Source organism: Suncus etruscus, chromosome 13, assembly GCF_024139225.1.
Source record: "Suncus etruscus isolate mSunEtr1 chromosome 13, mSunEtr1.pri.cur, whole genome shotgun sequence".
NCBI classification, from domain to species: domain Eukaryota; kingdom Metazoa; phylum Chordata; class Mammalia; order Eulipotyphla; family Soricidae; genus Suncus; species Suncus etruscus.
Genome location: NC_064860.1, coordinates 50,382,153 through 50,454,241, shown reverse-complemented (window position 1 = coordinate 50,454,241; position 72,089 = coordinate 50,382,153). Strand labels below are relative to the sequence as shown.

The following is a 72,089-nucleotide window of genomic DNA, read 5'->3' as shown; positions in this document are numbered from 1 at the left end:
GTGATCCTACTAATTTGGTTGTTTTCCCTCTTTTTTTTTTTGGTGAGTTTTGCCAGTGGTTTGTCTATCTTGTTTATTTTTTCAAAAAACCAACTCTTGGACTCATTGATTTTTTTGTATTGTTTTCTTAGTTTCTATGTTGTTTATTTCTGCTCTGGTTTTTACTGTTTCTTGCCTTCTGGTTGTGGTTGGATTTCTTTGTTGCTGTTGTTCCAATTCCTTGAGATGATCCTTTAAACTGTTGATTTTATCATTTTCCTCTTTCTTGACATAGGCCTGTATTGATATGAGTTTCCCTCTAATTACTGCTTTTGCTGTGTCCCACAAATTTTGACAAGTTGTCTCTTCATTATCGTTTGTCTCAAGGAATCTTTTTATTTCTTCCTTGGTTTGCTCTTTGATCCAGCTGTTTTTGAGCAGTGTGTTGTTTAATCTCCAAGTATTAGTTTTTCTACATTGCTTCTTCTTGCTATTAATTTTGATCTCTATTGCATAGTGATCTGATAGGGTGCTTCTAATAATCCTTACATTTGTGGTCTTATATAGTTTTGATTTGTATCCTAAGACATGGTCTATTCTGGAGAAGGTTCTATGAGGTCTTGAGAAGAATGTGTATTCTGTTTTCTGGGGGTAGAGTGCCCTATATAAGTCTATTAGCCCTAGATATTCTAATTTTTCATTTAGTGCTCTTATTTCTTTGCTATTTTTTGTCTACTGGATCTGTCCAGTGGTGATAGTGGAGTATTGAAATCTCCTACTATTATCACATTTCCCTTCATGTGTTTCTCCAAGTTAGTGAGCAGCTGCCTCACATATTTTGCTGACTCTACATTAGGTGCATAAATATTGATCAGGGTTAGTACCTCTTGATCTATTGTTCCCCTGATTAATGTGTAGTGACCCTCTTTGTCTCTGATCACTTTCTCAAGGTTGAATGGAATTTGGTCTGATATAAGAATGGTTGTCCCTGCTCTTCTTTGTTTTCCATTGGCTTGAAAATTTGATTTCCATCCTTTTATTCTATGCCTTTGCCTGTCCTGTACTTGTACGTGTGTGTCTTGCAGACAGCAGAAGGCCGTTTTATGTTTTTTAATCCAGTTCTCTACTATGCATCATTTAATGGGAGAGTTTAGTCCATTAACATTTAGAGAAATTATTGATAGAGAGGGCTGTTGTGCAGTTGTGTTGTGTGGGGTGGGTTGTTGTTACAATCGGGGTTTGGATTGTGTAGTCCATCTGTGAGTAGGTCGTTTAGGGTTGGTTTTGTTTGCACAAATACTGCAAGCTAGTTTTAGTTTCAGAATGTCTTTAGTCTACCATCCCATATGAATGACAGTTTTGCTGGGTATTGTACCCTAGGCTGGAAATTTCTTTCATTCAGCCGTTTAAATATTTCATTCCCCTGTCTTCTTGCTTGAATTGTTTCAAATGGGAGATCTGGTTTGATTCTTATGTCCCTTCCTTTGTACTTGAGGTCCACTCAAGCTCTCACCTCGTTCCCAGCAAGAAAATAAAACCAACATCCTGACAGACCCATGAACTGTGGCCCTCCTAATCACCTCTCCCTAATGTGGACTGTGGCTTGATACGGGAACTAGCTCCAAAGGACCCCCACTGCAAGAACTCTACCCAAGACCTCCCTGCCTGGACCCCACACCTCACAAGGAAATCTCAAAAGACAAGGGGGAAACCCTATTCTTTCATCATAAGTATAGACCTATATAACACTACCTCTTATCCTATTTCTCCCCAAAGATAAAGTGATCTCCTGTATCACATTCCCCCACCTTTTCTCTGTTTTATTTGTCTTTTCTTTTTTTTTTTTCTTGTTAGATTCTTTTGTTCGTTTTGCCTTGTTTTAGATTTGTTTCATTGGATTTGATTAATTTTTGCTTCTTTTGGGTCACTCCTGGCAGCGCTTGGAGGGTGCTCCTGGTTCTATGCTTGGAGAACATCCCTGAAGGGCACACGGGACCATTTGGGATGCCAGGTTCTGAGCCACTGCCCTTCTACAGAAAGGACAGATGCCTGATCTCCATGCTATCTCTCCTGGCCCCACTTTATCCCTTTAATTACATCTTTTATTCAATCTTCTTTTTTTTCCAAGAAACTTTTTTCCTTTAGATATGTGTGAGCATATATATTCTTAGTTTTTGTCGGGAGTCTGGTTTCTTTTCTCTCCACCCCCCAAATCCACCGGCAATATAATGTAGCACCACTTCCTCCTGCAAAGACATATTAAAAAAAGGGGAAATTGTACGTATAAAAACAAGCTCTTATCTACTATGGATAAGAACTCATACTTGTTTACAACACAGGCACATCTCCCACCCTGAATATATGTCTTGTGGAAACATCTTAGGCTCCAGGGAACTAGACACTGACCGTTCAGCCTTAACTCCTGGATCCCAGACATAGATACGACAGAATTCTCCACAACAGCTCAAGGAACAAAATCCCCTCCAGGGCATTTACAATGCTGCTCTGACACCAACATGAGCCAGTCCTAAATTGATAACCTGACAAGGAGGAAATGGGAACAACTTTATCTAAGAGCAAGTTGTCCTCCCTCATCAGCTATCAATAAGACAAAATCAGAAAACAAGTCACCCTTTGATATGTGCAAAAGCCAAGATTGCTATATACTGGTTGTTGCAACCAAGACTGGACAGTACACATCCAGGGACCAACAACAACAACAACAGCAACAAAAATCTCTAGCCTAGCTTTTGGAATATGATCTGTTCAACAAACAAGAGCTCCAATTCCAGAAGATTGACTGAGACAACCACAACTGAACGGGTCTTCAAGAAACACAATGAAAGACTTTATCCCAAGCTCCAGTCTAGGAACAACACAAAGACCAAGAACACCAACTACAGAGGATGGATTAAAACGACACTGAAGAAACATAACTGCTAGAACCACAAAGAAAGACTTCATAAACTCCATTCCATGAGCTGCACAGCCACAAAGATCTCTAGAAACAGAGGTCTGATTTTACCATCCAAGACAAAGCAGAAGTCTTCCGCACACCACGAAAGCAGCAAGGGGAGAGTAAATGATCATGCAAGGAGTCTAGAGTTAATCCCATGACAGTATACTTCAGGGGTGGAGAAACCCTGTGTCTCCTAGGTCAAGGGAATTCCCTCTACAATAACCCCAATAGTTACTGTGCCTATGCAGGGGTATAAAGAAAAGGAGAGAAAAAAAAAGCACAAAACAATCATTTTTCCACATGTTTATTTATTGATTGATCGATTTTTTTGACGTCTTTATTTTGGTGTGGAGATTATGGTTGATGTCTCCAATATTATTTTATTTTATTTTGTCTTGTCTTTCTCTTTCTTTTTGCATTCGAGCATGAGTTGATTTCAGAACCGAGACTATTGTGTGGTGCCTACCTTTATTGCTGTAGTGCTCACCGGTTATTTAATTCAATAATATTTTTCTGTATTGTTGTGGTATTTCAATTACCTTTTTCACATCCTCTCTCAAACTGAGGTTGGAAACCTCTAGAGAGACTCAGCCCATTTTCAGCGTATTTGACTTTTGAATTTTTTTTCTTTTCCCTCTTATTTTGTACCCCATTCTATTGCTTTTCTTGCCTTCAAACAAAATCACATACCTCGATTTTTCTAGCTTTGCCTCTTAAATAGAAGGGGAAACGACGGTTCCAGGACCAAACAGATATGAGATCACTAGTAGTAAGCTAGACAAAGAGGGGCTCCACCTACTCTAGCAGTCCGGAGGATGATGGTGGGTTATATGGGTTGTAGAAAGGGAACTGGAATGGGGGGAGGACATAGTTGGTGATGGGAATTCCCCTGATTCAATGTTAATATGTACCTAAAACACTACTGTGAAAGATATGTAAGCCATTATGGAAAAAATATGTTTTTAATCAGAAACTTTCTTTGACTTACATGTATCATTATTATACCAATTATATATTATGTTATGTCACTATAAAATAATTTTTATTTAAGAAAAAAAACTTAATGGAAAAATATCCACTTATCTCATTTAGAAAATGTACAAATTTTGCTTTGGGCATGCTATTAATTTTTTTAAGTGGATAGGCCAGGACTGGTTTTAATGTTTCTTGCAATAAATTGCATGTACCATATTTTCTGGCTATAAGATGACTGGGCGTATAAAACGACCCCCTAATTTTGCAGTTAAAACATAGGTTAAGGCCTATATTCACTGTATCAAACAGAGCAAGCCTGTGCTGCAACTGTATGTACCACAGTGAGCCAATCACAACAAGCAAAGGTTCAAAGGTTATACTGTAGTAGACTCTGGCCAATCTGAGCAGACTTTTTACAGTGTAGATTCGGGTCCAGAACATTGTCTAATTTGCATGCATAAAAAGCCTGCTTGGATTGGCTGAGTTAGAGAGGCGGTCAGAGAAGCCTTGCAGTGATTGGTGCAGGATCCAATTGGAAAATTCGTTTTGTGGCAATATTCAGACAATTTTTGTTTAGCGGCATATTGAAACATTTTTCGGGATATACTTGGCATATAAGACGACCCCCTATTTTCAGTTGACTTTTTTTTTTTGGTTTCAAAAATTGTCTTATACACCAGATAATAAGGTAGCTGGAAGTTAGACTAATAGTGATTTATTTAAGTTTTTGACATATTCATCTGCCTAATTCATCAATTGTCCCAAGAATGCTGAGGGCTTCTAACCTATCAGAGGTTACTTGGTTCATGTACAAGAAGATACACCCAAGTGCCGGTGTTCCAAGCATGGTTCCTAGCTCCTGCTGTTCAAACTTCCATAGCTTCAAGGAGAAAAGAAGCATAAAATGTCAACTCATATCTAATTAGAAGAGAAGAGATACTTCCCGGAGAAAATGCATCATGCAAAATAGAATATATTGATTTGATGAAGCAGTATTATCGAATCACAAATTGTTGATCTTTTAGAAGGAATAGGTATTTGTTATGGGAGCTGCCCAAAGTTTACAATGTCTTTTGATTCTATCAACTAGATGCTAATGATATCTACCTACTGCATTGAATTCACCCAAAATATTACCAAACACTGCCAAATATCCTTGGCAGAGCGACAAGTGGGGAATTCCTCAGAATGAAAAAAATTGTATATTAAGTAAAGGAAAACTAGGATTTTATAATTGAACATTGTATAATAAAAACATTCTATTGGTTACAATAAAAAACAAACATCTCCTAAAATATTGCTTTAAAAAGTAATGCAATATATATTTATATATGTATGTATGTATATGACACACATACACACAAAACATACATTGACTGTTTTTGGAAACTTTTCACTGCAGAGGGCATCATGCAAATACATGTAATACATGTAAATACATCCTTAGTTATAATACTTTTGAGGTGCATTGCTTGTTTGTTGTCTTTTTTTTTGGTATTTGGGCTGTACCCAGTGAAACTCAGGGTTTACTGGCTATGCGCTCAGAAATCACTCCTGGGTAGGGGGACCATATGGTATGCTGGGGGATCAAACCATAATCTGTCCTAGGCTATCACACCCAAGGCAGACACCTTACTGCTTGTGCCACCACTCTGGCCACTGAGTAAATTGTTTTCAAGTAAAGCTATAGTTTAAAAATTCTCTTTGGAGGAAGGTGGTATATTATTCTTTTTATTTTTTGGCTTATTCATTAGTTTACGATCTACACTTTTGGTAATTTAAAATAATTGTGATTTTTCTTTCATATTATAGACCATAAGCCACTTGAAAACAGTCTATATATTTGAATGGTAACCTCTATTACCTTTCAAAATAGGATATAAGCCCTCCAACTTGCTGACTTCTTTTCCCTAATGCAACTCCAGTCTGTTAGTAATTTTTTAAATAAGGATTCTGGGGATTGAAGTGAGAACTTGAATCAATTAGAAACACTATTGCCTGTAAGAATGAGGCAATTCCGTAGGAATTTAAATCTTTAACAAATTGTTCTCAAAAAAAAAAAATTTCCAGAGGTGGTTGACTGTTCACAATGGTTGAGCTGCAGAAGAATCTATAAGCATCTATTACCCTCATTAGTATGGAGTTGTGAAGAAAGGTGGACAAAAAAATTCATCAATAGAAAATAAGAAGAGGATCGTGGCATCTAGCTGTAGTAATCTTAAAATCTTAGTTGCTTCTTTGGCTTCTACTATCTTTCATACCAACTCTTTTACCCATATTAATTTTTAGAAATTTTATTTCTGTCAGTAGGTTCTTGACTGTTAGGATTTCATATTATTTACTTTATACATAACATTACAAACGAAATTATTTAAGCTTAACATATATGTATATGTATGTATATATCATATGTATATACATATAAATAAACATGTATATATACATACATATTTTAGCATTTTGGGTCAAGGGCTTACTCAGAGGTAAATGGTTATGTTCAGGGCTTACTTCTGACTTTGCTTAGTGATCAATCCTGGCAATACTAATGTAGTACAGGAAATTGAATTCTGGTGAACTGTGTGCAAGGTATTTACCCACTGTATTTCCTCTTTCTGTATGTTTTTATATTATCAATATGCACCAGATGTATCCCAATCTTAAGGTCAAAAAGCTAACTCTCCAAAGCTGTTTATTTGAAAATTTCAATGTATAAGTTATTCATAAATAAATAAACTTAAACTTATTTTTAAAAATCTCATTTTGTTTTAATGTAAGTTCTCATTTAACTTCTGGAGGTTCATGATTTTCTAGAAATTGTGCATAATATAGTGTTTGCATGTACATTCATTAAGTGAACCACAGCTTTAGTTCGATTTCTAGAACACTGGCTGAAAATGTACTAGGCTCCCAAGAACTATATATTTTTTCAGAAAGAGAATAAATGAAAGATAAAAGAAAAAGTACACTAAGTCATAAATAGTCTTAGGTAAATAGATGTACCGAAGAACATATTTTAGAGTGATTTCTGTGTTTTGCCCCCTAAGATACTATATATATATATATATATATATATACATATATACATATACATATATATACATACACATATATATACATATATATGATGACATTCCTAGATTTCATATCCAATTCTCTGTCAGTTTACATAATGGAGACTAATTAATTAGTACCAGTATTTAAAGAAATGGTTTAACATTTTTTAATTTATATATTTACTTGATTTTGAGGGCAAACTTGACTACTCAGATATTGTATCTAGAAGATCTCAGAGGTTCAAAAACATTGCTGGGATTGAAATGTGGTCTTGGTAAGTTGCATGCAAACCAAGTTCCTTACTAGCAGCATTATCTCTTTATATATGTAAAATATAGAAATATTTATATATTACATATAATATACAAATTTATAAATCACTATACCTAGTATTACTATAAACACAGAACCAAAACTATAATAATTAAACACTAAAATGTGTCTCTCTTGGAATTAAGTTGGGGGAGTGAGAAGAACCTGGGGGTTGTTGCTAGAGAAACATGGTGACTGGTAGTGGGGATAGAGTTGAGAATATTGTATTCTCAACAATTCTTCAAAGTATGGTGTCTAAATAAAAAACTGAGGGCGGGGAAAGATATATCTCAAACTACATTTTACTTAAAGCCCCTTCAAATACAAATTTTGCCCTGTAAAACAGGAATTTATTTAAATGTTTTATCCCCTAATATCTGTGATACTTTTAAAAATGAGTTTAGTTATTTTCTTTTAAAAATGTGTTCTCCCTGATTGGGCAAATAAAAATTATATTTAAGTATATCTCTCTATATAAAAACATTAGTTAATTTGCTTCTGAAGTTTACTTTCTATAAAATTATTATAGAGGGTTATTATTAGGGAGGTTATTATTATTGAGAGGGTCATTATTTTTCGGGGGAATTCTCTCATATGATGATCAGGAAGTCTGGAGTTCACCTTGGAATTCTCAGCCAGCCTGTCAATGGATCAATGCAGGAGTGACAGGGTGTATTGTTTCTCTGAATCTGTAATGTCAAGGATTACCCAGACACACTTGGAGTACTCTGGGAATTTCTTGGGGGACCATGTGCTAAGTAATCAGAAATGGTCACTGGAAAGGCATGTGCCTAATCATCTATTCTATTTCTCCTACTCATGATTTACAATCTACTGCTTTTAGAACATAAAAATATAACTAATTAAACCATAATCTTTTACTAACCCTATGTAGAATTAGTAACACAGTAACTGGCAGGACCCAGAGTTTATTTTTTAACAAAACAGTCTATTATTTAAAAAACCTAAACTTCTCTCACCATTTCAGTCCTTCACAGACGAATTTTTAGATGATCAAGCAATTGAACAATTTTTCTGGTTTCCAGAGACAGTAATTTGTCCTGATTTAATTTATTTGGGTAAATGAAGATGTGTTAATTTTTTATTTAGTCCACATATATTGTTATTACAGAACACTTACTTTGCAAACTAAAATTTGGAACCTCCTTAAGCCGGACACTCCTGGTCTACAAAATGACCATAGTAAATTTTAGACATGTTAATTGGTTTTTTGGTCTTTTTTTCCAGAGAACGGCAGAGTGACCAAGAAAAAAAAAATAGAAATAAAATCACCTTCCCTATCCAAACTAGCATGATTCCCCAGAGTCAGGGATGACACACCACGTTAATTATTAGACAATGTGACTTGCTGACTGTTGCTTACACATTTTATACTAAAATGAATAAATCTGGAGTAATGATTTCCACTTAATTGTTAACTATTATGTCTTCGTAATTCTAAATATCTGCTGTTTCTGAAATGAAAACCCTAACATGTGTGTGTGTGTGTGTGTGTGTGTGTGTGTGTGTGTGTAGAAATTATATGTTAGGATAGAAAAATTAAATGAAAAAGATTGGTATTACAAAGCATGGCACAGTACATAGCCTCTCAATCTTTAGAAAAATAGAAGAAAAATCTGAGTGTTGCTGAATCACACATTGTGAAATATTTTGTGAGTTGTGATAAAGTACATGACCATATTCTTGGTCTTCTGAGTCTTTGATCAGATTTCACTTGGTTTACTTAAAACACCAACTCCAGGAACCATGACTGAATACAAGTTATTGTGGAGATTACAGAGGAAGTCTGAGAACTCTGGAAAGAGTGAGTACTGAGTGGGACTACCCTCTATTTGATCCTAATTAGGACAGTAAACAAATGAGTGACCCTTTCTTGGATTCTTCTGCTCAGTCTAGTCATGTACAGAATTTAGCCAAATCACCCCACTATAACAATACAGAAGTCAGAGGGCCCAAGTGAATTCTGACTCCCAGAATGATGAATTTCAACAAACTTGTCTTGAACTGCTAAGTTTTAGAATAATTTGCTAAAAGTTGTATATAAACAGAACAGTTGTTTAACTTATTTTATCAAAAGCTTTCTTTCTTTTGCTTCTAATTCATGTTATGCCCCTATAAATGTTAAAATATGGAGTTACAGAGTTTTGGTTTCTATAATGGAAAAATAGATATCTGCTTAATGGTCAACTTTATAAATTCATGATAGATCATTTCTTATCTTCCACCTTCCCAGAAACTGGGTATGGCTAATACTGGGATAACTATATTTTACCTGTGCCAAGGAATTGTAAGAAGATTGAATGAGTGAACTGCACTCTTCTTTTCTGTTCACATTAGTAAAATGTGGGGAAATATGAATAAATGAAATGATAGTATTATCAAAAGACTTTTCATAACTTAGAAAGTAAATATGGATTAGACTTTCCAGATGTTTCTAGTTTCATTGTTAATCATATTTCATATGTAATTTGCTTTTACTCTAAAAGCTACCACCAATACCATTTTTGAGCCATTATCCTTGTCTGAACTAGCTCATTAGTTGTGAAAGATTTTGTAAGGTTAAATACAAGAGCTTTCTTTTTTTAAATCCTCTCTGGCAATTTATTAGTTTTTTGAATAAAATTATTTTTCTTCAAATAATACTCCTTTGTATACTTTAAGATTTGTGTCTACTCCTGTTACTTTCCTAATTCTCCCCAGTTCTCTTGACAGTTTAACTGGAATTTTAGAACTTCTCTTATTATTATTTAGAGAACTCACACATTTAGAGATCTGCACACTATCTCCCAATCATTCCAATTGCATGCACTCTTCAAAATATCCTGTTATCCCTTCTGCAGATTCACAGGTCAGCTGAATTTAAGATTCCCAATGGCCCAAGATGCCAATCAATGATAATGAGTATCTAAGACACCTTCATGTTGCCTGGCACCTACTAACATCTATCTAACCACTAACCATGATTGAAATGTAGTATTTACTTAGAATATTGAGAAACTTAAAAATAAAAGGACAATTGAGGGTTGAAGAGATAACATGGAGGTAGGGCATGTGCCCTGCATGCAGAAGGATGGTGGTGGTTCGAATCCCGGCATCCCATATGGTCTCCGAGTCTGCCAGGAGCGATTTCTGAGCTTAGAGCCAGGAATACCCCTGAGCGCTGCTGGGTGTGACCCAAAAACCAAAAATAAAATAAAAGGACAATAAATTCAACTCTAAAATATTATATACAATACATACTTTAGCCTAGTTTATAATTTACATTTATTATGTCCACAAAACCAATGTTACTTGTACAGTTAAAGTCATACATAGGGAAATGCTTTACAAAATTGGATATTGTTCCTTAATGAAAAATATTACAGTATAGGTCCCAAATGACTCAGTTCAAGTGGTTTTACCTGAATATCAAAGTTGCTGTGGAATGCAGGCTATGAAACAGTAATGCTTTCAATGGTTAATTCAGCTTTGAAAAGCACCAAAGCTGAAGAGATTTTGTAAATAAGACCCGTCTTATTTTTTTTCAAGATCTTTATATTTTCAATGACATTCTATTTACTGAAAATTGTTCTTGAAATTGTAAGTAACAAGCAACTGACACTTTCTACTTATAGATAGCACATCAATCTGGAATATTTTGCTCTTAACTTCAAAGCATGTTTCAGGATTTAAAGATATCAACTATGTTGACATAGATTTATTATTTGACTTTACTCACAACTCTAATACAGAGATCAAATGTATGTGCCACTGCTTACAACAAATAGAGTTTTAGCAATCTTTTCAGTTATCTACAGTCTATTTACAAAACATGCACAGGATTTGCTCTGTTCATCCTAAAAAGTAAGCAGTGTTTGTCACCTCCTACACTATCTTGTGTCTGAGTGTGTGATGCCAAAATACCATTCAGACAATGTACATCTCTTTTTCAAAAGTCTAGCCTCTCAAACTCACATCATATGAGCTTGTACTTTTAGACTCTCAATATTGATTATATATTTCTAATAGGGTATGACTTGCTAAAGAAAAAACCAAGCACTTGTAGCTGTGTGTTTCATAATAAAGTAAAATATGGCAAAGCTTAAAAGAGTCAGGCCAAGTATACACAAAACTGTGTATATGTAAAATAATCCTTTGAAAGAAATATTTGGAAGAAATGTCAATGACTTACTAGTGAAAAATAAAGACTCATCTAAGAGTGTATTATTTAAACCTAACACAATCTTGGTGTCACATTAAACATCCTCTTGTCCATAGAGTTTTATGTCATTAAACACTGCTGATCAGAAAGTCCATTAGATGCTGTTTCACAAAGTTTGCGTGTAATGTTTTGTTCAGCCTTGACAAAAGAGCAGATTTTTTTCTTGCAAATTATAAAATCATATAAAATATTAATTCAAAAATGCTACATTTGATCACTGAAGATGATAGCACCTTGATAAAAGTATAATTGTTCACTGATTGTGTCTAAAGAAAATGGTGAGAAAAATGCCCTGTTTTATTTACAAATCACAGTTTTCCATACAGTGTCAAACTTTGGGTCATTTTAATGTGGCAGTGCTTATTAGGATGATGGGTCATTATTTAATTTGTTTTCATTTGACCAATGGCAGTCTTTATGGATTAGTAGAGATATGGGATTAAAAACCATACAAAAGAAACTTAGTACTAGCATGCTAGATTTTAGAAGGTGCAATTAATTGTGTTAAGTAATATATACAGTTCAGCTTTATTCTCTTTTACAATCAATATCCTATAACAATATATTCTTTATTTTTTTGCTACAAAATTTGCATTGAATATTATGTTATTATCACACCAGAAAGATACTTGACAGACTGAATGGTTTTCTGATCTGAGCACCATATATATAGTCCCATTTTGGGGCTGACTAATGTGTATCTTAGTAACCTATTAAGTTTCTATACACTGACTAAATAGAACACAGTTACTCATTATAGACTTAAATGTTTTGTGATGAAATAACTGAAGAAGTTTATTTATTTAGTTCTTACAGTGGGACTCTTCAAAAGATTCTGCCTCCCTCTATACCCTCCAGTGGTCTGTGAGATAAATGATCTACCTGGTTGATAATCTAAAACTACAGGTTAGGCAAAGAAAAAAAATAGAAAAAACCTGTACTACTTTGCTATGTGATTAATGAAACATCCCATTGACCTTGCACTCGATTCATTTATAGTTTTGAATGATTATTACTGAAGCCATGGTTATTTAATGTCCTTTATAGTTTTCATCTCTTTACAGTATAAATTCAAGTTTAATTATAATTTCATTAGTAATAATTACCAATTCTACCATTGATCCAGCACTCTCAGCCATAAACTATTGGCAACATTTGATAACTATTAAATTCTATCTATGTAAATAAAAACACAGCTGCCATGCTTTATATCTATTTATGGCTGCTGCCTTCTCTAGACTCCTAAGACAATGACCTTGTTAAAATGGAAATGTCTTGGGAGAAGCATCTAAGCCAGAGTTTGAAATGGTCAATAGTGTATTCTAAGGGTTCTTTGTCTTATTGAAGTTTCTAATTTGTGAGATCATAGCTAGAGGCAAGGTGAGTCTATCAGAGAATCAGCCTGTCTCAGTCCTATTCTCTGGGAGTAGTAGTCATTAGTTTTAAGACTTTTTAATCACTTAAGTAAAAAAAAGATGCACATTTGAAGGAAGAGTTATGATTACTAACATTTGAATCATCAAAATTGTTTATCCACTTCTAAAAATATTAAGTACTAAGGGATATTAATTTTAAGTGTTTTTAAAGCAACAAAACACTATTTTTTGGAGTTATTTCTATAGTGATATAATTTATAACAACTTTGATATATTACATGAAAGTTGGGCATATGTCATACACAGCTTTATGTAATTACCAAGTTTCTTAGTCAGTGATGTGAATTGAATAGTATTTGATTTGAATTGATTTGATTTGAATAGTATTAGGTTTGAGGGGAAGCTTGCAAGTGATCTATGACTCAAATTTAAAACTGTAATATTTTTTCTTTAGTAATATTTAAAAAAAGGATTATCCTGGATTTATAAGACCATAACTGTAATAATCAAACACTAATATAAAATATTAAATTTCAAACTTCCTCATGAAGGAAAATGTTTCCTCATGAAGCATTAGACTAAGAATACATGATAACTATATATATGTACACATACTTTACACAGAAAGTTTCTGTAAAAAATACAAACACAACCAGTGCTGAATATTATGTAAACTCACAGTGTACTTTATACACAAACATGAAGCATAAATTAAAATGTAGGACAACTGCAAAACATTTTAAATAGAAAAGAATTTGCACATATTTTTGTTAAATAAAAATAAATTATATTATCACACAAATTCACATACCAGTTGCAAAAAACAATAAATTATTTCTTTTTCAGTGCTGCAACTTTTTTATTGTTGTTTATAATCCTTTAAATCTTATTTGATGGATAAAACTGTTTCCACAGGAAGGCAAATGAAGTTAAATTTATTGAATAAATTAAAACAAGGCTCTTTTATATGCCACTTAGCATCAAATCAGGGCTTAACTTGGATTTCTCTGTTCTAGAAAAATAAAGTTTATTTTCTACTGGACCCTTCCTTTGCACTTAAAACTCTGAGATCTGAAGTGATTCATAATTCTATAAGTGAGAATTAGATTCTTATTAACCTGAGAATTTTCAGTTAAATTTTTAAATAATATAATTGCAGCACTCCAAATTCTAGACTCCTTTTATTCAAGATTTTTTAGAATATTTTATTACCAAGATTCCTTTTATTCAGCTATGGAAATATGAAAAGCATAATCCAAAGTAGTTATACTAAATTCAATTGTAATTCCTCTAATTAATCATAAGGTAGAAATATATCTAATAATCACTATTTAAATTTTGGTTACCAGTCTTTGTATTTTCTTAGTTTAGAACACATTCCTTAATTTGCTGATATCCATAAAAATACCTCAAAACATAAAGAAAAACTATTGAAAACATAAAATAGCTTTTACTTGCTGTAACTTTCTAAGACTACATTAGTGTGAATCATAAAACTTCACTATTGGCTTTAAGGAATCTCAGTTAAACAATGATGCTAAAATCTATGAATATAATATATATATATATATATATATATATGTGTGTAGATTGAGGCAACCATGTTTTACCTCCAATTATATTTTAATTACTGTCAATATAATTATAAAAGGTAAAATTAGTTTTTCATAGCTGCTTAGAATCTTTAAAATTATTCTGACATTTAGAAAAAATAATATTGGCCTCACTAGTTATTATTTCTGCAATATAGTACAACAATTTCCCCTCCCCAAAATAGTACAACTTTTACTGACTGATTCAACTAGCTTTTGTTTCTTGGCCCTCATACTTGCTATTCTCTAATAAATAAATAGAAGTTTCTATATTATCTCTTTTATTTCTTAAATTGATAATTTACTGAAAAAATCACATCTAAAGAAAAGTCAATCTGAGAAAAGCCAATCTGTTTTGTAAATAATTTTTAACAAATAATTTAATACTTTATACATGCACTCTCCTGAACCACTAAAACAAATATGATATGCTTTTTTGTTTTGTTTGTTTGGTTTTTGGGCCACAACTGGTGATGCTCAGGGGTTATTTCTGGCTATGCTCTCAGACATTACTCCAGGCTTGGGGGACCACATGGGAACCATGGTCTGTCCTGGGTCAGCAGCATGCAAGGCATATGCCCTACCACTGCACTATTACGCTGGGGCCTATACCTAATTCTTTTATGCTGAAATTTCTTATAATAAACTCTTGTTAGTTTAAGGCAACACAAAGAATGTTTTTTTAACAACCTTATTTGCAAATCTTAACAATAAACCATTTAATACGATCAATATAAACACTTATCAAAATAACTGACTTTGAAATATTTCACAAAGTAAAACAAATTCTAAAGAAGTGTTTTAGATGCTTTTATATGTGGGGATGATAGATGCAGTTATATACTTTTGTTTGTTTTAGGTCTCTTAATGGATGCCCTAGAAGATTGAGGGGCCCACTGGCAATTCTTGATCCAATTAGACAGTTTTCAGTGCAAGGACTCAAGAAACCCCATTATATAGGACCGTGTGGAGGTAGGGATCATTCAGATCACTCAGGAGATGTTTTGGTTTTCTAAAGTTGCATCCATAATACTAAAGCAATCTGATCCAGAAAGCTAATCTGCTCAGGCTCAGGCAAAACAATTTCATAACCCTGTACTAGTTTTGGGCAGCACTACACTTTTACTTTTGCTTGTGCATGTAACATTTTCACATGTAGCACTTATTCAAACATTACTTATATAATTTTACCTAGTCAGATTCTGGAAAGAATAGCAACAAAGATCACAACAATAATCCCATGTTATCACTGAAGCACCCCAAGCATCCCAAATCAACCTAATTCAACCAAATGCTTTCCAACTGGAAAAAGTCTGAAGTATATTGTCAGCATTCTGTAATGCAAGAAATTATTGCCTATGGTGTGGAAACAGTTTTATTATTGTTAATTTCCCCTCCCCCATTTTCACTAGTCATCTTAATCACTACCACAAAAGATGTGGCTAAGTTCCAATTGATCTTGAATATTTCTACTCAGTCAACAAGAAATCCAAAGCATTGTAAGACATATAGCAGTCTTGAACAAAACAATCATGCGAAAACAGATGCATTTTAAAGGCTTGCTGGTAAGAGGTATACCAATGTTGAATGTGTTCAATGATGGGAAACTTAGCTGTGTTTGTACTGATATGACACATTGTGTGATATTAGATATGAGCTATAGAAAGAGAAAGCAGTGGTGAAAGAGAACTAGAAAACATAAAGTGTCTGCTTTTGGTTTAGCATTTTATACTAAGGAAAAAGAAGAAAATCCATTTTTATTTTACATCTTAAAATCCCTTTGAAATAAGGACACTGATTTGTAGACTCTTGTATATGGATGATGCACACAAGCCCCTAATCTACTTTTACATCCTATTTAGGCATAAATTTGACTGACTGCTGCAAAAGAAAAGTACACTCAAACAATTAAATAAATGGATCCATCCATGATTTTAATGACTAGATACACTGAACTCCTATTCCTTTTCAGAATTTCTCAGAAAATGCTTGCTGTCAAAAGGTTTTTGACTCAAATTTTTATCTCCTATAGTCAGAAAAATACACTATAGCTCATGGAAACAACAGCAAGATCTCCAGTAAAACATCCACAGCTCTTTCTGGAAACTGATAGAAATTGAAATAGCTGCAGACCTACTTTGGTCAATCACTTTTTAATAGAAATATATATCTATAATCTCTCTATATTTTAATAGAACTGAGTGATATAAAGTGACATATCAAGGGAAAACATATTTACAAACAGTAAAAAAAGCTACTGTGTATTATGGGTGAAAACAACTCCAATGCCTTTGAAGACATTCTCTAAGAGGTAGATGACAAAGGGGAGAGAATGCACTGCCATCTTCAAATGTCCCCTGATTCTACATTCATTGGTGTCTTTTCATTCCTATCAGATAGATGGTGAATGTCCAATAGCTCCCAACGTATCTACATCCAAGGTCTTCTCTGTCCCAGAAAGCAAGTACAGTACTCCACTTGGTCATGGAAAGCAGACTTTGCTCCTACTTGGGTTCCCATCGACAATGATGCTGATACATGACTTTCTGTATTTCAGTAGACCTCTTTGTCACCATAACTTGATCCATTTGCTATCCCTCCATGTAAGATCAGAGCCACAGGCTAGCACTTCTTTAGCAAACATTGCTTAAATGCAGAAGGCCTTTGGGAGAGAAGACATCCCTTTGCCAATTTCCGGTTTCCATCCTGGCACTGCACTGTTCTTGTGTGCCAGCCCGTGTCACAGGTCCTAGAACAGGCTAGCCATGGCCCCGTCACCCACTGAAGCTGTGGAGGTAGTGATCCCACTTTATTGCCTCCATGGCTGATGACAGAGTTGACTTTTTGAGTGTACTTCTTAGGAACAAAAAAACTGTATCTGACGTCTAAAGCTTTAGAGGGGTCTGTCGCAAGAATCTGTACAATCAGGATTTCCCTGGTGGCTGCGTAGCCCATTCCATGTAGAAAATCATCCCGGTGGCTCCAACCGCTGTAGTTCATAACGGTACCATTGATGTCAATGATTGTTTCCGAAGTGGAGATCATATACTTTCCATTGATAAGATACTCACCATTTTTCTTCTTAAGGGCCAAGTAGGCTGAGAATCTTGTCTGGTCTTTGGGTTTAAACTGTCGAACTTTTATATGAGTTGCCCCTTCAGGAATCCTGACAACATCAGTGTAACCCTTGCTGGAAGCAGAAATATCCATGGAGGCAGGAGGAAAGAAGGGAATAAGGGAGATGGGGAGGAAAAATTAATAAGTACATAAATGAATAAGCAGCAATTTTCTAAAAGTCTTAACAAAAAGCTTGGATGTATTAAATAGATTAGTTTGAAAGGGTTTATCAATATTTTTCTCATTAAAATAAAATTGCTACTAGGTTTCTGTGAACCTATTTTTATTATGATGCTCAGAATGAGGAGGTTGTTATTGGCAGCCTACTATAACAATTTATAATAAATTTAAAGATGACCGATCTTGGCATAAGATAGGATTTTAAGCCTAAAAAGAGACTAATACAAAGTCTGCTCTTCATTCATCTTATAGAAATCATTCACGTTTCTTAAATTTCATTGTACACAAGAATTAGATGGTGGTGACCTAAAATTTTTAATCTCCAGACTCTATAATGAAGTGTCCAACTTTTAGAAAGGAACACTGATAACTGCTCTCATGGAGTGCTACCTGGTTTTCAATGATCAAACTAGTTGCACAAACCCAGATTTCAACCTATGCTACACTTTAAAGTGAGGTCCTTTACATTTTGATGAGGATGTTTGACTCAGGATTGCCTGGGAGAACACAAATTCTAAAAGTGTGAAATCACAAATGACTAGCTTCATCAACAGGGAATAATATTTCTAGTGTAGGACCAAAATTTCTGGAATATATCTGCAAACTACTATGATGAACTGGAGATTTTATAGTGAGTGAGAAATAGATTTTGAATGATCCATTATCTGATCAGGAAAATAGATAAAGGCAGAAATATTTCACCTATCTGGAAGCTTTCCAAAATTGCTTGGACATAAAAAAAAGGTTTTTTTTTCCTTTGTCCAGTTAAAAACCAAGGGACTAGACCAGAAAAAAGAAATTTTTTTGGTCAAAATTACCTTTGAGAAATTTTATAATATGGTTCTCCCTAAGATTTACATATCATTTTATTTAAATAGAAATAGGCAAATAGTCAGTGAAGTATGATTAATGTGCATTAAATATAATTAATTACCCCCAAATATTTTATGGGCCATACTCAGATGTATTCAGGGGTTACTCCTGGTTCTGTGTTCAGGCATTATTCCTGGCTGGCTTGGGGGTGGGAGAGCATATGAGATGCAGAAATTGAACTCAGTTTAGACATATGCAAAACAAATGCCTTAACCACTCTTCTATCATACTGGTCCATCTACCCTCATATTCTTACTCTCTACATAATGAGAAAATCAGACTCTGAAAATCCACATATGTTTCATGGAATTCCTATCAATAGGAGAGGAAGAAGAGCTTTTTGTCTGATGGACTTTTGTCCTGAATTGATTGTATAAGCCAAAAACATTCACTATAAAATAGAATATTATCTATAGCATCCTGCAAACAAAAACTTTCCTTTTTGTAGCAAGATGCTTTTTATCTAGAACAATACATCCTACAAAAATTTAATAACTTGGGGCCGGCAAGGTGGCGCTAGAGGTAAAGTGTCTGCCTTGCAAGCGCTAGCCAAGGAAAGATCGCGACCGTGGTTTAATCCCCGGCGTCCCATATGGTCCCCCCAAGCCAGGGGCAATTTCTGAGTGCTTAGCCAGGAGTAACCCCTGAGTATCAAACGGGTGTGGTCTGAAAAACCAAAAAAAATTTTTTAAGAACTTTTGGGGGGTCAGAGTGATGGCACAGTTGGAAAGGCATTTGCTTGCATGAGGCAGACCTGGGTTTGATTCTCAGCATCCTTTATGGCTCCCAGAGCCTGCCAAAACAGATTTCTGAGCACAGAATAAGGAGTAACCCGAGCACTGCCATTTGTGGCCCCCAAATCAATACATATATATTAATATTTATAATAATGATTTTTCAAAAGTAGTTATGATATAAACTACTCATATTTTCCTGATTTATGTTTGAGGAAAACAGATCTGCTAGTTATCTATAAAGTAGAAGATCGCCAGCATTTTGTTTTCTATTTCAACACTGCAAAATCTTGACACTGTGGTCACTGCAGTTCACCTATTTTCAGAGACTCCAAGTCTTTCTTTTCGTTGGTTAATTAGAAGCTATATGCCCCCCTTCCATTCCATTTTCAAAAGGAATTATTAGAACCATGCCTGACCTCTGCCTATAGAGAGGGGATAATGTAACATACCCACTTGTTAAGCCCAAAGACTGTGCGATTGATATAAGCAATTGTCCTTTTGTATTACCTTTTCTTATTGAAGGTGCCCACAACCTTTGTACAGCTGGAGTTGTCACCACCACATATCCCACACTTGTCATACTGGAGCTTGGAGCCGATGATGCCATCACAGCCAGTTCGCACACATTTTCCCCTCACGCAGACAGAATTACTGTATGGTCGACACTCAGTTCCATCAGTAACCTGGACAGGGAGAGACACATTAGGGAAGGACAGCCTCATGACTACACATTAGGTTTCTCTGGTGAAAATTTTGAGTCTTGAGTTCAACTGGAAGAAATGCTACATTGAAAACTCTACAATAAATCACTGCCATTATTTCCAGGTGTCTCTAACCAAAAATAAGTCCTTTAGATAAATTCAGGAAAAATTTATGATAATTGAGGTCATACATTTACTCCTTTAAATTCTGTCCAAATGTATCATGAATCTAAGACAGTCACCTCCATTTCTGTCTTTTTACATTACTGTAGAATGGCCTTGACTTGTTTCATTGACAAAGATGGCTTTTTTCACTTAAAGCATGTTGCCAGAAAAAAACCATAAAACAAAACAAAGCCATAAAAAGATTTCTGGGGCCAGAGAGTTAGTACAGTGGGTAGGGTGCTTACTTTGCCTGTGGCTGACCCAGGTTCTATTCCTGGTACTCTGTATGTACCCTGAACACTGCAAGTTGATTCCTGAGTGCAGTCAGGAATAAGCCCTGAGCACTGTGGGATGTGTCCTCACAACAAAACAGTAAAATAAAATACAAAAGACAAACCATTTCAAAGTTTGTCAAAGCTATGCACTAACTAATTTTTCAATAATATGTCATATCTTAAAAGCAATTTTCAGGGCTAGTTTTATTTTTATTTGGGGCAGATGGCCACATTCAGCAATGCTCAGCTCAGAGATCATTCCTGGTGGTACTCAGGGACCAATGTGATGCCAGGAGTAGTAATGGAGTTGACTGCATTCAAGGCAAGTTTCTTTACCCCGTACTTATTGTATCTCTGATCAGAGAGATAGTTTCACAGCATCAATTTGGAAGTGTATTTTAAATAAGTGCATAACACTCTAATGAAAAAAATCTGCATGATTCAGCAAATGCCCTTTTATAAGGAATGACAATTTTGCATAAATGTACATTAATGTGTATAAATAGAATGGAATTGATTTATTGTCTAATGTCTAAATTGGAAATGTTGATTTTGAAACCTATTTTTATGAATCACCAAAAGATTTGCTAAATACGCGATAGAAAAAGGAAGGGAAACAGTTTGCTTTACAGTCCCTTTACAAATGTGCCTAGGGAATGCTGGTGGTTTTGAAGTTGAAACTCTGCTTCACCTTTCATGACAGTTACACTTTTCAAAAATAGCTTTTAAGCCATTTACTGGTTCTATTTGCAAAATGATTTTTATTCATAAAGCCTGAAAGTGTAGAAATAACAGAGTCGAAAATAAAACTCTCTCAAATCCTCCCAGTCCCTCAATAATGACTGTTTACATACAGGAGCTGCATGTTTCATTCCTACAAAACCATTTCCACTAAGAAACCCAATTATGAACATTTCTGGCAACCAGGCTGCTTAAACAATGAAATTATTAAAGATTAAGAATAATAAAAAAAAAGAAATCCTATAGTTTCCGCGCACTGTTGCAGTTACCTTGGGGGAGAAAACCACGTAATAGCCAGTTCCCTTAGCTCTGCAGGTCAATTTGCACACATCTGCTGGCAGAACACCCGCATACTTGGGGACCCATTCAACAAAAGTTTTCGTTCCTTTCGTGTCAGACTGATAACCATTTTTGGCTTCACATTGCTCCTGACGAAAAGATTTACCTAGAAAACAAGCCGGTTACCTTGCTACATGATTTGATTAAAAACTTTGATAGAATTTTAATTTAGTTGCTTATGCTTTGAGGTGCTTTGGGGTAACTCCTGGACTTACCCCTATATTTACACTCAGGGCCCATCTTGGCAGAATTTGAAAGGTCATAGAGAAAAGAGGCCTGAACCAGTTGACTGTTTGCAAAACAAGCAGATTACCCACTGTAATACCTTTTCCAATTTATTCTTTTCCTTAATTTTGATCTTAGGGCCACAACTAGCAAGGCTTATCCTTGACTCTGTGTTCAGGGATCCCTCCTAGTAGTGCTCAGGGGACAATTTTAAGTGCCAGGAATTGAACTTGATAGACTATATGCAAGACACATGCTTTTAGCTGCTGTACTAAAATCTCTCCAGTCTTGAAATAATTTAACATTTAAATTATTTAATATTTAAGGAATTAACCTGAGGGGATGAAGTGATAGCACAGCAGTAAGGGATCTGCCTTGCAAGAAGACAGATCTTGGTTGGATCCCTGGCGTCCTATATGGTCCCCGGAGACAGGAACAATTTCTGCCAAAAACCAAACAAAGGAATTAACCTGAAAAATATTTCTTTTTTTATATTATAATATTGGGCTTACTCTGATCTTTGTGCCAAAGGATCACACCTAGATTTAGTTGGGGACCATATGTAGTGCTGGAGACTTTACTGGGAGGTCTGCCTTGGACTTTTTGCTACCAAGGTTACAAGGTTGAAAAATTTCTTCTCTATCAGAGTTGCAAGCAATACTTATTTTCTTTCTATTCCTTAAATATCAATTGCTTTTAATGAACTACTTTCAAAATCACTCAGGTATTTGTTGCTAAAAACGCTGCTGAAGTGAGAAGTGCAGTAATTACAGTAGGTTATTTCTCCAACCTCTCCTAATTCTGCAAGAGAGCTAATGGCACATAGTCCAGAGTGGGGATACTGGGGAACATCATACCATTAGGTGGGCAGGGGACAACACTGCAGGATCTGTAAATGGCTCTTTTTCCTGTGCAGTATCGCCCATTATTTCTGGGTGCTGGGTTATTGCAGTGACGATAGGCAAACTGGACGCCTCCTCCACATGAACGAGAACATTGACCCCAGGACCCCCAGGATCCCCAGTTACCATGACTTGATGTCTGAAATACAAAAAACAAGATATCTGAACTCAAGAGAAGATGCAACTATCTTAAATGTTAAAAGTTCTAACAGGAAAATACCTTACCTGCTATGCTACAGGAGAGGTTTTATCACAGTTACAGTTGAGTAGTCATTAATTGCAAATGTTTTTTATTAACGTGATAGAATGTTATAGATACAGAATTTTTTGTTTGGGGGGAGATGTTTTATTTTGTTTTTGTTATTTTGGCCACATCTAGTGCCTCTCAGAACTCACTGCTGGAAGACTAGGAGGACCATATGGGATGCCCAGAATTTAACGCAGGTTTGCTTTGAGTCTGCCGATTGTGTACAAGGCAAATGCCTACTACTGTGTTATCTATCTGTCCCTCACAATTAACTTCTAATTCTAAGCCACTCAATATTTTCTCCACCCCTTTATTCACCCAAGACTAAAAACTTCTTGATTGTTCACCCTAAATACTGTGTTCTGCCAAGATTACCTCCTGCTTACTCTGGACCTATCATTCTTATCTTATATCTTGAACAAAATGTGTTTGTTGGTCATTGCTTAAAAGTGCTGCATATTCTAAGCATTGACTTTGCTTGCATTATTTTTTCTCCCTTAACCTCCTGAGTTTCACGTCTGTTTGTTGATAGCCTCCATCATGTCTAAGACAGATGCTTTGTGACACACAGAAATGCACTTGACCCAAACTTGACTTAATTGCTATGTACACTTAAGTGTCACTCTAAAGAGAAGTGGCTAGATATTGAAGGATGCTTCTCCATTTGTTCACACAGAATTCAAGGAAGAAAAAAAAAACACCAACGAAAGGGAGCTGAGAGACTTTAAACAGAAGTAGAGTTTTTGCCACTGAAATGAGTAAAGGGTTCCTTGGATGCCTATAACGTGGTTAACTGAAAAGAAATAGTGTGATTATTTTGAGAAATGCTAATAATGGCATGATGTCATCATGTTTTCTAGGGATGTGGGTCTTGAAAATGAATGTGACACTGGTGACTAGAAGGAAGGGTAGTTATAAGGAAATAGGAAGGATATTCCTCTCATAGAACAGAGTAACTTTAGCTCCTGAAATTAGATGAAGTTGCTGTGTGTTCGGTTGTGTGTGTGTATGTGTGTGTGTGTGTGTGTGTGTTGGGAAGTGGGTAGGTAGAAGTGGGTAGTGGTTGATACTCTCCAGTGATGCAAAAGGAACTCGAGCTAATTCTCTATGAGGAAACTTAATTTCAGAGAAATTTAAAAGTAAACTTCCAAAAAGTGATTTGGCATTATATGAATAGAGTTAAGATTCCCATTTAAGATCTCCATTAGGTATAATTAGGATAATCTACTTGTTTAGAAAACCTAACAAAGGAAGAATATGTATGATTTGCATTTTCTTCACCATTAAACAGCAGAGACAGGCCTCTGTGGTCAAGGAGGAAACTAAAAGAAATCCTTAAAGGGATTCTCCAATGCAAACTAATTTTAAGTTGGCAATAAAATATTCTGGGTACAACAATCCCACTCAACACTCCACCAATGTCATAAGAATGTATCTCAGACCTTGGTTCTCTAGTCAAGGCAAGATGAGAAATGAACTTACCGAATAATATTTTTTCTTGGTTTTGTCCACACACTTGCCCTGTAGGCAAATCCTCCCTTTACCACAGGGAGTTCCCTCCACAGCAGGTAGCTTCTTGGTCAGACAAACCATCTGACCCTGACGTACCACAGCACACCATAGTCGAGCACACACATCCATGCCAGGACACACAGAGTATTCAGGCCCAAAGGTTAGGTTGCACTGCTGGGTGGCATCATACGTCTGACCTGGAAGTTCTTCAGGACCCAGAATCTGCTTCCGTGGTAGGTCCAGCAAACAGTTTCCTGAAAAACAGGCAAACAAACAAAAAGACATTAGTCTGCTGTGCAGTGTCTAGAATCTCTAGACTAACCACTAAATTCCAAAGGGATATCCTGCAGTTGGTGCTGAAGCCCTTGACAAAGGTCTATCTGAGGGACAAGGAGAGAAGAGGTTTCCTCTTCCAGGTTACAAATACACTTCCAGATTTTCAATAGAATGTGTGCTATGGGTCAACAGGATTGTTGGTTGTAGTTGTTTGTATAGGCATCAGCTGAGGACCGAGAGGGTGTCATTCAATGAGGAGCTGGATGGTGGTGTTGGAGCAGAAGGTCAGTCTTGGTGTCTACCTAATCAGGAACTGAGGATAAGGAGGATTGAATAAGGGGAATATAATGGATCAGGGTTTGGGTATGAGGAGGTAGGAGAGACAAAGGGGTGAGGGGAGAGGCAATACATAAAAGACTAGACAATAAAGGTCAATTTGAGTGTTTTATCAGAACCTTGGGCATCCTGATTTTATTCCTCGGAACAGGCTAGTATCGTTTTTGGATAATGCTTAAAAAGTACATTTGTTTTGAAAAATAGTATTACTAGCAAACAAAACAGGGGGTCGAACATACATAGGGGAGGGGTTTCCCTCCTCCACCCACCCCCCAGGGCCCGAGTTGCCAGGGCTGGCCATGAAAACCCGCCTGGCATGGGGGGGATGCATGATACCGGAATCAGCTTCAGCATAACCCCTAGTTCAAGGACAATATAGAGTTCTGTAATGCTGCAAAACATGTCTCAAACTCAACTATCACCTATTGTCTTCAAATACCCTTGTTTTCTTTCTTTTTTTTTTAAAACATAAAAGGGTCACATGCATCTCTTTTGTATATCTCAGATGTATTCCCTTACATCTATAACTCTTTTCAAATATAGTGACAATTTTGCCCACTAGATTAGTTATTTGATTGTTTGATTTTCCCCCTGTGAGATCTGTTTTATAAGCAATACTGGTAGAAGTGTAACTCTGTATAGATTTCACGTTTATACCAAGTTACGGGAAATGTTGGACTTTATTCGTTGGCCCCCAGATGCACCAACAATATCTTGTTGCATTGCTTCTCTTTTGCATAGGCACATTACAATAGGAAAATAATAAATATGCAAACAAGTTTTTATCTAATAGAGATGGGAACACAAATTTGGTAATGTAATTAGGCCCTTTACCCTGAACATTGGCATAATGATTTGGCTCAGGTCTCAGAAGATAGGGCATTGCCCACACACACCTGAACTATGGAAACAACCACAATTGTCTTTAACATTTTCAGGATCCAAGCCTCTACCAGGGAAGACCTACCACTGCTTTGGCATTGACTTACTCCAAAGAGTACTCCCAACACCCAGGCAACTCAGCAACAGTCTGCATGCAGGGCAGATCGCTCTGCATTTAATGATATGCTGAAACTAGAAGATGCTCCACATCAGCCTGACATCGACGAAAAAAATGCACAGAATCCAGAGTCTTTAAATATAAAAGTCTGATACCAACTATAGCTAAAGTGTGCAAAAGTTTCACCGGGACCTTGAGAATGACTGGAGTTGGATAGACTGGTATGCCTGGAACCCAGAGTCTGTCTTATGCCAATAAACTTCTGGGGTGAGGCCTTTTTGTAATCAGGTCAAGGACTTTTATTTCCATTTTCTCCATTTTTCTGGACCTATGCAAACATTGGCGATTGCCACTATCAACCTTTACTATATATTTTTTACTCTTATCCTTTAAGGAAAAAAAATACAACTTACTGAACTTAAAAACAAATTACTATAGTAGAATGCCTGTCTCGAATACAGGTAGGGGATGGGAAGGGGGGAGGGAGTAATGTTGCACTGGTGAAGGGGGGTGTTCTGGTTATGACTGTAACCCAAATATGATCATGTTACTTAAATAAAAATATATTTAATAAAAAATAAAAAAAAGAAAGAGGAAGGGGGAGGATTTAAATGTATACCCAGAGTAAAGTTTAATAATTTTAAAAAGGATGCTTTAAAGCAAAGGCTGGCAAACTGTTTCTAAAAAAGGCCAAATAGTATAAACTGTCAACTTTGTGGACATTTAGTCTTTATCACAACTGTTCAGCTTGGCCTCTCCTATCAAAGAAAGGTGGTTGTGGTTCAATAAAACTTTATTTACAAAAAAAAAAAAGAATGTGTGCTCTGGGCCATCTACAGACTTAGAAGCAGGAATGCCACCAGTTGCATTTAATGCAACAGTTGGTGCTAAAACTAGTCTGTGGGCCAAATTAATAAAATCCATCAGGATAAACCTAGAGGAAATCAGATAATGGATTTGATTTTTTAATTAGTAACACTCATATAATATTTATTATAATACTACCACCAACAATAGTATTGAAAACCAACCCTCTACACCAGCTTGTCTCAACTGGGACCATATGGCCTTTGGCCCTTGTAAACCTCTTGAATATCCTAAGTGATAGGTGAAAATTGCATAAGTGAGAGCTATCACATGAGACTAGTTTAATAGGAAGCAGGAGTGGGGTACACAGAGAGAAAAAAATATCAGAAAAATGACATAGTCATAAAAAGGTATAACATTCATTTTTAAGCTTCATTTTTGAGACAGGACTTTAAACTTGGCAACTCTACCTCATGTTTCTTCCATTCTCCTTAACACCTCTTTGAATGTTTCTCCAAGTCCCCTTTTTGCTAAGTCTAAAAAAAAACCTCTGGGCTTTATGTTTAAGAGCCAGGAGTTCAAACTTGGCACTCCACATCTTATTTCCTTCTAACTTCTCTTCAGTGGTCTACCTGTACCCTCTCCCACTCTGTCTATAATAATAAACAAGGTGATAGCTCAGTTTTTCTTTCTTTCATGTTCTAGAAAACATACAAGGTATTAGGAGTACAAAAGCATGAGTTAATACACAATCCCTCAAGGACTCCCAATAAAGTGCAGAAAGTACACTAAATAGAATTCTTTCTCCCAAACTGATAAGATATTTCAATAAAAAGTTTTCACAATCACAGATAAAAGGAGTGGAGGAAGAGAAAGGAGCATTTACTCATTTTTTTTTCTTTTTAAATGGGCACAAGCATATTACCCATCAGTTTTTAAAATATTCCGGTGTACTTGATTTTAATAATCATGTCTGTTAGATGTTTAACAGTAAGCAATGCCTTCACTTCTTTTGTCCTAATAAGAACCTAATGTGGATGAATCTGTTCCTTTAGTTATATTTTTTAGATAAGAAAACAAAGTCTCAGAGCAAACAGGGGTTTCAGTTCTTAGCTGTCCTACTTATTTACCATTATACTACTTCTGCTCACACGTGGAGAGGTGTTTTATGCTATTACTGTAGGGATTCTTAACAAGATGGACATCACACTTGGTGGTAGAAACATTGGTCTAAAAGCTAATTCTGATAAAATGCTTAATAGTTGAGTGTTCTTGGCTATATTAACTTTACTCTTATATTCAAGATTTATAAAATGTTTCTTGTCTGACTAAAACATAGTAAGGTTAAAATGAGTTTAGAAACATAAGGAGTTACTAGCAAAGTCCAAAATCAATGACTGTATAATGTTCAACACATTAAATGACCCTATAGATGCACTGGAATTATTCTTTGTACTCAACTGAAGAAAACCATATTCAAGTTATTCTTTATACTGAGAAAGAAAATTCAACATATTTTAAGTACCTATAAATGTGTTAAAAACTACATTAAAGTTTCTTCAAACCTTATAGTTTGTCAGTCTTTCATTATATGAAAACGAAGAAGGAACAAAGTTCCTCTGGAACTCCTGAGCCAGAAATTTTGTGGCATTAAAGCTTCTTAAGTCAATTCAGGAAAAAAATAAATTAAAAATAAGAGTCCAGCCAAAGAGAACTTTAGGAGATAAACATCAAGGTAAAAGGGAAATAAAAAATATCTACGTTAAGTCAAAAGAAAGAGTGATAGAAAAATCTGACTAAGATTCGTTTAGAAAATAGAGCAAATTAGTACTTTGGAGCTCTTTGAAAAATGTTATTTTTAGTTCCACATAAAAAAGGACATTGTGCAAACTGGGGGTGTCTAGCAGACTTCTGGAGTTAGACAACAGCCAACAAATCTCTGAGACAGCATTCTAGAGTCAAAAGTGCTGTCTGAAGAGTCTTCTATTTTCCCTTTGAAACTGGAAAGCATTGACTGTAAGATGAGATAATTAAATATCAGCTGGGGACCTAATCTTAAATCTCTGTCTGCAGTTGGCAGCATGCAGCTACCTAATCTATCTTGAACCCCAATAACTGACCGCCACTCTGTGTACATGTGATTCCTAATATTCTTTCTATTCCACTAAGTGGCGAATCAGCCAAAATAAATAAAGTTAACAAGTTAATTTGAATCAGCCTGCAATAAGGGTACTTCTAGAGGACACATACCTTTACAAAGTTTCAAAAATGTCTAATACATTGGCACTGTTATTAAAAAAATACAGTATCGCAGGAATGGAAAGATAGTAGAGTGGGCAGGATGTTTAGCTTGCAGGTATCTGACCTGAGTTTGATTCCTAGAACCCCATATGATACCTTGAGCCCATTAGGCATGATCCCTGAGCATTGAATCAGGAGTTAGCATTTAGCATAGGTAGATATAGCCCCAATTCCCACCCTCCCAAAATAAAAATATAGTAGCTTAGTTCAAGGGTTATTTTTAATTATTCCTTTTTCTTGCTTATTAACCCAGAATTTTATTCATTAATAATGGCTGGGGGCATTTGTTTATAAGTTTATTTTGAAATATATTCTATATATTTTATCTCTTTGTTATATTGTGTCCTTACATAATAAAATAAATTCTGTTACATCTCTACCAACTGGCAGGCTGAAACAAAACAATAATAATAGAAAAATATGGATCTTGATGATGAATTACATGAAATACATGAATTATATAAAACTTAATAAACATAAAATATATCTACTTTTTGGTTAAATAAAGTCTGCAGTTTTGGAAAGGGACCATAAAGGACACTGACCATTTGCTATCATTTACACTGACCTCAAAGGGCCTTCCAAATACTTCTGACATTTCTTCAGTGGGTTAACTTTCATTCTTAATTCTTTAAATTTGCTTAATGTATTTTTAATTCACATTGGACTGAAATGTTATCTGGCTTCATTGCCAAAACTATACTTCTGTTGCATAAGTCGCCAAGTTCCTTTCCCCCTTTGTCTCTCCCTCCTTCCTTTATGCCTTTCATTCCCCCTTTGAAAAATTTTGTGTATCTAAATGGCAATTCCCAAAATAGAGATAATAGAAATGTGAGTAAAGATATATTAGTTCTTCCCAATCATTAGCTTAAAGTGAGGTGGAATATTTAAAGCCAAAATATCTTACTTTGCAATTGAAAAACAAAGCCTAAACGGGGTAGTCTTTCCAAGGCCAGAAAATATGCTAAGAGCTGATGAAAGATATTGCCAGCCTTCTGGAAAGTGGAGGTAAAAATATTACATGCTTTTTGTATCAGATGTCTGGTATTTATGATTCCTGGGAAAATTAATTTGTTTGGTTGTTTATTAAACCTATAACTAATTTTTACTCTTTTCATTATTGCCATCTTCTTTTCCTCTTCAGTATACAGATATGAAATTGAACATTAGTCCCAATAAAGGGCACAGGAAAAAACGAATATCCTAAGGGAAGAAAATATTAAAAAAAAAAAAAACACCATCACAGCAAACTCTCCTTTTATTTTTGTTCATTATCACCCTGGCCCTGAAACTCTTTAATTAGTCATGTATTAGAAGGTCTGACACTAAAACCAAACCAAACCAAAACAAAACAAAACAAAAAATCTATCCAAGCAAAAGAACAACAATGTTGAATGTGCCTCCTCTTTGATGAATAATTATATCTCTGGGCTTGGTACTAGAGAAACTCACAGTACCAAGGTACAGACAACTGGAAAAGAAACTTAAGAGGTCTGTCTGTGAAACTGTCAGTGGCACTAGATGTAATGCCAAGAAAATGAAATCAGAGATTTTCGAAGCTCAAGAATAAGCTTCATGACTAAGAATTGCTTTTATGTGCTGAGCTTTTATTTATTATTCTGGGGAGAGGTTGGTTTGGGCCATACCCTGAAGTGTTCAGTAACTTATCCTGGCTCTGTTCTCAGGAGTGAGTTCCAGTAATGCTCAGGGTAAACATTGGCTCTGTGTTCAGTACAGATTCCTGAAGATGCCAAACTGAATTTGGCTACATGAAAGGCAAAACATCTTAATCCCTGTACTATCTATCTGGGTCCTTGCACCCCATTATAAAAAATATATTTTATTGAAATACATGAAAATTAAGATACTACTGGTATGACTCTTGAAAATTATGACTATGATTATACTATGCAACTCTAAGTATAAAATTATGTGATTTTATTCCATCCAAAAACAGGGACATCATGTTGAGTGAAGTCAAAAGGAAAGGGATACAGAATTATCTCTCTCATATGAGGGACTTTGAGATAATAGTAAAATAGCAACAGAGGTACAAAGGCAACATCATAGGAAAATTGATTCATACAATTGAGTTAGAGTGTAGAGGGTTGGGATGAAGGGGTACTGAGGTCTTAGGAAGAGGAAGGATTATAATGATGATAATACTGTGAGGAGTCATGTGCATGAGAAATCATTATTAATAGCATTTAAACTATAGACTTTCAATAAAAAATTAAGAAAAACACTGAACAGTACAGTTATACAGCTAAATGTATGGTCCATACAAAGGATTCAGAAAATGGTTTTCTAATCCAATTTTATCTTCAAAATTCTGTGATCACTCAGTATCTGTAAACTAGCCCTTTAAATACTGTCTATATTAACTTCCAAGAGCTATCTATGGATTTTTCTTAGCAGCTGTCATGAGTATTCTTATACCTAACACAGTGAACTCTTTCACCTCTTGACATTGTGAATTTAGGTTTAGAGCAGACAGCTTTCTCTTGGGACTTGAAAGTCATTGAGCTTTTGAGAAAGGTAATTCAATAATTTGCTTCATTTGCACAATGTTTCTGCCACTGCTTACCTTTATTTTCAAGGAATGCACACATTATGGCTTGACTAGAAATAACTTATGGATAAACACTGCAAAATGACTACAAGTCTCTTGGCCAAACTGAAAGTGCGAGGAAGGGGATGGTGGAAGTTCCTGTAAGACACAGCTTCTCTTCTGAAACACAAATCTGCCTGCACAGTTTTGTCCGACTGATTTTTAACTATAACCTATTAGCTGCATATTTTTCAGTTGTTGGAACTACATCAGGAAACACTCAGTATTAATTTTTTTGAATTTGGCAGTTGTTAAATGCTCTTAAATATTAAACTACTTATGTTCAATGATTTTAGAAAACAAATCAAGTGTTTTGTATTTGATTGTACTTTAAGACCTCAATTCTTAATGACTGGGATGTGATGGATATTGGGGGTTGTTGTAGGTGAGAGAAACAGAGCTAGGACATGTAAGAGGATTTTCCAGTTTTCATGCCCTTTAATTATCATCTGACAGTTGTATAAAGCTTTGCAAGATGTTCAACTTAAAATTAACAACTTTTAGAGGCAAGAATGATGTACATTATGTAGGGCACTTGCCTTGCATGCAGATGACCCATGTTCAATCCCTACCACCCGATATAATGCCCGGAGCACTGATAGGAATAATCACTGAACATAGACACTGATTATGGCCCCCAAACCAATAATGAATTCTATATCTACACATACATACTTGCATACATATATACATAAAATTACAACGGCTTTGTTGCATTCATATACTGTGGTTGTAATTTTGTCTTTCAAATTAACTAAAATTCACCTTCCTTGGAGAACTGATTACTATATTATTCTGAATTACATGCTAAACTATATCATGCTGAACCAGAGGAATCATTCGGGTAATTTGGAGTTGTTGGCTTTTACGAATAGAGCAAGACTGCTGTGATTCTACTGTTTTGGAGCTCTTGATAAGCCATCTCTGACTTCACATGTTGCTGAAGGGGATTACTTCTAGCAAACCCAGTTTGCCTATCTGAAGTATTGTGATCAGGGCCACTTTTTTTGATTAAAATTGTTAGTGATTTATAAAATTAGAGCAGAAAAATAGTAGGACTATAACACAGAAAGAAACAAACAGTCAATGCAAGTATTGGAGGTTCCTTAAGAGGTTGAAAGACAAATGCAGAATGACCTTATTCATCCTTAACCTGCAGATGTACAAATCAGGGCTCTGGAAAGTATCAATGGATTATAAATCTTGGGTACTAGAATGAAGACCTGAAAGTGTAGGTTGTGGGGAGTAAGAATAAAGAATAAAAAGGTTTCTGGGAAGAGACTTGGAAACATAAGTGGAATTTTTAGAGAACTAAAGTAATGAGCAGGGAGGTAACAATATGTAGTCAAACTGGGGATCAAAGAATAATGGGGATGTGAATTGTGGGTTGTATGTGTGTGCTAACTTTGAACATTAAAAGCAAAAATTAGAACAATTTTGTAACTTTAATTACCAAAACTATAATTATCTAAAAATAAAGGGTCCAGATTGATAGTATGACAAATAAGGCATTCATTAGCCTTTCCAGGAGAAAATCCTGACTGTAGAACCAGCAGTAAACCCTGAGCATTTCTGGGTGTGGCCCCCAAAACAAAATAATAATAAGTTTAATTAAAATATTAAATAGTGGAAACTATGCCTGCCAGTGGGGCCCAACTGTGAAAAACTGTGAGTGCTGCCTGTGTGTGTCTGTGTACTGTCCTCTTCCATGAACCTCTTGGGAGTGGGCCAAAAACAGGGTCGAGAAAACTCGCTCTCCCAGAGGCCAATACCAGGGCGGGACTCCATAAAATGAAAACTGGCTAGGCTTTGCAGAAGCCGGGTCCCATTTGTGACGTCAGGCTGGGAAAATCCATGAAACTACACTTGCCCACTGGAGCCCGACTGTGAAAAACTGTGAGTGCTGCCTGTGTGTGTCTGTCTATTGTCCTCTTGCGTGAACCTCTTGGGAGTGGGCCGAAAAGAGGCTCCAGCAGAGCACTTAGGCTCCGCTTCGCTATGTGGCTGTACACTCTTTCTAAGAAAAGAACACCATCGCAACAAGAAGAAAAAATCACACTAAGAACTGTGCTGCATCACAGAAGCAAGCATTTCTCTCCGGACTCTCTTCTCTGCTGTGTGCTCGGGCCTAAGATTTGACCCTGTGTGAGGCTTCATCCATGGAGGACTCCCCTCCTTTAGAGGCAAGTCGACAAATCCAGAAAGGGCGGAGCCAGAGGAGTGTGCTGCCTGCATCATATAGCCAATGAATACCACCACAACATGTAGAAAAAAACCACAATACAAGTGTGACAATGGGGAAACAACACAGACCAGCATCAGACATAGAGAATGAAGATGACAATTCTGATGACTAGATAATGACCAACCAACTGATCAACCTCTCAGATAAGGACTTTAGACTAGCAATATGGAAGATACTCAACGAACTCAAAGAAACTCTGGATCGAGTTGAACAGAACACTAATAAGAACCAAGAAAATATGAAGACAGAAATCACAAAACTCCAAACTGAAATAACATGTCAACTAACAGGCCTGAAAAACTCATTAAATGAAGTGAATGACAAAATGGATAAGCTCTGGGACAGGGTATCAGAAGCTGAGAATAGACTTGGTGCTGTGGAAGACGAGATACACAACAATTCCATACAGCAGGAGAGATTGGAAAAAAACTTAAAGCAAATGAACAAACAATGGAAAAATTAGTCAAAGAATGGGAACAGATGAAAATAAAACTCTATGATAAGATCAACAGAAACAACTTAAGAATCATTGGAGTCCCAGAGACCCAGGAATAAAATTTCCAAGAAGAATCAAAGGTCAAGAATATCATTAAAGAGAAACGTCCAGAGCTAAAGAATATATGTGATCAAATTCTGCATGCTCGAAGAGTACCAACCAAAGAGACCATAGAAAAACCACCCCAAGACACATCCTAGTCACAATGACAAATCCCACAGATAAAGACAGAATTCTGAAAACAGCAAGATCAAAAGGGGAAATTACGTTCAAGCAAGCATCCTTGAGATTTACAGCAGACCTGTCACCAGAAACACTCAATGCCAGTGGTGGGATATTGTGACAAGACTGAATGAAATGAATGCTTCACCTAGAATACTGTACCCAGCAAAACTCACTTTCCGGTTTGACGGAAGAATACATGGTTTCACTGACAAAAAACAGCTGAGAAACTTTACAGTCTCAAAACCAGTCTTAAGAGAAAAACTGAAAGACCTAATTTAAGAGAAGACTAACCAAAAGACAAACCAAATTTCGATATAAAGATGGCACTAAATCACAGGACAATTCTTTCTCTCAACGTCAATGGACTAAATGCACCAGATAAGAGACACAGAGTGGCTAAATGGATCAAAAAACTCAATCCAACCTTCTGCTGGCTACAAGAAACGCACCTGAATAGTCAGAACAAACATAGACTCAAAATAAAAGGCTGAAGAAAAATTATCCAAGCAAACAACACCCATAAAAAAGCTGGAGTGGCCATACTAAGATCAGATAATGCAAACTTTATACTCAGGAAGGTTGTAAGGGACAAAGATGGATATTTTATACTAATCAAGGGGTATGTAGAGCAGGAAGAAGTAACTCTCCTAAACATATATGCACCGAATAAGGGGCCAGCAAAGTATTTAATACAACTGTTGACAAATCTGAAAAATAATGTCAATAACAGCACAATAATTGTGGGGGACCTCAACACGGCTTTGTCAACACTGGATAAGTCAACCAGACTGAAACCCAACAAGAATATACTCGACCTGAGGAGAGAAATGGAAGAAAGAGGCCTAGTGGATATATATAGGACACTCCATCCCCAGAAACCTGGATGCACATTCTTCTCCAATGTACATGGGACATTCTCCAGGATAGACTACATGTTGGCACATAAAACATACCTCTATAATATCAAGAGAATAAAAATTTTGCAGACTACCTTCGCTGACCACAAGGCTCTGAAATTATTTGTAAATTCCAAAGGGACTCAGAAGAAAAACTTTAACACCTGGAATTTAAACAGCCTCATACTCAATAACCAGTGGGTCCGAGATGAAATCAAGGAGGAAATCAAAAGTTTCCTGGAAACAAACGACAATAAAGACACAAACTATCAGAACTTATGGGACACAGCAAAAGCAGTACTGAGAGGAAAATTTATAGCTTTGCAAGCACACATAAGGAAGGAATAAGGAGCAAACCTGAGTAGCTTAATGACAGAGCTAATAGAACTAGAAAGTGCTCAACAAAAGGACCCAAAAACAGGGAGACAGAAGGAAATAACAAAGCTGAGAGCAGAAATCAACGAAGTGGAAACCCAAAAAACAATCTGAAAGATCAATGAAAGCAATAGTTGGTTCTTTGAAAAATTAAACAAGATTGATAGACCACTGGCAAACCTAACAAAGAAAGAGAGAGAGAGAAACTTGATAACTCGTAGTAAGAATGAAAAAGGAGAGATCACTACTGATATGACAGAGATTCAAAGGGTACTCAGTAACTACTATGAGAAACTCTACACCACTAAAAATGAGAACCTGGAAGAAATGGATAAATTCTTGGACTCTTATAATCTTCCATTGTTGAAGGAAGAGGATGTAGCATATCTAAACACCCCCATCAACATTGATGAAATTAAAAAGGTAATCAAATGTCTGTCCAAAAACAAAAGCCCAGGCCCAGATGGATTCACTAATCAATTCTTTCAAACTTTCCAAGAGGAACTACTACCAATCCTGGCAAGAATCTTTCATGAAATTGAACAAACGGAAACACTTCCAAATAGCATTTATGAAGCCAACATCACCTTGATATCTAAACCACACAGAGATGCTACAAAAAAAGAAAATTACAGACCAGTATTGCTAATGATTGCAGATGCAAAGATCCTCAACAAAATCCTGGCAAATAGGATTCAATGCCTCATTAAGAAGATCATCCACTATGATCAAGTAGGTTAAATCCCAGGAATGCAAGGATGGTTTAACATCCGTAAATCTATCAACATAATACACAATATTAACAACAAGAAAAATAAAAACCACATGATCATATCAATAGATGCAGAGAAAGCATTTGATAAGGTCCAACACCCATTCTTGATCAAAACTCTCAGCAAGATGGGAATGGAAGGAACCTTTCTCAATATAGTTAAGGCCATCTACCACAAGCCAGTAGTAAATATTATCCTCAATGGAGAAAAACTAAAAGCCTTCCCTTTAAATTCTGGCACAAGACAAGGCTGTCCTTTCTTACCACTCCTATTGAACATAGCACTGGAAATACTTGCTATAGCGATTAGGCAAGAAAAAGGTATCAAAGCAATCCAGATAGGAAAGGAAAGCTCTCCCTGTTTGCAGATGACATGATACTTTACTTAGAAAACCCTAAAGACTCTACCAAAAATCTTCTAGAAACAATAGACTCGTATAGCAAGGTGGCAGGCTACAAAATTAACACAAAAAAATCAATGGCCTTTCTATACACCAATAGTAATAAGGATGAAATGGAGATTAAGAAAACAACCCCATTCACAATAGTGCCACACAAACTCAAATATCTTGGAATCAACTTGTCTAAAAATGTGAAGGACCTATACAAAGAAAACTATAAAACTCTGCTCCAAGTAATAAGAGAGGACACGCGAAAATGGAAACACATTCCCTGCTCATGGATTGGCAGGATTAACATCATCAAAATGGCAATATTCCACAAGGCATTATACAGATTTAATGTTATCCCTCTACAGATACCCATGACATTCTTCAAAGAAGTGGATCAGGCACTTTTGAAATTCATTTGGAACAATAAACACCCTAGAATAGCTAAAGCAATCATTGGGAAAAAGAATATGAGAAGAATTACTTTCTCCAACTTTAAACTTTACTACAAAGCAATAATTATCAGAACAGCATGCTATTGGAATAAGGACAGGCCCTCAGATCAGTGGAATAGGCTTGAATACTCAGAAAATTTTCCATAGACATACAGTCACCTAATTTTTGATAAAGGAGCAGGGAAAGCCTCTTCAACAAATGGTGTTGGCACAAATGGATAGCCATTTGCAAAAAAATTGAACTTAGAACTCCAGCTAACATCATATATGAAGTAAAATCCAAATGGATTAAAGACCTCAATATGATACCCAAAACCATAAGATATATAGAGCAACACATAGGCAAAACACTCCAGGACATTGAGACTAAAGGCATCTTCAAGGAGGAAATTGCACTCTCCAAGCAAGTGAAAGCAGAGATTAACAGATGGGAATATATTAAGCTGAGAAGCATCTGCACCTCAAAGGAAATATTGCCCAGGATACAAGAGCCACCCACTGAGTGGGAGAAACTATTCACCCAATACCCATCAGATAAGGGGCTAATCTCCAAAATATACAAGGCACTGACAGAACTTTACAAGGAAAAAAATCTAATCCTATCAAAAAATGGGGAGAAGAAATGAACAGACACTTTGACAATGAAGAAATACAAATGGCCAAAAGACACATGAAAAAATGCGCAACATCACTAAAGATCAGGGAGATGCAAATCAAAACAACGATGAGATACCACCTCACTCCCCAGAGAATGGCACACATCACAAAGAATGAGAATAAACAGTGTTGGCGGGGATGTGGAGAGAAAGGAACTCTTATCCACTGCTGGTGGGAATGCCGTCTAGTTTAACCTTTATGGAAAGCGATATGGAGATTCCTCCAAAAACTGGAAATTGAGCTCCCATACGATCCAGCTATACCACACCTAGGAATATACCCTAGGAACACAAAAATACAATACAAAAACCCCTTCCTTACACCTATATTCATTGCAGCACTATTTACCATAACAAGACTCTGGAAACAACCATGATGCCCTTCAACAGACAAATGGCTAAAGAAACTGTGGTACATATACACAATGGAATATTATGCAGCTGTCAGGAGAGATGAAGTCATGAAATTTTCCTATACATGGATGTACACGGAATCTATTATGCTGAGTGAAATAAGTCAGAGAGAGAGAGAGAAAAATGCAGAATGGTCTCACTCATCTATGGGTTTTAAGAAAAATGAAAGACATTCTTGCAATAATAACTTTCAGACACAATAGAGAAAAGAGCTGGAAGTTCCAGCTCACCTCAGGAAGCTCACCACAAAGAGTGATGAGTTTAGTTAAAGAAATAACTACATTTTGAACTGTCCTAATAATGAGAATGTATGAGGGAAATGGAGAGCTTGTTTAGAGTACAGGTGGGGGCGGATGGGGAGTAGGGAGACTTGGGACATTGGTGTTGGGAATGTTGCACTGGTGATGGGTGGTGTTCTTTACATGACTGAAACCCAAACACAATCATGTATGTAATCAAGGTGTTTAAATAAAATATAAAAAAAAGAAATAGAAACATAAGGAAATTATCTAAAGTCACATAAAACCAAGGAATAAAATTGGTTCTAATGTCAAAAAAAAAGGTAAATAGTGGGGCCGGAGCAATAGCACTGTGGTAGGGTGTTTGTTTTGCATGTGGCTGACCCTGGATGGACACTGTTTGAGTCCAGGCATCCCATTTGGTTCCCCCAAGCCTGCCAGGAGTGATTTCTGAGCACAGAGCCAGGAGTAACTCCTGAATGCTGCTGAATGTGACCCAGTAAAAAAAAAAATTTAGTAAGAGTTTGCCTTAAAAAAAAAATGGAGGGAAAACGAAGGCCAAAGTATATAGCCCAAAGGGCTACAGTTAAAACATAGCATATAAAAGGCCTGGGGTCTGTCTATGGTATCATATGGTTCTCCAGCACTGTCAGCTATGGCCCAGAATCAACCTCCCCACAAGGAGTGAATTGAAATATTTTTATGATGGGATTTTATAACAGTTTAGTATTCTAACAAAGAGGCATTATCTGTTTTACTGTCATCTTTGCACTTCTTGCATCCTCTCCTAACCTCTGAATTGTAAATTTTAGCATCTCAAACATCTTAAAATCTCATCTGCTGCTACTTTCTAGGACCACATTTTCACTTATAAAGAATTGCATCAATTTTGAAGAGCACCAGTTTCAATGCTACTAAATTATTTGAATTCATCTACTACATTTATTTAGTCCCTTGGATTCATGTTCATATTTAAATGCTAGTGTGATAGAGAGACATTTGTATCTTGGAATGCTATTTGGAAAGCAACTCACTTGAGTGTTATCATTCTACCTTTCCTTGGTTGTATTCATAAAATTGCTTAAGTCATTATCTGCTACTCATGAAATTTGCTGTAATTCTGTAAAAGAAATTCTGACTATAAACTTTTTGAAACATAGAAAATAATACTAAAAACATATTTCCTGCACAGAAAGAAGATAGCAAATTCCACAACATAAAATAAATGTACCATTCCAAAATTATGGCAATAAAAAGCAAAATTTTGTACAGCATTGTAATTAGCTGACCTAATACTTGCACAGGGAAAAACAGAACTTGATCCATCTTAGCCATAAGTATTTGCTGCCTTAGCAACTAAATATGTATGTTTAGTGATTCAAAGTTTAGCTTAACCTTTTGAAATGTGTAACATGGTTTTGAAAAAAAATATTTTATTTTCAGAAAAATTGATAAACAGCAAATCAGCATTAAGCATAGGAAATCGTATTACATATATGTATAGGGGACCTTAATTGATATTGTCTTGATCAATAATAAAATGCAGATAATGAAATAAATTTCACAAGTTATGAACAGTATCGTCAGCTGACAAACTATCCTTATTTTCTATTGAGAAATGTTTTTTTTTTGTTTTGTTTTGTTTTGAGGCCACACCTGGTGAAGCTCAGGGGTTACTCCTACTTTGTGCTCAGAAATCGCTCCTGGCTTTGGGGACCATATGGGATGCTGGGGGATCGAACCGTGGTCCGTCCTAGGCTAGCGTGTTCAAGACCGACACCTTGCACTACCACTCAGGCCCCATCTATTGAGAAAAGTTTTAAACATAGCTGATTATAGATTGCATTCATGAATAGTAAATTTAAGTAGGCAAAGTTTTCAAAATATCAGTTCATAAAAATTAGTAAGAATAGTTGAAGATATGATACAAATATTTTTGCTTTGGAATTTCTTATTTAAATAAAGAAATATTAAATAAAATAATAATTATTAATTTTGACATTATGCAATTACAGTAACTTTCATGGACTGAGTCAGAGTCAATATCAAAGATTTTCTTTGCTGAACTTTGCACTGTGTATCATGAGAGAACTTTCCTAAAATCCTTAAGCACAAGATATTTAGTTTTATAGGGAGATACATTTTTGAGAAAAATAAAAGAAAGAGAAATGAGAATATCTATCTCTGTAGTATGCAATTTGAACTATGAGGTCTCTGATGATCTGATTCAATTCTGAAGTGTTTCTCCTATATTTCCATATTGAAAGCAATAATAAATGCTAAGAATATCTCCAACAGCTTGTTTAAGGGATTATGTTGGGGACAAATTTATTATTTCTGAAAACTGTGACTTCCTTAGTAGTTTTATGATTGACAATCCTAATCCAAAATTTATGGAACATAATAAGGCATGTTATGTTCCTGAAGTATATTTAAAGACCAAGGCCAAAATTTTCTTTTTGAAGTTCTTCAAAAGTGTTTTCTCACCACTGCATTTCTATTTTTGGTCCTAAAGTTTTCACTCTGTTCTCAGGAGAACCTGCTCTCTGAAGAGACCAAATTCTTCCACAAAAGACCAAAGCTCCTTTCCCTGGCTTCAAGTTGTCATAAAGAGAATCCAACAGAATCGTCACCTACATTGTCACCACACCCCTCTAATAGGCATTTAACAAATAATTCTGAGAGTCATATTAATAGCAGGGAATTAAGATGTCTGCCAGCTTCTCACAGGAAGCTGGTGGTGAAAGAATGAATAAAAGCCAGGCTTTCAGGGCACTAGTTAGGCATTCTGTGTGGTCTCCCACATTGCTTCTCTTTTGAACTTTTCCATTCAAAGGCAAAAAAAAATTACTATAGCTATAATGCCACCAAGGATGTTGGCATTACACACCAAAAGTGTACTCACTCCAATTTCTAACATGAAATAACCACTGTGGGAGAGGGCAAGGTGAATGTCTTTAGACTGTCATGAACTAAAATATAATCCCACTTTTTTCTTTTGCTGAATTCATGTTGTCGTTAATGATACATACCATGGCCATCATCCAGGAATTCTGTGATGGTGGCTGAGGTGCATTTGGACCAAGGTTTGGATGCATCGATGCTGGTCAGAATGGAAGACATTAAACGTTTATCTTCTGTGGAACCAAAGTTCTCTTCACAAAATTTGGAATCGTCATGGGAGAGGCCAAGTAGATGCCCTAGGAAAATATAGGAAGTGCAAATAATGCGTGATTCTGTATTTAGACTTTCCTATAATGATTAGTTTAGTGTTTGATTTCCTTCACCATAACTACACATTAGGCTCACTTGTAATTGCCTTCTCTTACAGTGAGCAAACCTCTCCCAGGAAATTAAAATCTGTAAGTGGTTTAAATCAGTCACTTTTGATGACCATTGAAAGGAAATAAAACATATAAAGGAGTGAATGTTCCCATACTCCATCTGGATCACACATGTCCCATGATATGTAGCAACAAGACCTGATTTAGTTATACAATTAGAGTTGTATTAGTTATACAATTATAATATTGTATTATATTATTCCATATCTTATTCTCAGTCTTTTCTGATCAACAATAAGCCCAAAAGAGAGCATCTCCCCTCACCACAATGAAAACCCCTATGTTAATTCAATGTTCTGTGAGTTGTAAATACTTCAATGTTTTTCAACCAGTGAATTCTATTGTCTTTCCCAAGTAAATAGGTTGAAAAAAAAGGAGAAGCAAAACTACTTGTCACCATGCAAATATACATTTGCATGACCCTTTCTTTTTCAATGACTGAGTGGTGACCAGTATACTAGTCTTGTAAGAAATGGACATATTTTGAAATTACAAATCATTTATTTAAATATATACTCATTTTCACTGACAATTTTCAAAAAAATGCCCATATGATTGCCATAATGTTAGAAGTGGAAGAGAAAACAAATGCTGAGAAGGTATATAATTACCCCAAGGCAGTCAGTGAGGTGTTGTTGTGTAAGTCAAACAATTGTTATCTGCCACCAGCACTATCATTTTTATTTTACCTAACTAGGGATGATTTCACAGAGTATCTAGCCACATTCTTATAATATGATCTTGTTCTTAATTACATTATTTTATTTGCACACAGACTAAGGAGAAAAATGACATTCTCTAATAACTCTGAGGTACTGTTTCCAAAAATCCAGGGCAACAGTTTACAGTCACTCTGAAAAGTATAAAATGAATCTTCCTTGTAAATTTCTTGTTCAAAACTTCATAGAATCATACACAGGATTGTGGATAAAAAGAATGTCGAGCACACTATAGAAAAGGGAGTACTATATACTCTGTGGGTTTCTGGAAACCAAAAAGGAACTGTGGCTACACCACCAGAAAATCCAGTGTATACCAGTCAAAACCCAACAGGGATGCAATTTTTCATGCTGCATTCCAACTACTTTGGTCAACTTGTTAAGTCACCAGCAACTCATAACAAAATTGTTTGGTGGGCAGCTGCTTGTTGATGCTGGTTGCTGCTAGGGCTGGGATTAAGTGTCTGAGTCTTAATGGTCTAAGGCCCCAAGCTCTTTCTATTCCTTTTGCATCTATTTATCAGGTTTTAGTAGATGAGCAAAGTTCCTTCAGTAAATGAATCCATCTTGTTTTACTGGGTCAGTATCATAGGTAATCTATTATATGACAGATATCCTAACATTAAAGAAGTGAGATTTGGGGTGACATGTAAAGTTTTTCAGGACACCCAGCAGTAACAAAAAATTTTATTAGTGCTTTTTCTGTTGTGTTCAGAACTGCTTAAAGTTAGCACATCAAGCATTTTTTGAGGATGTTCTAGTTTTTAAATTGTTCAAGATAGAGTCCTTCCTAATTGATACTGCGATTTATGTAACACTTGAATCATATTATTTATTCAAAACATGATTTTATAATAGCTCTAATGATATTTTTATTTACTTCATAAAATATTTACATTGAACAGTGTTAGTCTTGTCATCCAAATCCATAATGAAATAACATCTTCCATGTGCCTTTACTTATATGAGAGCATTGTGGGATTTTTACTTCATTTGGTGGATAGATTAGATATCTGATTTCAAAAGTAAGCCAAGTAGCAAATACCAAATTTTCTATGAGGGGTCCAGAATTTCACCTAATTTTTTATATAGAATGATAATGCATATAATTAAAAAACTATCAATTATGAATGTAAAAAATTTACATTAACCATACAAGGTTTTAGTATAATTTTATGACTTTTGGCTATTCATTTGGCAACATGCCTTGAATTTTATCCTGCTTCAATTTACTAATCAGCTCACATAACTTATTGCTGTTGGAGATATACAATGAATAAAGAAAACATTCAAGGCAATAAAAAAGTTGCATTCTATGTATGAAGATATTTCAGTTTCCCTTGAGAAACAGACAACAAGGGAGGGTAAATTTTGTAAGATCTCCAAGAATTGGGCAGGAAAGGACTATTTGATAAATAGTGAACAATGATTGCTTTGAATGGCTTATGCACTTTCTGTCCTTGATTAAGAAACTCAGTCTATCTGTTGGTAGAATAATGTTAATGATGATCAAAGAGAGGAATACTTAAGTCCTTGTAGAAACAAACAACTATTCTCCTATAGTTAAAACCAGGACCCATGTGACTTCTCTCCAAGATCTGGTCAACAACTGGAATGAAAAATCAGTGTGAGAGATGTTTTTATGCTCTTCAGGAAAAACATGACAGACACAATAAGGCAGTAAACAGCAAAGAAGTGAAATTTTCCAATAAGGGTCTGCCCAAGCCTTTATGCTTTACCATATAATGCCAGTATTAAACTTTGAAATGGCAAGGTAGACATCAAATCACTGCTTATTCTGAAGGGACATACACATTAGTGAGATTTTGTTACTTAAAACAACTATTTTCATGTGATAACAAACACAATATGTTTAGTAAAAACATATTAGGCTATGAAGAGCATATTAGTATAGAAAAATAAGAATCTGGGTCAGTTAAAATATGATGCTTCTAGCTAACATCATTATATTTCAAACAGATGTGATGAAGGGAAATCATAATTTATCATGCCACTGATCGTCTCTATCAGCCCTTTGACTCCTTAGATACTGGACTTTTCTGGTGAGAGTTTGTACATAAAAAGCCCAGAGAGAGATATAAAATTATTGGTTTGAAACAGAGACCAAGGTTTTCTCTCAGAGACTTCTGTCACATTAAGACAAGTAGGATTTAAACCTCTGTGCCATAAAGAACAAGAAAGCAAATAAAAAATATTAGGAGAGATGTCTATCACTCCTAAAGTAAGTTGGTTTTTTTTTTTATCAAAATATTGATGTTTTTTTAAAGTAGCAAAGTTAGTAAAAGTGGGAAATTTTAGATGATGTAGGAAAGTCCATAAACTAATGAAGAAGAGCAGTACTTACTCTTGGATAAACAGAGTGCTATTTATTTCTTAGGTCAAAGTAGGAAAGTAAAGCCAAGAATTCAAGGCGATTTTAAAATTAAAAAAAAAAAATGTTATTTGAAGAAACTTAATGGACCTCTCGTGTGAATCTGGATTGGACAAGAGTCTCCAAGTGAGAGAGACTGACAGATTGGGCTTAAAGATGGCAAATCCTCATCAAGGTTTTATGTAGGTTCCAAAACCTTTTTTCAAAAAATAGTTTCTTTATTTAGGACCATCTGCAAACACTAGCCACACATAAGATTGGAAAGTAAAGTTTATTTTAACAAAGTTAAAACATCTAATCTACAATACAACCTTTCCTAACAAACCCTTAATTCTTCATTTGATGCAATGAAATTCTCAACTAAAAATTTGAGGCATTTACAAGGTAGGAACATGAATGAGTGAGCATAGTTTCCAATAGTCTTTGAAATTATGTGTTAAATAAAAGAAAAGGGGCTATTAAAGTTAAAATGAATTTAGAGAATAAGATAGCTATCAAATCTACTCTGCTCACAAGTCATGCTGATCTCAAAATTTTCATGCTGTGTGAAATCATTAAGTGATCAAATTGCAAAATTTAAATGCCTTTGTAGGAAATTATTTTCTTCAGGGATATCAAATCACTTCAGGCATAATAGTGTAGTTACATCACAGGAAGTAACATCAGAAGAGAGTTTATTAAAATTACTTTAGGGGAAAAATTTCTTGTTAAGTGATATCAAACTTGAAGTCTTCGTTACATACTGTTAACTCAGAAGTAGCAACTAATGAAGAAAAACTAACAATTTTCATCGTATGATGTCCTTTTAAGTTAGAAAATGTGTAACTTTATTCAATGAAATAAACTTGATTTTATTTTTTTAAATGTAGCCTTAAAAATATTGTCATCTTAACTTTACTTTACTAGTGTATCACATTATTAAAAAAAAACAAGTGTATCACATTTAGGAGTATGTGATAAAAAGTCTGTGATTATTTTCTACTGTGAATGATGATGACACATTATTTTAAAGGAAAATGTTGCTTTAGCTTCTCTTCTACTCAGGTATTACTGTGTGACTTAGGTTGGCTTATAACATTAATCTCAGGAAGGAAATAAGTTGTTTTTTTAAACTTTGGTCTGCAAATTAAACAGAATTTCAAGCTCCTGTCTCCTGACCCCAAACTGACCAATGGACTAGAGGACACAGACTACATCCGAAAAAAATAGAGTCAAAAGAAGCTCTGTAATGTGTTTACTTAAAGAAAGCACAACTTGAATGAAGCATGTTTTTTAGTGAGATCATGTTTTACTTTTACCTAATTTTCCAGGTGGGATTAGTGAGGTGCAAGAAAGTCTGGCCAGGGGTTATAACTGAGTCAATAGCACAAATAGAATCAGAATCAAGATTTAAAAAAAAATACAGTAATTAGATCACATGTCTATTCAAAGCCTATGTAAAGATGATAAAACACAAACTTCACTTTCAGAACGTTAGCCACAAATGTGGCTAAAGACACAAATGTTGTGTTCTATCAGCTAGGTAGTTTGCATAAAGGGGAACAATTTTTTTCACCTTGTTGTTAACTATGTCAATATTCTTTTAACTCAATTCAGGATCATTTTCTTCAAAGCTTAATACCAATATTGGAGAATAAACATCAAAATCTTGGGTTTTTCAGCCAGATGTATTTGGTTCAAAGTTTACTCCAGCAGGATACTGACTTCAGATTGGTTAACAGATTTCTCTGCAATGTATCTTGGGAAATCCTCTCATAACTTCCATTTTATAACATTTAAATTATATAAAAGATGTAAAGAACTTAAAATATATACCTGAAAACAATCAAATGTCTGATCATGCTAAGCTAACTTAATTGTTCTAACATTTTGGTTGGACTTGTTTAACTTTTATTTATGGGTATTCTAGTAAACTAATTTTGATAAATTTTCTCATTATTGAATACTGTTTAGGGAAGAGAATTTTGATAATCGAAAGAGAACAATTCACACATTGAATGCATGATATTTATCTTCTTATGTCCCATCTAAACTTATTGGTTTTTAACACATATGTAGTCAATGCATAGGCCTCCCCAAAAGAAATATAAATTGTAATTTGATTAAAAACCAACAATGGGGCAGGAGCTGTGTATGGCGTCTGCCTTGCGTGCCCTAGCCTAGGACCATGGTTCTATCCCCCGGCATCCCATATGGTCCCCCAAGCCAGGAGCCATTTCTGAGTGCATAGCCAGGGTGTGGCCGAAAACAAAACAAAACAACAATAGAAAACCCAACAAGAGTAGCACAGATTTTTACCAAACACTAAATCTCCCATTGCTAGTCGACATATTGAAAAGACCTCTTGCCATCTTTTAATTGAGGGGCAAGACAGACATAAGGTGGCACTGGTTCAGATGAGAAAGAAAAATAATTTGGGCTAGAGTGATAACACAGAGGTAGGGCATTTGCCTTACATGCTGTTGACCCGGGATGGAGCCAGGTTCGATCACTAGCATCCCATATGATCCCCTGAACTTGTCAGAAGCAATTTCTAAGTGCAGATCCAGGACTGACCCCTGATCACCACAGGGTGTTGCCCCCCACCCACAAAAAAAAAAAAGAAAAAAATGATTCAGTTCATGTTGATTAAAGCTATGGTTTGGAAGCAAATATCCAGATTAACCCCACTATCCTTTCATCCCAATCTCAAACCAGTTCTGACATCTAATTCTGTGCACTTGGCTTTCATCTCTGCAGCTTCAAGGCCTTCTGCAACCTTTCAAAACAGGCCTTTTTTAATCTAATCATCTCTGGGAGTAGCTCAGCTCAGCACAACTAGAGAACTCCCTCTGACCACAGGAAAACATGGGCCACTATTTTGCTGTGTGTCAACCACTTCCTTAGTGTCCAGCTGAACATTTGGCATTCGCATGTTCACTTGCCAGATTTTTAGCTTAGGAAACATTTTTGGAGTCTTTCATGGTGAAGAGATTCACTTAGCACATTTTATGATTAACTACTAGGAAGCAAAGCTTGTGCATGTTTGCAAATTATGGATTTCATCAGTCTTAAGTAACATCAGAGTGTTCCTCCTAACATATTAAGAGCTGGCCCAACATCAATAAATTATTGTTTTGAAGAGGCATGTGTGTGGCAGGTGAAGTTTTTATTATTACAAGCTGACAATAGAAGTTTGGCCAGTTCAAAATATAAACTTGATAGGTAAACTTAGATTCACTTTTAACATTCTCTAGTTTATGTTTGGCTTGTAAAAATGACCTTGATCAGGCCCGGAGAGATAGCACAACGGCGCTTGCCTTGCAAGCAGCCGATCCAGGACCAAAGGTGGTTGGTTTGAATCCTGGTGTCCCATATGGTCCCCTGTGCCTGCCAGGAGCTATTTCTGAGCAGACAGCTAGGAGTAACCCCTGAGCACCGCTGGGTGTGGCCCAAAAACCAAAAAAAAAAAAAAAAAAAAAAAATGACCTTGATCACGCCTTTATCCCCATGAACAGAGAATGTATGCTCATATTTAAAAATAATTTTCTAATTTTTCTTAATAATATAGTCACCATTTACAGGCACTCCCTGGAATATTAATGAGGCTGACAACTTATTAGTGAATACTCTGATTATAAATTCATTGAAAAAATCTCTTATTTTCCATCAATCTGTTTTGGAATCAGTTTCCTTTGTATCACCCTTTATAATCATTATCAGGAAAGGCAAATGTCCCAATTTACCAATGATACACTGTTCAGAATTTTTCATTAAATTCACTTTATTCTGATTTTAATACCATGGTTAAAAATATAGATGGCAATTTAGAATTTTTCCCTATTAATCTTGTATGCTGAGTTTCGTAGGGCATATTTTAGACAAAGGAAATAAGAAAATGATGGCAATTTATATCTAAATTTAATGTCTATTTTTTTATATTTTTGTTTTGTTTTTTGGCCACACCCAACAGTGCTCAGGAATCACTCTTGGCATGCTCAGGTGATAATTTGGGATACTGGGCCTGAACCTGGGTTGGCTGTATGAAAGGCAAATGTCCTACCTGCTGTGATTTTTAATTAAAAAATGTTTTGGCCTTTTGGCCATAGTGGCAGTGCCCAGAGATTTCTTTAGCTCTGCATGCAGCAATCACTCTTGGCACGGTTTAGGAGGCCATATGGGTGCCGAGGATAAAACCCAGATGCACCTTATACAAGGTTAATACCTTATTCACTGTACTGTAATTCTGGTCCCTCCCGGGTAGGCCGCATGCAAGGCAAATGCCCTACTGCGGTGCTATCTCACCAGCCCTTCCTATCACTATTTTAATCTATTATGTCTAGAAAAGGAAACAATAGAGTAATCCATGTGATATTTTGTCCACTAATAAAAAGATAATTATTTTTGTTTGTTTTGGAGGAGGATCCACACAGGGCAGTGATCAGGGCTTATTCTTGAGTCTATGCTCAGGAAAATTCTTGGCAAACCGGAGAGACCATACGGGATATTGGGGATCTAACCAGGGCTAACTGCGTACAAGGCAAATGTCCTACCTGCTATTCTATACCTGGTCTCAAAATGCAACTCTTAGTCAAATATATTTTCTTTTTTTATTTCTAGAAAAAAATTAAAATAATGGTAAAAATGTTAAAATTTTCTTGGTAGCTTATGTTTTGAGCACTCTAACATATTTATACTACCTCTGTACAAATAAAACAAACTGCACATTTTGAGATGGACTCAAACAAACTTAAAAAACTCTAAAAAATATAAGGTCACCACACCATTTAATCACTATATGGAGTCTGTTACCCTGATATCTGGAGCCTGTTACCCTGATATCTGGAAAATATAAATGTCTAATCAAAGGAAGAGAGGACATTTGAGAAGATTCAAATGAGAGTAGAATAGGAAGAGAATTAAGCATGGCTGCTTCTACTAATGATTTCATGTAACAATCTGAAAATTATGCAATGAAAAGATCATCCATTTGAGTTACTTCAGATCATAAAGGCAATGGAGCCTGATTCTGTAATTACCTACAGATTATTTCAAAATATTTTGTAAAGTTGTCACAGACATACTTTAAAAATCATGTACTTGGGGCCAGAAAGATAGCATGGAGTTAAGGCATGCAGAAAGTAGGTGGTTCGAATCCTGGCATCCCATGTGGTCCCCTGAGCCTGCCAGGAGTGATTTCTGAGCATAGAGCCATGAGTAACCCCTGTGCGCTGCCGGTTGTGACCCTCCCCCCCAAAAAAATCATGTATTTAATATCCATGCAAAAGCTAAAAATTAAAGAATAATAAAGTAATTTTAAGATCATATATATAGGGCTGGAGAGGTAATATAGGATTTTAGGCTCTTGCCTTGCACTCCGGTTAGATCCCAGTTAGCACTGAGTGTGGTCTCCCAAGCACTGCTAAGAAGGAATCTGAGTTTAGAGCAAGAGGCTAGGAGCACTGGTGGGTGTGAACCAGTTTGCCACCCCTCATTTCAATAAAATGAATGGAAGCCAGATGCTGTTATGGCAAGAAGATTAAATCCATATTACTGTAGTTTTAGATCAAGCTTAAATTTCCCAGAACATACCATAAGTAGCATTCAGGGAAAATTGAATAGGCAGTATGTAAATGAGAATGAATCGTAGTGAATTCTAAAGGAGTAAATAGAGATAATCCAACTAAGAAATTAAAGGTACTCAAAGATCTAGGTTTGGTGTTTTCTTAATGAGGTCTTCATTTCCTCTACACAGTTCTCTGATAAAACTGCCTTACCAATATTCTTGTACAATGAGATAAACTCTTGCACACATTCCACTGCATAATTATAAATAAAGCAGTCAAGGTATACTTTGGCCTGTGCTCTGGAATGATTCCTGAAGTGCTCAGGGATTGTATCTTCTCAAACTAGGTTGGCTACATGCAAAGCAAGGACCTTAAGCCCTGTACTATCTCTACAGTCCCATGTACTGCATTTTAACAGAACATTTTTTGTCATCACATCTGGAATGCTACCTTATCCTATTCCTAAATTTTCCTGAGAAGCCTCTGAGGATGCTAGAAGTGTGCCAAATAGCCTGTCAAAAAACTAGATATTTTTTCTTTACTTCTTTTTTCTTCTCCTCCTTTTTTTGTTTATTCTTCTGCCTCACCCAGAAGTACTTAAAGAGTAGACATGGCTGGTTCTGGGACTATATGGAGTTCTGGACTATTGAACACAGTCACTGAGTTAGGACAAATACCTTACCTGCTGTACTGTCTCTTCTGCACCAGTAATATTTTTCTTGCTCTAGGACTCCATAATCTTATGGATGAATGAAATATTCAACACTACAGATTATTTCTCATTGCCCCGCAGGATGAACTAAAACATTATCACTTATCTGAAATTTAGAATTATTCTGGAACTTCTCTCATTCTTAAAATTTTAAAAGTATGCCCCTTTATGTGTTATGACTATACTCTACAATATCTTCTCTTAGTTTCCACTGAAAAATCAAAATTTAGCTTTTGATAGCTCTGGTGTTTACTTAATTTTCTCTCTTATATACATATATACCTATGTAATAAATACTGATTGAAGATCTATATCTATATTAAGTTTTATGTTTATCACATATCACATCACAGTGTGATGTGCAAAAGCAATAGACAGGTGAATACAAAAACTGAAGTTCAGAGAGCATATGTGTTTTGAAAATACTTTCAACTCAGAGTTAGTAGGGTGATTGTCTTGTGTGCAGTTGCCTCATGTTCAATCCCTTGGACCCTATTATGTCCCCCAAGTCTGGCTAAAAAAATCCTGAGTGCAATCAAGAGTAAGTCCTGAGCACTTCTGAATGTGTCCCCAAACAAAGTCAATACAAAACAGAAAATACTGTCAGCTCTCTTAGAGCAGCATTCATGGAATGAATTCTCATTTTCCTTCATGATTTTCTGATATAAAACAGAACATGAATACAGAGTTAGGGTCTCATATCAAATTCTGAATTCTGGCAGTAAGAATTTCCAGCTTGTAAGATGTTTAAATTCAGATCTTGTCAACAACATATTAGGCAAATGCTAATGTTGTTTTGTTACCATTGTTTAGAAGGTAAGCAGAGTGCCAGCTAAGTAAGATTATGAGTAGTACTTTAGAATTGATATGTGACTTCTGATTTCTATTTTACTGCTTCAACATACTTACCATATGTAGAATTACATATGTGAAATTATTTTACCTCCCCCAACAAAAAGAGCAGCTAGAAATGAACACTTTAGGAGATGATCACAGCCAACCAAGAATGTTTTAAATTCTATGTTAAAACTACAAGTTTCACTTAAACAAACTGAGAATGTGTAAATAACTACAGCAAAAATACTCTAATGTTCATATCATAACTGAACCCCAGAAGATGATGCTAACTTGTGAAATATATGTGTAAGAGCAAATAAGCTGTTGACTAAAAAGCAAAGCAATGGGGTATATATGGATACAAATAACAGTTGGTATCACTAATATACCCAGTTTAATTCCTAAAATAATCACATGAAAGAGGCACTATTATTTCCAATTTTTAGGAAAATTTAGGAAAATGGGCTTAGAGAATTTAAATGAGATTGAGATGATAGGATGAAAACACGAGTTTAACAACAATTGAGCACAGATGCATCAAATTTAAGGGATAATCTTAAATTAAATTCTTATATCCTTAATAGCCTAGATCCATGCTTGAGAGCACATATTTCTAACTGCTGCAATATTTTTTAAAATAATTAACTCCATCCATATTTTTTGTATTTTGAGAATTTAGGGTTTTATTTCAACGACAAGCAGTTAGGTGTGTGACATTTGAATGTGTTTGACTTTGACATTAGAAATGAGAATGGCACCCTTTTCCTGAGTCTCTTATCACCGTGGATAGAATCAGATAGGATGATTCACAATGGAATAAACATGATACATTTCTGTGTAAACTGATTATCCCTGGGTAAGTTGGATACTCCTCAGAGTCACTTGAAGACACATCTTAGAATTCCTGGTTCAACTGTGACAAATTTAGTCAGTTACTTAATGATCCTTAAAGACAGTAGCCAGTGGCAAATTGCTCTTAAGCTTTTAAATGACGCTGTCAGACAGGAAACACCGTCCATGCCTTCTCCTTTATTAGTTAACCCTAATAGTGCAAATATAAACACACTTAATCCCCAAACAGTACCACTGAACCAGGAGAAATCTGGAATTAATTGCGGAGTATTTGGGTTCCCTTGCAGCTGGTGCAAGTGTTTGATTTGGACAGGGAAGAGAAAAAGGTCCTGCATACCAATTTCGTGAGCCACCGTGAAAGCTGCGTGCAGACCATCATCTTCAATGACAGCACAGCTGCGCTCTGGAGAACATATGGTCCCCACGTCTGCCATCCCCAGGGTGTCACATGAATGATGCCCACATAAATCCTGCCGGGAGAAAGAGAGAAATCAAGAAAATCAATTTGCCTCCAGAAGGAGCCACCTTATCAAATCACTTGCTCACTCCAAATGACAAGATTAGGCTCTGTTGATGGCGTCACCTTTTGCAATTTTGGAAATGTCCCAAAGGCAAAATAAAAGGCGGATAGTGGCCCTTCTCAGCTGTTTTGGGCCCCAGAAATACTTAAGGATGATGGGACTCAGTTCCACTTAAAAACATGTCTTGAGTTTATAGTTTGACAATTGCCATGGGAGGCTTCTTCTTAAGAAAAGGCACAGCGCACACAAGCAGGCACATATATCATAGATCGCATTCATGTCTAAGTTTTACCGCAAGCTGGTCCTAGAAATTTTTCCCCATCACAGGGGAAAACTGCAGCCACATATTTGTGGTGAAGTACAAATTGATCAGTAATTGGGAAAGGAAATGTAATTTTCATCAAAGGAAGGTGATCTCAATTTTCAAATTGAGATATATTTTTTATAGATTGTGTAGTCAAAAATGCATGAAACTATCTTTCAATCATTGAATCTAGTATCTTACAATCTGATTTGTCTACCGAAAATATATGCAATATTTGGTGTTTTGGTGAGTGTCTGCACATTTCTTTGAACTTGTTTAGCTTTTTGGTTTTGGTTTGGTTTAGATTGGTTTGGTTTGGTTTTGGCCCACACCAAAAATGTTGAGGGCTTACTTCTGGCTCTGCACTCAGGTTTCACTCCTGGTGGAATCAGGGGACCCTATGGGATGCTGGAGGTTGACCGTGGGTCAGATGCATGCAAGGCAAACACTCTGTCAACTATATAATTGCTATGGCCTCAAGTTGCATGGTTTTTTAAGAGACCTAAAAAGAGGATCACAAATATAAAACCTGAATGATTGAAGATTAGCAAGAATTGATCACAGGTGTGTCTAATTTTAATATATAATCTTAAATTAAATTTATATCTTTGGTAGCTTAGATCCATGCTTGGGAAACATATTTCTAACTACTGTAATATTTGATTGGTCAATTAGATGGTTAATTGATATGGTCATTTGGGATGAAAGAGACATCAGCAAGACTTTCTAAAATATAAGCACAAAGAGAAGCATATCAAATTTTTAAACAGACTTATAATAAGAAACTTTTCCTTGACTGCTATTGAGAAATTTAATATTAGAATTTTTTGTGCTTGATTATTGTTTTCAGTGAAAATTAACAACAGATAAGTCATGAATGGCCCTTCCAAAAAGATAGTATTCCAGTAAGCCATAAGTACTTACAGTTCATATATAAAATATATAATTATGAAGATTACAATTTATAAATTTAAATAGTACTCTACATTTTTCATTTATGGCTGCTATTTTGTTTTTTTTTTTTTTTAGTTACCATATCTGAGTTGGTAGGAACACAACAAACATTTGTGTCACTGAGGTGATTGCAGTTAACATCATGGTGATTCAATATGCCTTTAATAATATATTATATGTTTGTAGGACCCCAGTAGACTTCAGATGTCCAGGCTAGGTGTTATTATTGTATAATAAATGCCAGATATTCAATGCAAACATTTTTTTTATTCATGTAATTCTTCATTTTGCTAATAAAATATAAGAGATACTACTTTAAGGATATATCCTACTATCTTTTCAGTACTGTTACAGGTCCTTATTGGGCTTTATATATGTATGTGAGCTATTGTAGCTGCAAGGAATAAAGTTGTGACCATCATGTTAAAGCATCAGACAGTGAAAACCTCAACCAAATATCCCTGGTTAATTAATGCCCCAAACAAACATCAGGCTCCGAAAGTTTGCTGTGCATCATCCTGTGTTAGCCTGTGAAATCTCAACTTACAGCAGTTGAGAACAATGAGTACTTTTTAAATTTGATATTAGAATTACTTTTGCATAATAATTTTTGAGATGATGCAATTTATTTTTTGTTTTAAAAATTATTTATCTATTTATTTATTTGTTTTAGTTTTGAGGTCTCACCCAGCAGCATTGACAGGTTGCTCCTGGCTTTGCCCTCAGAAATCACTCCTGGCAGGTTCAGGGGATTATATGGGATGCCAGGGAATCTAATCCCGCTCTACCACATGCAAGGCAAACACTCTATCCTCTGTTCTATTGCTCCAGCCCCTGCAATTCATTTTTTATTTAGCTCCCCCACACACACAATTATTCTTGGAGCTTTAAGATCCAAGTCAGAGTTCCAATGAATTGTTGTACAATTCAGATGATTTCTGACTTCAGAAATAGGTGAGGACAAGGTGCCAGCAAACATTATTACCTCAAGAAAAAATTCCCAAACTTTTCAAAATCAAGGTTGGTGTTTATCTTCAAAAATTTAGTATTCAGTATATTAAAGTAATAAAATAAAAGTATTATTTTTTATAAAGAACACCATTTCTGTGCTAATAAAGTTATATATTGAGTTACAGCAAGTGAAAATGCCCTTCTATTCAGAAACTGGATTTTTAGTATTTCTCTGCTTACTGGTAATCAAGTGCTCAAAAGTGGTCATCAATCCTCCTTGTCATCTTGAATTTCATTAAGTGCATCTGGTCCTTTGCCAGGAAATTTATGCATGAAACAAAACTATGAACAGAGCACTTGTATTTTTTCTTAACGACATTGATTAAAACTCTTGACGACTCCTTGATACTCTATCTATGCAACTTTAATTAAAGTGGCCATCTTTTCATTTTTCCCAGTAATTAGCAGCCCAGTGTCATTTTATCCTATAGATTTGCAGTGAAGACCTAATTTCTTTGTGATCAAATATTACTTCTAGAGCATTTTACTTATTAATTCAACTTATTAATCAATTAATTAAGAATATAGTCATTACTGGGGCCGGAGAAATAGCACAGTGGCGTTTGCCTTGCAAGCAGCCGACCCAGAACCTAAGGTGGTTGGTTCGAATCCTGGCATCCCATATGGTCCCCCGTGCCTGCCAGGAGCTATTTCTGAGCAGATAGCCAGATAGTAACTCCAGAGCACAGCCAGGTGTGTCCCAAAACACACAGACACACACAAATATAGTCATTACTTTCATATCATTTTTGAAGGGTTATTTACAATAACATTTCTCAGTTCAAACCTTATTTCATCCTTATAAGTTCCTTTTTTAAAACATATACTGTGAATATATAAGAAAACACTAGAGAAAATGGCATTTATCTGGCCATTTATCATCTATCCTATATTATTTCTATTTTTAGAATCTGAGATGAAGGAGATAAAGAATAAATTTGGATCACATATCATGCCCCAATGAGAGTCAAATGAACTTAAAGTTATGACAAGAATTTTCAACTTTGTTACTGTTGATCTAAAGATATACTGCATTCTTGGGCCAGAGAGATAGCATGGAGGTAAGGCATTTGCCTTTCATGCACTAGGTCATTGGTTTGAATCCCGGCATCCCATATGGTCCCCTTAGCCTGTCAGGAGTGATTTCTGAGTGTGTAGCCAGAAGTAACCCCTGAGCGCTGCTGGGTGTAACCCAAAAACCAAATATAAATAAATAAAATAAAATAAAGATATACTGCATTCTTGTTACATTATAGATGCTTCATTTCATGATGATCAATGTCATAACCATTATGAGCTAGGTAATGAAAGTTTTAACAAAATGAAAGGGGTTTAAGAGTTTTCCAAAATGTAACTGGTGAATTTGGGGTGTACTATTGGTCAAAGTCATGACTAATCATTACATAAACTCAAAATTAGAGACAGAATAGAATGGTCATCAAGACCAATACAGACATGACAGAATAGGATAGCCATTGGTCTAAAGATCTTTCACATGGCATGGTCACATGGCATGGTCATTTTGAGCATTATTAATATGCCACAAACTATGATTCATCATGGAATTTAGATGGTCTATTAGTAACTCAGTCAGAGGAAGTAGTTGGCAGAGTAATCAAATATACTAAATCAAGACGTCAATGCCCAAAAGTTATTATGAGTTATTATGAGTTGAAAAATCTCAGACACATTGGGCATAAAAAACAAAATATGGAGACATGAATGTACAAAGTCAATGAAGACTTTTTATCCTTGACAAGGAGGAAAAGTGCTCATGTGTGAGAGAAGGAATTCAAGGAAACACAGGAGTGTGTCTCTCAGTAGCATAAATGTGCTGAGGGAATGAGCTGAAGGAAACACAAATGCTGATGAGAGCAAAGAGTATCCTGACTGCAGCAACCACAGCTATCATGAAAAAAGACCTCGTGAGGAGAATCAGCAACTCTTGCCTTCTAGAAACATTATCACTTGGTAAGGGCAAGTATGACACTCAAGGGAGGGCATAGAAGAAAACTTCACTAACCTTGTGTGTCTGTCTGACAACTCAATTCTTACAAAGAAGAATTTGAGATAGAAGAGTTAACTTGGCATGATATCCATTCTAGTCATAAAGATAAAAAGATAACAGTAGTAAAAAGATAACAACATGTATAAGACATGTGTTCTCTGTATCCTTTATGTAAAGAGTTATTTATCTCACTGGTCATCTATGTAGCAATTTTCAATAATAATAGCTTTATGGGGACCAGAGAGATAGAATAAAGGTAAGGCATTTGCCTTGCATGCAGAAGGACAGTGGTTCGAATCCCAGCATCCCATAAGGTTCCCTGAGCCTGCCAGGAGCGATTTCTGAGCGTAGAGCCAAGAGTAACCCCTGAGCACTGCTGGTGTGACCCCCCAAGACCCCCCAAAATAGCTTTATTTTGAACCACATTAAAGACTACATGAATTATGCCCTGCTAGAAAAATCATTACAACGACCCAATGTCACACACATTTTTCAAGTTTCTTGTTGTATATGTAGATAAATAAAACCCCTTAAGAAACATTCTGATCTAGAGAACAAAATGAATGTCAATAAAAAAGCAGATTGTGACACATTATTAGAAACATATTTCTGGGAAATTACAGAAGAATTGAGCTCTCCTTGAGGTATTTCATAGAGATATCTGAGAGGAGGTGACTGGATCTTGAGGAATTAATGGAATCCTGACAATATTAGCTAAAAGATGTCCTAAGAAGAAAATTTTAGAGCAAAAACCAGGAATGGAAAAAAACAGGGTCTGTTTTGTGAATGACAGGAAGTTTGTGTGGTTGGAGTCAAGGATTTGTCAAGCCAGAGGGCAAGACTGGAAGGGTAGATAAATAGTCTGAGCCCAGAGACCCAAGACAGAAATTGTTCCTAGAAAAATGTGAAATAAATTGAAGAGAAGAGTAGATGGAGCAAGTTGGAGAATGATTGGAGCAGACATACAAAGAGTTATTTTGTAGAGTGTAATGAAAGCTGACTAGACATGGTGAATGGAAGTTTGGTTGCTTTTTAATTCTTACTTGAGTATTAAGAGTCATAGTAGAATTGTATATACAATTCTCAAATACAGCCCCTTCGTTTTGAATAAAAGGAGTTTTGAGCAGGTCACCTTGTGGACTTGAATATATATATATATATATACACATATATATACATGTATGTATTCATACCTGAATATACACATGTTATTAATTTCTGTATATATGGAAAACTTAAACTGTAGTGGTCTGTCTATGTCAAAAACCTAAGACTAGTGGGACAACAGAGCTCAAACCTTTATGTAAATACTTTTATTACTAAATTTTGTTTACCACAGTATGCTAGCTATTCTCACATGACACTGCTCTTCCTATTTTACATTGATACTGACTAGTTAGTCAAACAAAAAAAAGTTTCATTAATATATCTAGGCTTTATGGCATATCTGGTAAAACTCAGTGATATAGAGACATATGATATACACAAAATCTTCTGGTAGAAATATTCCAGGAAATAAGCAACAGGAAGTGTTATCTCCAGAGGCTTTGTAATAATCCCTTTCCTATATAAATGCTGTAATCAATTACTTTCTTGGAGTTCAGCTCTATGGGATATTTATCCCAAGCAAAAGGCAAACCTGGCATTCCAAACTTATACAATGCAAGTCAGACTTGCTATCAGTCATTTCTTTTGGCGGGGGCATCCATCAATATTTAGGAGTCATTCCTAGTTCAGCTCTCAGGAATTATTTGTGGGGATACTCAGGAGATACTGGAAATTTAACCTTGGTCTGCCACTTGCCAGGCAAGCAAGAACCCTACCTGCTGTATTATCTCTCTGGCTCCTGCTATCAGTCTTTACTTCTACTTTTTATCTCTCTTGTCCATAATTTTCTATATATTATTTCATTAAAATGATAGTTTTATAACATAACAATTCCTTCTGCTCAATGATTTACTCATTTCTGCCTCATTTGAACATTTCTCGACTCAAAACTTGCTTTATATTTACTAATGCCACTGATTTAGTCTGGCCTTCTTCAGTCTCCTTGAAGATTACTGAAAAGCCTGCAGAAGCACCTCTGAGATTCACTCCAACTACTGAGGCTAAACTGCTTATTCCAGAACATGCCACAGATCATTGATGTTTTCTTCCCATTTAATTTACACTAAATTTAATTTAGAATTTAACCTTGTCAGCATGGGACTAAAAATGAACCTGTGTCCTGCCTCATCCCCACCTCGCCAATCTGTATGTTGAACTTCTATCTCCAATGTGACTGTGTTTGAAACTGGAACTCATTTGAATTCATTTGAAATATGATTATAATGGTGGAGTTTTTATTTAATATGATTAGTGTCTTTTGAAGAAAGAAACCAGAGCTCTCTCTTGCACTTTCCTCTCCCGTGAGTCCAACCCATGCAAGAAATACAGATGAATACACAGGAAGAAAGAAGGCAATGTTCAGAAGTTAAGAAGAGAGCTCTTACTGGAAATCAAATATTCTGACCTTGATCTTGGACTTCCCAGCCTTCATAACTGTGAGAAAGAAGATTCTTGTGTGTAAGCTACCCAAGTCTAATCTCTCTTACTATGGAAGTGCCAACGACTAACACACCTGGTATACAATTTCTTCCTTACTAGTTACTACTGTTTTCTATAGATTAATGTATCATGCTTCTGCTTCCAGCACCTGTAATATCACATGTAAATACCCTCATTTTACAGTGTCACTATACCGCTTCTGGGTCATTGGAGATGATTAATTTGGGGTACCTATAATTTCTTTCATCTTGGTATACTTATATTGTCTATATGTTCTTTATAGGCCTGTCTAATCCTGTACTTTCTCCCAAATTGTACTTGGATTGCTTAATCAACATTCTTAGGGTCTTCCATGCCATCAAATAACTGTTTCTGTAATAAGTCATGCTTTTAGCTGGATAACAATGATCAATTTCCTTGTCTGATTCTGGAATTGATTCTAGACTGTTTTGAATCACTGAATCACCTTTCCTCCTTTAGAAATTTAGAAATGATGGGGCCGGTGAGGTGGCGTTAGAGGTAAGGTATCTGCCTTGCAAGCGCTAGCCAAGGAAGGACTGTGTTTTAGATCCCCCGGCGTCCCCCAAACTGCTAGGGGCAATTTCTGAGTTCTTAGCCAGGAGTAACCCCTGAGCATCAAACAAGTATGGCCTAAAAAAAAAAACAAACAAACAAAAAAAGAAATTTAGGAATGATGAATAAATTAACTACTGTATTTTTATTTTCAACAGAATGAGCAGAAATATCTTTTTTCTTTGTCATTTATAAGCTACTACTTTTTATTCTCTGTGCAGTAGTCCTTATCTATTAAATTATAAGAAGGACAATAGTTTCAAACCAGTAAAATATTAATAATAAGACAATTTATGGCTATGTATAAGTATATAAGATATGCTGAATACAAGCTGGTTGAATGAGAATCAAATTTATCTATCATCCAGAATAGGTTCAATTTTACAACTGTAATTAAGAGTGTATAAAGATCTATAGCTAGATAGTGGGTTGAGTGATGGATTATAGATGGTGAAGTATTTGATAATGGACATAGTATGTATAAATCGCGTATATCTGAGGAAACTGAGAAAATATATAAGCAAAGTTTATAACTTATTGTAAATCAAAATTATTTCAATAAATATAGAAATAAAAGTTAGTTGACAACATTAATTTTCCCATCTCCTCTAATTTCCAAGTCCTTTTTAAAGTTAAATTACAATATTTATGAGTCCTAACAGTAGACAGTTTCATATAATTATCATCTTCTCTGTTATTGTTAAGACCAAATAAACAGGGATCAGGTATAATCCATCAATCCACCTTCATAAACTTAAATGGGTTTGTCACACAGAGTTAATTCCCATAGCTAAGGGCAAAATACAGCAGTGATATAGGTCTGTAGGGCATATTGAAAAACAGAATGGACATTTTTAGAATCTTTAAAAAGTATTTATAAAATGTCACTAGGAGTTGTCTAGTTCCCAGGCTTACAATTACTGAGTTAGCATCATATCAGTAGGATTATCATATGGCTAAAATTTTTGACATGAGTATATCATTGCCTAAAGTAGGATTTTAACTCAAATATGTGATGGATTTATTCAATCTAGGAGCAAGCAATGAAGGAAAAAATTCTCATCCTTCTTCCATAATACTTGACTTTCTCTTTCATCCATACTATCAGAATCTCAGAGGAGTCATTCTTATTAAGTGGTACATTAGTACTAATGAAAATTCATGAACTTGCTTTCCTAGCCTAGTCTCTTAGATAATATATAGTTTCAGTCCAATGCTTGTGTAGGAGTTAGGGATGCCCAACATTTTCCAATTCTTATTCTCAAGAAGATAGTTTCAGGTTCTAAAAAATGGTCTCCACATTGGATTTAATCCTCAATCCTAAAACATCCTTATTTTTAAATAAAACTGGAAGCCAGGAATAAGGAAAAGACTCTGGAAAGCAAAATTAAATCTTGGGAAGATTGAATATCTACTGTTCAATGGCAGAAACAGTGTGAATTACAGCTTTAGCACCATTGCAGAATGAACTAGACTCTGATGCCAGAGAACTGACTGGTGTTAAGTTTCCCTAATTAGAACTGTTCCAAGTCCTGGAGCACAGTCCTGATAGTGAAGTGTGTTAGTTTAATAAATGAGTTACTAGTGTTCTTCTGCTGACTCCCAGGCACAATGTCCAAGGTGGCCTAGGGTAGTAAACAGGAGTGGAAAATATCTCTTCACAATTTGCTTCATGCTTAAAAAAAAAATGCAATTTAGCAGAAGACATCTGGACATAGGGCATTTTGCACAGTGCTCAGAGCCCATCAAAACACAGATTTAAAGACTTGGCATCTGACTACTAAGCTACTTCTTACATTCAAAACAGGGGTGTAAAAGTAGAATCTTAGTGCCAACTCTGGTTTTTTTTTTTTCTTTCATTGAATAAAAAGCAGAGCCATAATGGTTTCTCTTTAGGTCTTCCTTAAATATCTGATTTCTGTGAGATAGAAGAATTGGCTGAAATGAGATCTCCTCTTGTTTCTCACATCCAGAAGTTTTAGGCTCAGGCTAATTTTCCAATTTGAAGTCCTCATAAAGGCAGGCATGCTTTATAAAGCTCTTGGAAAACTTTTCTCAGCCCCTTAACTAATAGTGCCTATTAAATTAGGTACATATATTCATAAAACACATGTTTTTCAAAGATTTGGTTCTTGTCAAGTAAGACAGATATACCAGAGGGCCAACCACAAGCTAAATAAAATTGGATTTTCTCAAGTTTGCTTCTGCTTGGCAAGAAGGCCAGGGAAGAGAACCCATGCAGAATATTTTCCATGTGTAGATTAGTGTGAAAAATGTATGTTATTATCATACTTATTTAAATTAATATAGACTATTAATTTCTTTCTCTCCTGCTTTTACCTATATATATATGTATGTATGTATGCACATGCATCAAAGTTTGCAAAATATGAATTGTTAAGAACTCAATTAAAAACCAAATTCAAGAAAAGCAATAAACAAATTATGGGCAATTATTGAATGTTTTTTTTCTTCTTTTATTCCTTCTTAAGATGGGACAAGTTTGGAGGAATGGGGTTTTCTACTTATTTTTGTTTATTTGTAAAAGAAATATGGCATGTATTTAGGAAAGAACATGAAAATGTTCTACTTTTTGGAGTAGTATGTCTATAAAAGTATTTTTCCTCTGTCTTTAGAGCACTTCCTTCCATAACACGCTGAAGCCTTCTTCTTGGCAGCCTTTTAGGATGTAGCAAAGCAAGAAAACCAGACATGGAAAGTTGCTCACCAAAAAAAAAAAAAAAAAAAAAGAAAAAGAAAAAGAACCCAACTTGGAAACCAATAAGAAATGGATACTTTTACAGGACAATTTCACCTCACAGGGAAGTCTACAAAATAAATGTTCTTCCATTTCAAAGACTAATATTGTGTAGGGAAATGAAAGGATGGTTTCCAGAAGATCACTGAAAGAGTAAAAGAAAAAAGATTTTCGATGGCATCCAGAACCCTGTGCTGCTGTTGGATTTCTCCTAAATTGCTGCCCTCTGGAGTCTTTGTTTATATGTGGCTTACATTTATGTCCAACCCATGGACCACAAGGCTTCCTCAGCTCCAAATTTATTAACACTTGTTCTTCATACCAGCTGTGCCTTAGAAAAAGTAGGAACTGTAGTGGTGGAGCTGTGTGAGTTTGGAGACCTCCTGCAAAACATCATTTAACTTCCTCTTCTAACTCTGTTTTCTCCATTTCATACCATAACTGGAAATTTCAAAAGGTCTAATCATTCCTCTCTTCTGGATGTATCTCAGACACTTGGAGGTATGTCTTGAAACCTCTGAGTAAATTGAATGATCCAAATAAACTCCTATCCCATCCTAGGTTCTGTCTTTTCTCTCTTTTTTTTTTTTTAGAGGTAGGGATCACGCCCAGTGGTGCTCATGGCTTCCTCCTAGGTCTGTGCTCAGGGATCACTCCAGGTGGGCTTGGGGAAGGGGTCATATATGGTACCAGGGATCATAACTGGTCCAGCCACATGCAAACAAGCACCCTACCTGCTGAACTATAGATGTCAACCCTCCCACCCCAGGTGTTGACTCTAAATGTCACCCTTAGGTGGTGATCTAATAACTGTGCATGCACACAGACAGATTATGTTTCTCTCTAAATTCTCAACCTATCAAGATCAATTTCTCTCTCTTCCCATAACCATTTTCCTAAAAAATTGCAAAATTCTGGGAAAACATTCATTCTCATATCTTGATTCTTTGCCCAATCTTTCTGCATTGATCTTTGTGGAGAAACCGCCATCCCAAACCCAAATATGCAAGCTGGATATGACCCTTCAGTGGTCATTGAAGTGGAGAAAAGGAAAGGGCTTGAGAGGCTGAGTTGAGTTAGGTGAAACAGTCTCTAAGATACCCCCAAAGGTCTATTTCTCTATCCTTTCGTCTGTCCCTTCTTTTTATTTTATTTTTTTCTTCCAGAAACTGAGATTCCACCCCAGTGGAGAATAAGAGAATTATTTTAGGAGGACAGGTTGGAAAAGAAAAAAAAAAAAAGTCTTACATTTGGAAAGTAATCCCTCTTACTGAGGCTGCAGAAAAACAAAAACAAAAACAAACAACAAAAAAAAATAAGGAAGAAATCTAGGCTATTTACAGAGAAATTTACAGAGAAAGGGCGTTTGCCTTGCATGCAGCTGATCCGGGACAGACAGTGGTTCGAATCCCGGCATCCTATATGGTTTCCCTAGCCTGCATAGAGGGATTTCTGAGCACAGAGCCAGGCATAACCCCTGCGCGCCACCGGGTGTGACCCAAAAACCAATTAAAATCTTGGTGGTTCTACCATCAAGATCCTTCCTCTAGCAGAACACAGTCTTACGTAGGGGAGCAGTAAGAAACTTAAGATTCCTGATTCCCAAAATAATCGTTCGCTCCCCCTTTTCCTCTGTACCAAGTACATTTCCCCAAACATTGTAATCTTTCCTTCTCATCTGCATACACCAAAAACACCATATCTCAGTCTGGAAAGAGATGCCTGTCTGATTCACCCCCTGATAGGTTTCTAAGGAGATCTGATCTTTCAGGTAAGAATCACCACTGGGTTTACCTACCACCCCTCACGCCCCCAGCCCCATTTTATATTAACTGAGTTGGGGGCTTGGCTGCATTTCTTGCAAGAAACAGTTAAGCAAATCCCGAAGGACTGGGAAAGAAGGAAGACCGTGAGTAGGTAGGTAGATAGATAGATAGATAGATAGATAGATAGATAGATAGATAGATAGATAGATAGATAGATAGATGATAGATAGATAGATAGATAGATAGATAGATAGATAGATAGATAGATAGACAGACAGACATATGTCACTTACCTGCTTGGACACCCTGGTTGGATGTTCCTACCCCCTCCAGTACACTCACACAAACACACACACACACACACACACACACACACAAACACCCCTGCCTGGACTTACCTCCCTAGTGATGTTCCTACCCCCTCCAGTACACTCACACAAACACACACACACACACACACACACACACACACACACACACACACAAACACCCCTGCCTGGACTTACCTCCCTAGTGAAGAGAATGGCTGCGTCGTAGTGCTCTTCGTGGTCATCCCCCAGTTGGTTGTGTTGGTGCTGCCACTTGCAGAAGTTCTTGAGGGTGGTGGCGGCGTTCTTGTTGACCTCCAGGCTCTTGTCCTTGTCTCCTAGCACCACCACCTTCACCACGGCCAGGCGGATGTGGTTCTCGATGCTGGCGTGGCTATACAAGCGGTTGGCGATGGAGGCCAGGGTCAGCAGGTAATGGTGCAGGCCCCGGCCATACATCTGTGCCATGGACGCGTCGGCCACCAGGAGCAGCTCCACCTGGCGGGCCCGGGAAATGGAGCGTCTCCGTCGCCGCCACCACGTCTGTGGTCCCTGGGTCCCGGAGCGCTCCTGGAACTGCTGGGCCAGCGCCCAGCGTCGATCCGGTCTGCTGTGAGCCTCGCTGCGCTCTCGGTGGAACCCGGTCCGGGACGAAGCTGGCGTCTCGCAGCTGGCACGCGGCGGCGGCAGGGTCTCAAAACTGAAGCCCGAGCGGGTATAGACGTGCAAGATCCGCTCGGACCCGTCCCCATACACTCTCCCAGCTTCTGCCTCGGCCCGTGGGTCGCGCAGCAGCGGCTTCACGGTGTAGCGCGCGTGTTTGACGGCGAAGAAGCCGTCGAGACCCCGGCACAGGTCAAAGACGGCCAAGGAGCGCGGGCTGCCGTCCACCGTGCCCCGGTAGAAGCAGCGGCCCTGGGAGCGCCGGGTCGAGTTCCACCCGCCAGCTGCGGGCACCAGGCCAGCGGAGCCCACCGAGTCATCGCGCTCCAGGTCCAGGAGGAATCTCCGGCCGCCTGCATAGACGAGGTAGCCCACCTTGCCGCCGCCCGAGTAGATCTGGTCCACATTCTGCACCAGCCCGCTGCTCCGCGGGCCGGGCGGCGCCAAGGGGTGCGGGTGGCCCGGCGCCTCCTCCTCCCCTTGCAGCCGGCGGGGCTGGGCGGCCGCTGCAGCAGCAGGAGCCCGAGGCTGGTCAGCTTTATCCTGGGCAGGTGCCTCGGCGACGCTGGCCCGGACCAGGGGCAGGCGGAGCGCGCACAGCAGCAGGGACGCCCACCCGAGCAGCATAGTGCGCTGCCCCGCGGGGAGGGGCTGCGCCAAGGGCACTTTAGGGCGAGTTGGTATTCGCTCTGCAAGTTACCAGGGCGGACACACACTCACACACACGCGCGCGCGCGCTCACACACACACACACACACACACACACACACACACAACACGCTCACACACTTGCTGGCTAGGTGGAGTCAAGTGTTGGAGGGAAATGGGGGAGACCGGGCAGCTGCACCAGCCAGTCCAGTCCGCTTTGCCAAGCGTGCGAACTTTTTCTTTGTTGCTTTGCAAAAAAAAAAAAGGGGGGGGGGTTGCATTCGTGCTCCAGAAAGTGACGGGGGGCAGGAGTTGGGGGAGATGAAGGAGAGAGTAAAAACTTAAAAAATAAAATAAAATGAAGCAACTTTCAGGGAAAATCCAACCGTAACCCCCAAAATACAGCCAGGATCATGCACCCAGAAAAGTAAAAAAAAAAAAAAAAAAAAAAAAAGGAACGCGCACCTAACGGGCAACTGGTACGCTACGCGCAGCAGCCTGCAGTCCCAAGGCTGCTCCAGACCCTGCAGAAAGGCAGGCAGGCAGGTAGGCAGGCAGGCAGCCGGCGTGCCAAGCTCCCTTATTTTCCTTATATTGTGCGTTGCTTCACTCTACTGGAACCAGACGCGAGAGAAGAAAAGCCAAACCAGGGTTGGGTAAAAAAAAAAAAAAAAAAAAAAAATCCAAAGCCATCAAAGGTGCAAAGAAAAAAGGCCGATGCCCTGGGCGGCCTGCGACGAGCCGGTGGAGCGGCGCGTCCGTGTCCCCTCGGGCGCGGCGGTGTCCTCTGCCCGCTGTCATCCCCAATCGGCCCCTGCGAGCGCCGAGAGCAGCGCGAGCGCTGTGAAGATGCGAGGAGGTGGAACAATGAATTTATAGCGGCATGCCATCCTGCAAAGGCAATTTCAACAATTCGTCACTGCAAGCTGCTCTTAAAGGGAGAGAGAGCTTCCCCCCACCAACACTCCCACCCGGCCCGGCCCGCGCCTAATCAGATGGGGGAGGGAGGCTGGGAAAGAGAGAAAAGGGGCGTGCTCGAGGAAGGGAAAAGCGGGACGGAGGAAAGGACCCGACGGAGGGAAGGAGGGACCGTGGAGGGTGTGTTTCGGGGTTAGCGTGAGGGCTGGACCAAGACTTGGGGTCTGGAAACCAGGAGTTCCTTTGGCCGCATTTAAAGCCACAGCGGCTCTGAGTTGGTCCTGCTTATTTCACAACCGGCGGGGTGTGCTTGGCTTACCTCCTTTCCAGAAGGGGTGTTGGTCAAGATACTTGACTCCTTTCAAATCTCTCCTAACCTCCTTGCCTTTCCTGTTTTGCTTTTGCCTCGGTAGGAAGTTCCTACCGCAAGTTTTTTTTTCCGCTCTTGGCCGCGCGGTTCTTGCAGCTTCATCAGCCACTTAAAGAGTTTGCAAGCTCCCGTGCGCCCCCCATACCCTGCGCTGTCGGGGCTCGCTCGCAGCTGTCCTGATTCCCTATCTATCTCTGTTCTCTCCTCTGCTTTCGGATGCTCGCCGGGTTCGGGTTGCAGGACTCCTGGTGACTAACTTCTCCCTGCCACCAGCAGAGGGGCCAGAGGGCAGGAGAGCCCCGGGAGCTTGCTGGAGCTTTGGGGAGCCTGCTCTCCGGGCTGCGGTGCTCTTGGGCCTGGCCTCCCGTGACCCGGACAGTCAGCGCATTTAGGTGCAAGCCGCGGACTCCCCGCTCACTTGCTCACGATCTGCAAATCTGTTATTGAATCCTGCATCACTAGACCTTTTATTTATTTATTTATTTATTTATTTTTTTATTTATTTATTTATTGCCTTTTCAAGGTAGCATTAGAGTTAAGTCGTGTTGGAAATTAATAATAATAATAGTAGCGATAATAATAAAACAGGTTTTAAAATTGGGTGTCAGCCCTTTTTCTTCCTTCTGCTTAAAGGATAAATACAAATGATAGATGATGTATTTATATGTCTATCTTCCAAACACAGTCTTATCGCTCTAAATCCTCACCTATTTTCATTCTTGGAATTCTTTATAAAAGGAGAACCAAAAATGGTTTTGGGATGGAGCACACACACACACACACACACACACACACACACACACACACACACACACACGTTCAATAGTTTCATATGATCATTCTGGAGTGGTTTTGGCACTGCTGTTTGGCTTTCTCCTACCGTCCTCTAGTTACCAACTTGAACTGAATCTGAAATTCTAAGCAGATGTACTAGGTGAGTAGGCAAATCAATGATCCGTCCTGCGAAATCCTGAATCAGGTAACCAGCACATTTCTGTTTGTTTATGATGCTAGCAGAGGTACCTCAGGTGACCCCAAACCATCACTGGTGTTTTTTCCACTCCTTGTCATGAGATAGGATCATATTTTTAAAAATGGCTTTGAGGTTGTTGCATGCTCAGGAACCCAAAGAGAATTTCAGGATTTGGCAGCAGTAATGATGCGCAGGATTCTGATAAATAATTTTACATTTCCCCAAAGAAAGGCTGTCTTTTTCTCCAGAGTGTTATCAATATGAATAACTTAATATTTCTGATCATGTAAGGCAATTTTTTCCATCTACCAGTAAAAAACTGAGTCTAGAGATTAAAGATTTGCCTGTGATTATATAGTTAATTAGTGGCTAGTTCTGCAGATACCTTACACTCCTATCCTGTGTTCAATCTATAATACCTCTTAAATTATGTTCATTTTAATTTTCCAATACATGGATGTACATGATATCTATTATACTGAGTGAAATAAGTCAGAGGGAGAGAGATAGATGCAGAATAGTCTCACTCATCTATGGGTTTTAAGAAAAATGAAAGACATTTTTGCTATAATTCCCAGAGACAAAGAGCAAAGGTGCAGCTCATGACATGAAGCTCACCACAAAGAGTGATGAGATGTCCCAAACAGGGGATCCGGCTTCTGCGACAGTCTGCCGGTTTTTATGTTCTGAAGTCCCGCACACAATGATCCCATTGGAAAGAAGTATGCAGCCGGTGTTTGGATAAGAAAGAATATCTTATTGTCATATTTCCCCATTTTGACCATTAAAATCAAAGATGGAGGAATTGACACTTTAGCAAATGGAAATTTGAGAAATAACTACTGCTAAGGACATATTGTGTGCCAACTGTAGTGCAATTATGTCTCTGGTTTATATAGAAATTCCTATCCTGGGTCTGACAGGATTTTGAGTTCCTTGAGAGCCATTTCCCTCGATGGCATCATGGTGGATGCTGGTCATAGAGTACTTGGCTGATTAAAACTGTTTATAAATGTTTTCAAGACTCAGTCCTAGTCTTCAAGTTTCTCTTAGCTTTGCAAGTTCTACTTTTCTCAAGATTTGCTTCAACTCCAAATCTCCTTTACCCTCAGTAGTGACCTTATTTTAATGCAGTCAGGCAATGGTCATGACTGGGATCCTTCATTTTCCATAAAGTCCTCTTGATCATCCATGTTAAATGTAAAATAGTTCAATCTAGAAAAGCAGAAAGTACAATGGTAGTCCAGGGATAGGTATGAGGCATTTTAGAGTCACTGATCAAGGAAAAAATTAGTGTTTTGTGAAGTGAAGGACTTTCTAGAAGGCCCTGTTGCTTATCATCTTTTCTACTATTAATGATGCTATTCTTATGCATTTAATAAGGACAGATTTCATGTTAATATTCTTACCTCAAAACAAATCAAAGGAAATTGGGGTGGGGAGAGAAAGAGATAGAGAGAGAGATAGTTCAAAGGCTGAAGTATATGTCCACATCTGGCTTCTTAGTATTTGATCTGTGCCATGCACTTTTTGGGAAAGACCTGACTGCTCAGATCTTCTAGGCCTGACCAGTGCCAGTCCTGATCTGAACATCAGACTTGCACAGTAGAAACTTCAGGCCATAAAGCACTCCTTGGAAGTTCAAACCATTTTCAGGAAACCAAATTAAAAGTTACTCTTGGGATACAGGAATAGAGATCATGCTAGCTTTGATAGGAACACTGAAATTTAGAGAATAAAACTGTTATCTGAATATGCTTGTATCTTTTGTCCAGCCCCATAATTTATTTTCTTTCTTTCTTTCTTTCTTTCTTTCTTTCTTTCTTTCTTTCTTTCTTTCTTTTCTTTCTTTCTTTCTTTCTTTCTTTCTTTCTTTCTTTCTTTCTTTCTTTCTTTCTTTCTTTCCTTCCTTCCTTCCTTCCTTCCTTCCTTCCTTCCTTCCTTCCTTCCTTCTTCTTTCTTTCTTTCTTTCTTTCTTTCTTTCTTTCTTTCTTTCTTTCTTTCTTTCTTTCTTTCTTTCTTTCTTTCTCTCTCTTTCTCTCTCTCTTTCTTTCTTTTCTTTCTTTCTTTCTTTCTTTCTTTCTTTCTTTCTTTCTTTCTTTCTTTCTTTCTTTCTTTCTCTTTCTTCCTCTCTCTCTGTTTTTCTACATACCACAACAGTTTAACATGTATCTTGACATGCCAACATATATGCATATATGTAGTGGGTATAAATGCGCAAACACACATACTGGTGTCACATATTGATACATACTATATGCATATATCATACTGGATACACACAGCAATATGTGTATGCACATATGTATACATGTACACACATATATACATCCCAAACTTTGTTTCCCATTATGTTCTAGTTAAAAATTTGTATCATATTTGGGAAAAT

At 36.8% G+C, this 72,089-nt stretch overlaps 1 protein-coding gene across 1 annotated transcript; it reads right to left on the bottom strand.

Annotated features, from left to right (window-relative positions):
• Positions 1-17,031: 17,031 nt before the first annotated feature.
• Positions 17,032-67,489, bottom strand: ADAMTS5 (ADAM metallopeptidase with thrombospondin type 1 motif 5). The gene is made up of 8 exons (XM_049785760.1): positions 66,327-67,489; positions 53,716-53,848; positions 42,009-42,176; positions 24,454-24,737; positions 22,680-22,863; positions 21,528-21,703; positions 19,884-20,059; positions 17,032-17,659 (listed from the first exon to the last, which is right to left on the bottom strand). The coding sequence occupies exons 1-8, from the start codon at positions 67,416-67,418 to the stop codon at positions 17,092-17,094; spliced, it is 2,781 nt and encodes a 926-aa protein (XP_049641717.1). The 5' UTR covers positions 67,419-67,489; the 3' UTR covers positions 17,032-17,091.
• Between the last annotated feature and the right edge of the window lie 4,600 nt (positions 67,490-72,089).

What these genes read in the sequence shown, in the direction of transcription:
- ADAMTS5 (XM_049785760.1), bottom strand. Translation starts at nt 67,418, where the DNA reads ATGCTGCTCGGGTGGGCGTCCCTGCTGCTGTGCGCGCTCCGCCTGCCC. An exon ending in ACGTGGTTTTCTCCCCCAAG is followed by an intron (nt 20,060 to 21,527) that starts GTAACTGCAACA and finishes CTCCCTGTCCAG; the next exon opens with GTTACTGATGGAACTGAGTG. An exon ending in GGCACCTTCAATAAGAAAAG is followed by an intron (nt 17,660 to 19,883) that starts GTAATACAAAAG and finishes TTCTGCTTCCAG; the next exon opens with CAAGGGTTACACTGATGTTG.